Source organism: Tyto alba, unplaced genomic scaffold, assembly GCF_018691265.1.
Source record: "Tyto alba isolate M040663 unplaced genomic scaffold, T.alba_DEE_v4.0 Super-Scaffold_18, whole genome shotgun sequence".
Lineage (NCBI taxonomy): Eukaryota > Metazoa > Chordata > Aves > Strigiformes > Tytonidae > Tyto > Tyto alba.
The window spans coordinates 16,479,655-16,539,141 of NW_024881280.1; the positions used below are offsets into that span (position 1 = coordinate 16,479,655).

At 36.8% G+C, this 59,487-nt stretch overlaps 1 protein-coding gene across 1 annotated transcript; it reads left to right on the top strand.

Annotated features, from left to right (window-relative positions):
- Nucleotides 1-988: 988 nt before the first annotated feature.
- On the top strand, nucleotides 989-56,162 carry AQR (aquarius intron-binding spliceosomal factor). The gene is made up of 35 exons (XM_042790636.1): nucleotides 989-1,174; nucleotides 2,072-2,128; nucleotides 3,285-3,325; nucleotides 4,319-4,354; nucleotides 6,711-6,831; nucleotides 8,141-8,281; nucleotides 9,887-9,955; nucleotides 10,454-10,554; nucleotides 11,188-11,264; nucleotides 12,498-12,562; nucleotides 14,494-14,610; nucleotides 15,536-15,649; nucleotides 16,441-16,544; nucleotides 17,355-17,460; nucleotides 18,294-18,414; nucleotides 21,342-21,483; nucleotides 22,264-22,442; nucleotides 24,231-24,398; nucleotides 24,554-24,723; nucleotides 28,652-28,893; nucleotides 30,552-30,695; nucleotides 31,240-31,309; nucleotides 33,730-33,840; nucleotides 35,357-35,466; nucleotides 38,139-38,274; nucleotides 39,991-40,200; nucleotides 41,029-41,166; nucleotides 42,060-42,131; nucleotides 45,397-45,584; nucleotides 47,202-47,373; nucleotides 49,332-49,502; nucleotides 50,252-50,337; nucleotides 51,107-51,281; nucleotides 52,383-52,496; nucleotides 55,629-56,162. The coding sequence occupies exons 1-35, from the start codon at nucleotides 1,088-1,090 to the stop codon at nucleotides 55,875-55,877; spliced, it is 4,404 nt and encodes a 1,467-aa protein (XP_042646570.1). The 5' UTR covers nucleotides 989-1,087; the 3' UTR covers nucleotides 55,878-56,162.
- The last annotated feature ends 3,325 nt before the right edge of the window (nucleotides 56,163-59,487 follow it).

The following is a 59,487-nucleotide window of genomic DNA, read 5'->3' on the forward strand; positions in this document are numbered from 1 at the left end:
AGACAATGCTCAGTCCCTGTTATTGACAGAATCTGTTACTATTACTTTTGTAACTTTTTGGTATTGCTAGTTTTCATACAGAAAACTTGTATTTTCTGGATCTTTTAAAGCGAAGGCATGCAGTAGGCAAATTTATTTGAATGCAGACATTGTCTGATCCTGTTCAAGGTCCTGTCATTACTTTCTCCGTTCCCATTGTACATTCTAATTCAACTTCAAAAAGAATATTTAGTTTAACCTCTGCCTGAAGAAATGAAATGGGGATCACCCTGATAACAAAACAAAGGAGGTCATATTCAAACAGACTTCAATGGCACCTGCTTGGAAGTTTAAAGTGCTCAAGTGGCAGGTGCTGGATAATGAGCATGGAAACAAAGCACCGTAACTTCTCTAGGGAGTCTGTTAATTTCCTCCTTAATTAATCTGTTTACCAAACAGAGTATGTTAATTGCAAACCATTCTAAGTCATTACCAAGCCGCTGACTCCTGTGAGCGGGTGATTCTTCCCTCCCACCTTCTCCTCCCCTCTCCCCCACAGGTTCCCGGCGTTACGGGGACGGGCACACGGCTGTGCTCCAATCCCGGTCCCGGTGGCGTTCGCTTGCTGCTGAAAACGGTCGGTCTTCCCCACGTTCAGGGGACACAAACCTTTGTTCTTAAACGATAAATACAATAGGAGGAGTCATCCTCAGCGGATTTACAGAGCGTTTGAAGGGGAAGCGCAGAAGCAACCTGGTGCGTTAACATCCTCCCTCTTCGTTTCCCTCAGCCTTCGGGCTTCCGCAGGCCCCGCGAGCAGCCGCTGCGCCCCCGGGGGCGCCCGGGCCTAGCAGGCGGCCCCGGGCCTGGCCCCGCCCGGCGGAGCGTGGCACCGGCGTTCCGGCAGGGGGCGCAGCCGCCGCTCCAGCGCCCCTCGCCCCGGAAGCGCTCCGCCCTCCGCTGCTCCTCGCGGGGAGGCCGCTTCCGCTCGGGCGGCGCGGCGGCGGCGCTGGGCCGGGCACGGGCCGGGGGCGGCGGCAAGGGGCCGGGGCCGGGGCCGGGACAGCGACAGCGACAGCAGTGCCGAGCGGCTCGGGCCGGCCTCGCCATGGCGGCGCCGGCGGCGTCCGCGGCTCCGCCGAAGAAGATCGTGGCGCCCACCGTGTCTCAGATCAACGCGGAGTACGTGACGCAGGTGGGGCCGCTGGGGCCGGGGCCGCCTCTATTAATCTATCTATCTATCTATCTGTCTGTCTGTCTGTCTAATCTCCCGCCGCCGGAGAGGCCGTCCCGGCAGTGAGGGCGCCTCGGTGCTTAAATAATCCGTGCGGGCCGCGGGTGCGAGGGGAAGCGTCTAGTTTTGTCGTAAGTGTGGAGAGGATTAACGCCCTTGTTACACGGGAAGGGGGATGTGCCCCCCGCCTTTCTAGGCTAGAGAGATGTACAAGAGCAGCACTGCCAAATAAGTGAGGTTTGTTTTAATGCCTGAAAAGTTGCTGGTGGCTTCTTGTAACCGAGCATTTTAAGTGATTTTGTACAAGCGTTCTTGTTTTTTTTGTGGGTTTGGTTTTTTTTTTTTTTTTTTTTTTTTTTTTTTTTTGGTGCTGGAAATGTTGCTTTCTTGTTTACAACTTAAAGAAGGTTGAATACAGTGGGTTAGGAAGCTCTTGCCACCGTAGCTTAGGAGTTCTGGTGAAGTGATGGCTGCAGCAAATAGCCTTAAAATATTAGACCTTTCTATATAGCCCGTAGTTCTTTGTGAAATTCCTTCATGGGAGTGTAATCATTTGCAGTCCGGGGTTTGCAGCCCCTGAAAGATCGTGGTATATTTCTGAGGGATTTGTTATATAGCAGTCTGTGCAGCTGAAATTTTTGCAGAGAATGACACCTCTGTTGGAAAAGGTACAAAACCTTGAACAGTTGAAAAGTATTGCTGTTAGAAAACCATTTTGTTACCTGTAGTTACTGTAAGCTGAAATTAAGCAAGATACTAGTGAAGTAAAGTTTGAGGATGGCAGGTGTTCTAGAGTTATTGTCACATTACAACTGCAAATGTATATACTTAACCTTTTTTTTTTTTCCCACCATACAGTTAGCAAATAAATACTGGGCTCCACATGTGAAGAAGAAATTGCCTTTTGATTCAAAGGTAAATACTTCTACTGGAATTGTGTTGGGGTGTAAAAGAATGAGAATCAACCCTTTTCTGATGTGCCAAACTCAAATGGTCCTTATTTTATATAAGAGTATAGGAAACTGCTTGAAAGGTCAATAGTTGCTTAACACACTGTAATTTGTTATGTATTTGTAGTTCTTAAATGTAGGTTCAGTTGTGAAGGTGTGCTATAGCAGTGCAGTTCTTTTGTATGCTATCTGTTCAGTTTATTTTGGCCAAGAACTCACGAGAGTAAAATATTTTTAGCACCTCCTTTGATGTTAAAAGATGTTTGAGGAGGGTCTACTCTTAGAAATCGAAGGAGGATGAAAGATGCAGTTGAACTGAATAAGTCTCTCTAAAAGCTTCATGAGAGAGTTTTGATCAGACGATGTTAGTGCTGTTTGGGTTATGTGTGTTTTGAGTGTTTAAAATTTGGCATGATGTGTTTGGTTTTGTGTTGGTTTTCTGTACTGCCGTGTTCTTAAATGTGAGGTTTCTCTCCTTTGTGGGTATTTGGCTAAATCTCATTTTCCAGGCCTAGTTTACTTGCTGTCTTTGTAGAATTTGTGATAGTATTTGTCTGTGATTGCTAGAACTAGGATGCATGTAAGCAGCTGCATCACATCTCCATGTTGTGTGATGTCAAAGTGTGCCTATTGCAACAGATAGTGCAGATTCTTTCATTTCTATTGGAAAAACTAGGTAAAAGTGTCTGGATTTGGTTAAATGTCAGTTAAAAGAAACAGAGACAGCAGATTACTGTTGAAGACCGTTCTTCAAATTCAACGGTAAGCCAAAGATTAACAATAAAAAAGTTTGCAAAGCTGTTTGATTTTTTTGTATAAAAATCTCAGTGAATTGTAGGTTGTTCAGTCAGAATAACTTGAATGAAAGTCCTGTCAATTCTCTATCGTTGTCCTTTCCCCAAAGTTAATTGACCTTCTTTGTAGGAGTGTGTGTCTTTGAAACTTTTGGACTCTTCAGAGCTGAGATAATTGTTACGACGTTTTCAATCAAATAGCAGCAGGCAGAGAGTAACTAATTGAGAGTAACTTTGAGTTCATAAGATGTCTTAATGTGTTTTTAATCGCTTTATGAAGTATTTAAAGTTCTTAACCAGTTTTTTGAAATATTTTTTTCCCCGTAGGTTATTGAAGATGTATACATAAAAGAAATTGTCAGGTCAAAGTAAGTACACCAGTTACTTTCACTTACAGACAAGCATTTTAACATTATTGGCATTGAAATGGTTTCTAATGTTTCATAGAATATTTTAAAATCCATTAACGTGTTGAAAGCAGATGAAGATGACTCAAGTGCATTTGAGTCAATCATTATGGTATTTCAAAGTCTGAATGTGGCAAAAAGAACATTCGTGAAGTCCTAATCCTTAAATGGACATAATATCGTTTGGTTCCTTGGTCTCGCAACCTGTTACGTTGTTTTTGCTGTAGTGGTCATAGAAGTCTGGTCCCTTCTTTTGTCACAAAGGTATGTAAAGAAAAATACCAGTTGATGAGTGTGCTTCCTCTAGCTTTTTGCTCTTTCCCTAATTATTGTTAGCAGGTTTATAAAGGGCAAGTCTCATTTCAGTGTATTGTAATGTTAGATGCAGGAGACAAAGAATTGAAGATAAACTGCATTCTACAGCTGTGTGTACAGAAAACAATTGTAACTGGTGGCTGTTTGGAGCTTTTCAGGGGAAGTTTTGAGACCTGGAGAGAATTCTCTTTATGATTCCTTTAGGAAAGTAATCTAAGAATTACCATACAGGGTCAGAGCAAGCTTCTATTTCCAGTCACTAAGAAGAGATACCATTACGACCTGATTAAATACATAGTTCGTTTTCCAGAGGACACCCTCAGCTTCTAGCAATTTATGTCTTCAAGGCTACAGGAAGCAATGTCTTCATATTTAAAAGATCTAGATGGATTGTTTTTTTTAATGGGAATTTGCTTAATGAACCTGCATGAACTTTAGCTTCCACAGTGTTACAGCAGTTGCTTCTGCATTCAAGTAGTTGCTCTTGCATGGAAGTGGGGAGGCAGAAATAATTCCTAGATGTTTCTCCAGGCTTTGGTATTTAACAAAGTAAGAGAAAATATAGCTGTTTTCCATGCAGCTAAGATCTGTATGGGAGATTTTCTTTCCTGTGTTAATTGATTACTTTTTCCTTTTTAGGTTCGCTATTAGAAAGATAATGCTTCTTGAATTCAGGTAAGTTAACTGGAGTGAAATTTTAAATTATTTCTTTGTAGGAACCTGTAAAGATGAGAAGAAAATGCAGGGCAGTAAGTCAGTTTGAAGATAGTATGCTCGTTTGTTTCTACTTACTAAAGCCTTGAATTGCTTACCTAGGAAAATTAATCAAGGAGAACTTAATTTAAAGAGGAAATAATTTCATAAGCATAAGTAACATATCAGAGTATCTTGGTTTATGATTCTGAATTTCTAGTGTAAGTGAAGCACCGAAGAAAAGAGTATGAGTGAAATAGGTGAAAAACTTGGGTCTGTAATTTAAATGTGTGATTAAGCCTTAAATCAAAACTTGTCAAAGTCAAGAGGAAGAGCAAGTTTTTGGATTAAGTCTCTTACTGTGAGGGTAAAAATGAACTATGCTGCAGCAGCATCACTAACATGTTTTTCACTTGAAAAGAAATGGAAATCTGTTCAGAATATTCTTACAGCTACTTCAGACTTTGCTGGAAGAACTTATTAAGCAAGTCTAAAATGATGTAAAATAAATATTTGCAATATTTACATATTTTAAACCACAATATTAAATGCTCTGTTTGGCTCTTTTATCTTTCAAATCTTATGAGCAGATAGAATGAGTCAGTTTTTGGTTGAAATAGATTCTTTGTTTCAAAAGGCTGAAATGCATAAGTAGTATCACTAACTAGAAAAGTAGAACAAACTTTCCTCTGTTTCCCACTTCTTTATTAGAAAATGCGGAAGAGAAAATACAAGCTGTGGTTTGGGGTTTGACAGATGGCATGCTGGTAGCATGACTTCTGGAGTTTATATGCCAGCAATACCAGGGAGTTAGAGGTTTTTATCCTTTCTGTGAACATTCTTAATGTTATCAGCCTGTAATGTAACTTCAGTACTTTCTGGTCTTTAGCCCCATCTACTGCCATTTGTCTTCTTCAATAGTTTTCTCTCTTTTCTTTCCCCAACCCCCACATCTGTCCATCAAGCTCTCCTGTCTTCATACACAGGAGACTTTTCTGTCTTTCATTCTTACTCATGTACATTTGTCCTCACTTGGGAGTATAATAGTATTTTTACTGAAACATATTGAAGTTTCTTGGAATTTCTGGATGAAATGATGTATGGAGTTCTGTGGATTTTTTCTTGGGGGGGGGGTTCCCCATCCTGTTGACAGATCCAAGCTTTTGGGAAACAGTATGTATTTCATCTTGTATGTGCTTATGAAGTTGTCTCAGCTTCATCTGAAGTTGTGTTCTGGCTGAGCTCCCAGAAAGTGTAAATCCCTGTCTCTGACCATCACTGAGACTTTTGCTCCTGCTTACATACAAGCTCTCACTGCTTTTTCACCACCATCTCTGGTACTTGTCTTATCTAAAACTATTGATGTAACTTACACTAAGACATCAGAAAAGTAAGCTGTTCAAAAAAGTAAATAGGTAAAACTGAGTTGGCTCATGAGGGGCCAAATGAATGTCAGAGCAGGCACTGAGAGGAAGGAATGTAGATGAGGAGCTTATTTAGGAAGAAAGAAGACTTTCTACTTTCTGGTAGCAGTTGTTGAAGTAGCACAAGGTGCAAGTGCACTGTCTAGAGTGATGAATTTAGGGATTGCCTCTTTGGGAGTAACTGTCCTGCATAGCTTCAAGAGGAAGTTAAAGGAGGGAGACAGTTGTTTGCCCAAACGGCCTCTCTGAGAGTTTCTTCTGTAAGAAATGTGCCATAGTAATGAAGAAGAAATGCTGATTGCTGGGAAGCTGTGCTTTTCCAGTGTCCAGTATTTTTTTTTTACTTTCTTGAAAACACTTAATTATTCCCCAATATTCAATGCTTTATTTTAGTTGCACAGTAATGTAATATTTTAATTTCCTTTAGAAGCATACAATCTCTGTAGATGATTCCTATTTTTTTTACAAGAAAGGGCATTTAACAATACAAATACTGTTATAAAGTAGTTGTCATTTGCATCTTTGCTAGGAGATGTGCATGTGATATTCAAAAGAATGCACATGACATTCTTCAGACAAGTGAAGGGTTTTTTTTGTTTTCCTTTTGGAAAAATCAACATGAATTTATATTACGACTTTGTATTGAGCTGTGGCTACTTGTTACATTTGAAAACTCTCTGGTGAATGTGTCTTCCTGATAGGAAATTTGTCTGTCTCTTGTAGCAGTTACTGAGTCTAACAAGTTTTGTTGCAGTGACCTAGATGAGAGCTAACTTCAGGAACTACTCAAGAACTATAAATATGGCTTTAAGGAGAAGGGGGGGAAAAAACCCCTGTGGATAACTGCTCTTTTAAATGAGTGACAGATTATGTGGGTGGCAGCAACTAATGAAATATTCTTTCTCTCTTCACAGCCAGTACCTTGAAAATTACCTATGGATGAATTATTCTCCAGAGGTGTCCAGTAAGGCATATTTAATGTCAATCTGCTGTATGGTGAATGAGAAGTTCAGAGAGAATGTCCCTGCGTGGGAGGTAACCAATTTCAATTACAGCTAGAATTGGCTTTGATCTGCAAGTTGCAGCTTTTGCGCTGTGCTCACTTATACTGACAGAAGGTAGCAAAGCTTGTAGTGCTATAAGTAAATGGTACCTCAGCTGGAATGTCTCATATGGTGTTTTAAAGTGTATTCTTTTTGGAGAAAGCAATGGATGGATGAAAAATCACCCGATTCCTTCTGGTGTGAGTCCATTTTTCTGCTATGTGATGCTTTTACATCATCATCAGCATCTGCTTTTTTGACAATTGACGGAAGTCGGACATTTGTGGAAAAGTTCTTGCTCTGATATTGAAAGAAAAAAAAAAAAGAATTTTTATGTCTGTGGATACAGGAAGGCACCACTGGATGTCTAGCATATTATCCAGTAGTATCTTGCTTAAAATCCATGAATACGGTTTTGTAGTTTTCTTGCATGAAATTTTATACTAAGATATTACCTTGTTCTGTTTTGTGTATACTGTTTTTTTGTAATAATAGGTTTAGAAATTATTTAGTGTTTCTACAAACAGCCAATTTCTCACAGGCCATCTCAGCATGAGCCTAGTTAGAAATTCTGTGCTAGCATTATTTCAGAAGCACACTTACTCTGATAGTAGTGCTATTACTTCAGTGCTTGCAAAGCACCAAGGATTAATAACTTTCTCATATGATGTCTGTGTCTTTTTTTGTTCTGGCATATGTACTAGATACAAAATGATGGGTGCGTGTTACTTTCCAAGCAGCTTTGTTAAATTTGATATTTGGTACATGGCTGCCCTTGCAAAGAAATCATTTTATCTCAACAATTATTTGCCTTATCTTTTTCCTGCTGAGGTAGCTAAATGGGAGTTCCACAACTGTAATTAATCTCTGGTGGTTTTTACCTGCTTGCTTCTTGCAGATCACTAAACAGCTGCTGTTGTTTTGGCCATAATTTACCAATTCTCTTCTAGCATGTGTCATTTTACAGTAATTCTGTGTGATCACCAGCTGAACATTCCCACGACACAATTCACTCCACTTGTGCTTCTTGTTCAGTTTGTCTTGTGCATCACCTGTATTAGATTATGCAGAAGGCAGTAACTGCACTAAGATCATTCCCATAGTGTGAGGATCCCTGGTCAGGAGGGTATCATTAGCCTGTTTTGCTTTTGCTGCTTGGTCAGAATAAATGAAAGAGAAAAACTAATCCTTCCTTTTATAGATGTAAATGGATTTAGAGAACTTAAGCTATATTATGTGAATGAATATTGAAATGACTTGTATCAGCCTGATTCAAAATCAACTTCCTCTTCTATTCTTAGACATTCAAAAAAAAGCCAGAACACTTTCCCTTCTTTTTCAAATGCATACTGGAAGCATCGCTGGTTGAAAATGACAGTGAATACTCCCTGCATGAACAGACAGTCCTGCTGCTTTTCCTTGATCACTGCTTCAATAGTTTGGTATGTTAAAAGTAACTGTAATACTTCCAAGTGTGTTTGTGCTGTTCTATATTAATAGCAGTTTGGTTTAAGCAATTTCTTCTTATGAGTCAGATGAAGCAAAATTCCCATTTAGGGAAGATGATGGTACCAGAGGGCTTTTGCTCCTCTTTTTGACTCTTGCTTTTTCTTTCTCATCATATTTGTTTTTCTATGACACAAGGTCATAGAAGAGACTTGAAATTGGAGGATTGGCACTTGCTGCAATTTAAAAGCATATATTCAGGCTTATATTTAAAATGGTGGTTAAAAAAATAGGTATTTACATTTGAAAAAGTGCTTTACACTTAAAAGCAGATTACTTACTGCTGTGCTCTTTTTAGTTTGGCTGGGAAATTGCACAAAATTATTTCCATTAACTGTTGAGAAAGACAGTATTTTTTCCCTTCTGAAACCAGGTTTATATAATTTCTATCTGCACTTCTCCTGAGTTAGTTTTAAGAAAGCATTGGACCAAGTTGTGTTCTCAATCTATAGTAAAAACACAGTTATAAATCCTAAGTAGCAAGTGTGGAGAATAATTTACAATTATCTGTTGTATGAAACTACTGTTACCTCTGTTGCTACTGGACCTTTCCTTTACTTACATCACACACAGGATGGATCACTCAAAATCAGGGTTTGCACAAGTAAAGAACAAAATTGTGTCTCTTGAACAGAGCAATTTAGAAAGTGTATTATTTGATTAGGAATTAGAGAATGGGAGCCAGTAATCATCCTGAACCTTATGTATATAGTTTATTGAGGTAGTATTTTTCTGTAGTGGCTATGGAACAATGGATCTTCATTTTAAAGGAGGCCTTGGTAGTGACTGTATGGAGTCCTGCTTGCACTGCATGTTTCTCATACAACATGATATGGAAGCCAGTAAAATAGTGCTTATAAAAGCATACTGCTATTAGAAACTGCCCCTGCATTGTGAAATGCAGAACAGGATAGTCACAGTAGTGTTTTAAGTAAGGAGCACTGAAGTGTGAGGTTTCACAATGCTGAGAATGGAGTATTTGTCCATGAAAACATATTTAGAGATGTTAATGGAAGTTTTTCAGTAGTTTAGGAAAGAAAGAAAACTTTGTGAATGCAGATAACAGGTAAAGTTGAAGAACATGTGAAACAACAGTTGAAATTACATGAACTGTAGAGAAAATTAGTTATTTCAGGTAGTGAGAAGGGTGTAGATGAAGTGGGAGAAACAATGAAGGACTTCAGGAGAAAAAGAATAGAGTAAAAACAAGTAAAGATCAGTTCAAGAAAAAGAAATGAATGAAGAAGGAACAGGAGTTCTCAACTTCTATGCCAAAAATATTTGCAAGGATGGGGCCCTTGCTGAAGTATTAATAACTGACAGGATCAATGAGAAGAACCTGCTATGTGAAAGTTGTCAACAGTTTTAAGTGTTACTGGGTAGGGCCATGGTACAATTTCCTGTTAGGAAATTGCGAAATCTAATACAACAACATATTTTTTTGTCTGATGGTAAGGTACATTGATGTATTTTTATAAGACAGCATGCCAGAAAGCATAAGAATCTTAAAAAAGTGTTTTCTGTCTGTAACTTTCTAACAGGAAGTGGATTTGATCAGAGGTCAGGTGCAGCAGCTCATTTCCTTACCGATGTGGATGGCTCTACAACCTGTAAGCATAACACTGTAAAGTGGCAAGGCAGTCTTCTGGGCATTATCCAAGTCCTGTAAAGAGAATTTTTATGGAATGCTGTTATGGAAGTCTAATATTTAAAACTGCATGCACTGCTATGGAATTATATTTTTGTGTATTTGGTAAAATTTTCTTTCTGGTTTGTTGCTAATTTCCATGTAATTGTAATTATTAATTAATTCTGTGATTTTTAATAAAATTAAGCTTTGTTGCTTATAGCCTCCTCAATCTTAATTTATAGACAAGGCTGTGAGATTGCAGGGACTAAGGAATGGAGCTGACATATAGGCATGGCTAGACTCTCTGTAGTAGTATTACATTCTTTTACAGCAATACTTACTGAGATTAGTCTGCGATATATAACGAACTGAAATAAATAGCTATTTTTTTTCTTTTTTAATAAGACGACTGGATCATGTTTTTATGTCTCATGAAAACAAGGATTCTTGGTGACTGAATAACATTTTAACATTTCAGAAACGACTGGAACAAGAGCTGAAAAAGACACCAAAACTAAGAAAATTCTGGAATCTAATTAAGAAAAACGATGAGAAAATGGATGAGGAGACCAGAATGCGGTATGTTACAGAAACCTGTTTTCCCGTTAAATCCAAAGCCCTTAATGCATTCATTGTGTTTCAGTTAAAATAAATTGCTTCAAATAAAAAAATGTGTTTTTTTAAAAAACTGTGAAGATGGCAGATAAGGATTGATCATATGTGGTCTCCTGGAAACTGTTTTGTTTTCTAATAGTTCTTATGTAAAGTACTGTTATGGAACTTAATATTTTATTTGATCGTTGAATTTGTGATACCAAATCTTAGAGCTATAGGATGAAAGCCATAAGAGAATATTCATGTAGTTACTTGTATTTTTTTTTCATGACCTTTAGCAAATAGCTTATGCAAGTATTTGAATAAATTTGTGTCTATCTCGCCAAAGTTAAATGTTCCAATACTTTTGTGTTGCAATGTGGTAAGGTGTAGGTGGTGACATACTTCTCTTTGACTCAGTGGAAGCATGGGTTGTTAATCAGTTCTGTGCCTAAAAACGTAGGCTCTGCTGATCTGTCTGAGTGCAGAGAGAAGAGTTATCTTAAACAGTTTAGGTGTGTTTCAAAGCAACCGGCTAACTTTGTATTAGTGAAAGATGTGATATACTTCTAGTCTGCATTTAAGGAATATTAATGCTTCTGTCCTGTCTGATTTTAGAGCATATCAGGAGAGAAGATTTCTTTCACAGCTCATTCAGAAATTCATTTCTGTGCTAGAATCAATACCTGTCTCAGGTAACTGTGGTTTTTATGTTACTTTGTTATCTGGTAATCTGTTTTAAATTATTTTCTGTAGTTGAAGTAACTACTCCTTAGGATACCAACCTGAGGTTGGAGACCTTATCTGGATGGGGTTTTGGTGAGATCCATGCCTGTCTGCATGGGTTTTGTGTCAAAATTAGTAATTGAATCTGTATATGGTTTAAAAATGAAATAGCAGAAAGCTACTTTAAACCTCTTCTTCTGTTCAGTATGAACTTAATAAAATGAATATTTCTGGGTACTGATATTCTTTATTGTGTGCGTCCAGCCTTCTTACATCATTAAAGCATTTCATACATACTTAGATGCGTTGTTAAACAGGTGGTATAAATGCATATCATAAGGCTCTATTCTGTCAGTACTGCTGAGTTACGGTAAGAACAAAAGCCTAAGTGAAGTAAAACTCTGTAGGATTTGGCTGCTCGTGATTTATAAGTCATAGTGACAAGCAAAATTATATGCTTGCCTGATTTAGAAAGGAAAAGTGTTTGTACAGGAAGGTGTTAGCCTCTTGACAAAAAAGACTTATTGTGCTCTAAGCACAGGACAATTTGGATGAAATAACTTGTTGGAGTTCTGCTTCTGCTGTTAAGAGCTGAAGCCTGCTAAAAGTTTAACTGCGCTGTAAGGGGAAATTCTGTGTATTGTGACTTCCTCCAAAAAGATACCTATTCCCTCTGTTTTCCCAGTTACACAAGACGTGTTTTAGGAAGATTTACATTAACAGTTCTTTGGATGCTTTAGGAAATAGATATTCATTAAAGCAGACTTAGTGTTGTGACGTGATTCTAAAGGCTCCTTAGTAGTCACCACTGAGTACCATTGAATATTGGCAAGGCCTTTTGTACACACCCTGATTGCAGGTTTTAAATAGGTATTTTTGAGTACCCAGTTCTTAAGAAGCTTAGCAGCCAATGGTATCTTGTGAAAGTGTGCATTTTTGTATGTCACATTGGTTGTTGTTTTCAGAGTGGATAAAAATCACTCCTGAAACTCTGGTTCTATTACTTCCTTGCATACAAAAATTTTCTGGTTTGCAATGAAAGAAAGAATTGTTTCAGAAAGAGAAGGATGTGCTACTTTTTAAATCTTGTTACAAGCTAATACTGGTATATTAGTAGCATTTACTACATTTTAAAAAAAATAGTTCAAGTACAAATATATTCTGGTGTGAATCAATTGCAAATTTTTTTTTTTTCTATCTAGGTCCTATTTCTATGGACAAAGTTCACTATTGTGAGAGATTTATTGAACTCATGCTAGATCTTGAGGTAAGTTACTCAGTTGTTTCAACCCGTTTTCAGGTGTATTTTTACAGGTTCTAAATGTGTAAAGTCATTATTACAGTTGTATTGCAGTTAGCAGGTAACTGTGTCACACCTGTGCGTATGGTTGCTTAGCAGTGGTTTTCCATCTGTGAATAGGAAGTTGTAGCAGTATATCCACACTGGAAACTGACTAGTAATGTTTATAAACCAGATGAACTGTTACAAAAAGCTAGGATCCTAAATTGCTCAGTGAAGACGACTATTAATTGGAGGAGTGGTACTAATTCTGGCAATTGATGAAAATGTGATGCTTTTAATCTGCTAGGAATAACCCAGAAGTATTCTTCCCAATGCATAATAGGTCACTTAAAGTATCTTTTGTGTTGATGGGATAATCCAAGAAAGCATTACTAGTTCTGAAATGCAAACTATTTCTATTTGACTAGAATTCATTATTTGGAAGTAGCAGTTCTGGTGATGTAGATTTGTTACAGAATAGTAGGAGACGAAGTGAGGTTTTTCTGAAGTTTTTCAGCAGGTACTGAGAAAGTGGAACATTTTTAAGCTTCACAGTACCAGAATTAAAAATAAAAGATATTAATTTACAATTTCTCACATGAGTAGCAATTTATTTAAAATAACTTCATATTTAGAAGACATTCTGAAGAAAGACAGAGCTTTCTGGAACAGTAAGCACAAGGAACTTTAAAATGGATTGATCTTGATCTCATAAAAGCTAACTGTCCTATGCTAAATCACTTAAGTAGCCTGTGCTTGTAGTTGCAATAGAATGAATTCTTTAAATTGGAGCTGCTTGTTTAACAGATATAATATACTCTCATAAGAGAGAATACATATTTGAAGTTAAACTTAAGTCTGGCTGTTAGCCAAAATGCTTAGAGGCAGTACATTTAATGTTGGTTCTCACTAGGTATTATAGGAAGGTTAGAATTCAGACAGTGACTAGAACAAGCAAATGAGAAATTAGCTGTAAATGCCAAGTCTCTTTACCTTGGTTGCATGTACTGGGCTTTCTTACCTATGTCAAAGCCTTTTTCAGCATATGTCTGTTTCATATTACAATGTATAGACTGCCATCAAAACTTTCTGATTTGATAATTTGAAGGGAATGACTTAATGGAAAATTCTTACAGTTTCTGAGTTTGTTTTTTTTTTTTGTAATTATGTGCAAGACAACTAACACTTTCTACTACAGATTATTTTATTTTCTTCATCTTAGTTCTAAATGCCAAGTTAATACTTTTTGACTTCTAAATTCTGTCTGATTCCATAGATAACTAATTTTTCTCTTGAATTGTTGAGGTGTACTACTGTATGGTGTTGAACAGTTGCTACATATAGGTGCTTAAGCTATTTACACTGAGAAGAAATTATCTCCATATTGTTTACAAGAAGCTTTTACAGGGTTTTAATTAAGATTTGAAAAATTCTTAAATGTATCTTACAAAGAATAGAAGATACCATATCATATTTAGAACACACGCAGTTTGCAGTCTTGAGAAAGACAAGCTTAAAATGAATGAAACTAGTATCAAACATTTAAAACAACGTTGCAGCAGTTTGGCATGTCTTTTGTAGCACAGTCATTATGTAGACACTTTAGTAGTAGAGCAATTGCTTTATTTAATTTACTTTTATTACTGGCAGTATGCGATCTCATTAATGGCAAGTTTGTGCTGTGCTCCCAGTCATAATAAAGGGCTGTGTTCATAGCAGCCTACCTGCATAAAAACACTGTCTTGGCATACATAAATGTTGCTTTAATAGGAGAACTTCTGTTAGGGTATTAGATATGTAAATAACTGTGCAGAAATCTATCTTGATATGCCTTCTTGAAATGGCAAATTAGGAGAAAACAAGATTATATACATTTTGAAGAATTGCTTACCTTAACATGATGTTGTTTACCACAGGCTTTGCTTCCCACACGACGCTGGTTTAATACAGTGTTGGATGACTCCCACCTTGTTGTTCACTGTTACCTGTCCAGTCTTGCTAAAAGAGAGAAGGAAGGTCATCTTTTCTGCCAGGTGAGTTACAAAGTTGTTGAAAATAACTTTTTCATTCTCATGTGGCTCTGAATACTGCAGTTGTTATGTTTTATATTTGTTTAAGACTGATTTTTCTGATGGATGCAAGCTACATGTTTATTTAAATCCTTCAGACAGTAGTTCTTTCTTAACAGTATGTGTGTGACTGCTTTTATGTTTTTGCCTCTCTTCAAACAGTTCTTAAAAGTACAACCTAGAAAACACTGCAGCTTCTGGCATGCTTTACCCTACATGTGCTTTGTTTTGACCCCAGACTGTTCAGTGCAGCTGTTTTACTCCTGTCCTTCAGTTTACTCAGTGATAGACAGTATATTGATTTATTTTTTATTTTTTTTTTTTTAATAGCAGAATCTGTCCCCTTTCCTGCATCTCAGCTGCTTTTCCTGCTGCTTGCTGTCCCCCATCTCTGGCATTTTTTCTATTTCTCTGAGGGTCAGTATTGATGGAACACAAAGCCAGCAGTACATGTGAATAATTTTCTTCTTCAGAGTTAAATATTCTCATTGAAAGGTAGGATGAATTCCAGAGAGGGCAAGAGGGAGCAAGACCTCTCCCTTTTGGTAGCAGCAAGCTGTAAGTTGGGTTCATTGTCTCAGTGAACCTCTGGCTAGATCACCTTAGTGCAATTAGTTTCAGGTTCAAGTCCTGGTATGTAAAAGAAACCGTATTGGTTGTGGGCTGTGCTGTAATTTCTATGGCTTGTAGATAAGGTACCTAAACAAAATTATACTGTGCATCAGCCAAGTATAAAATTTAGATACTACACCTTAGTCCATTTCCTCAAGAACTTCCAGGAGCTCTTGTTTGTGCATGGTACCCAGATTTGTCCTCTTAAATTGCGTTTTTGTCTGTGGTAGAATGTCTCTTATTGTTAATCCACTGATGTATATGGATAATGTTTCAGCTTTTAGATATGCTTAAATTCTACACTGGCTTTGAAATCAATGATCAGACAGGAAATGCTTTGACAGAGAATGAGATGACAACGATTCACTATGACAGAATTACTTCTTTACAGGTAGGCAGAGGTGAACTGCTAATGGGGGGAAAAAGGTTTGGTTTTGTTGTTTTAGTGTAGTTTGCATCTGGAATAGGCATTAAGTTATTTCCCAAAGCAAACGTTATTTCCTATTGAGTCACAGGAATAGTTGACTTTCTATACCATATTGAAGACACTTAACGCTTCAGTGTTATGTATGTGACTGACTAAATAATATGCTGTAGTGAAACACCACCGCTTCTGATTTGATACTGTTGAGATGAACTGCTCCCATCAAATTCGTTCAGAAGGGAAAAATCAGGTGCTGTAGGAACTTATGATTATGCAGTAGGTGGCACCATTTCTTCAAGATCAGTACACACACACGGTAGCAATAGTGATCCCTTCTACATAAGCGACAAGAATTCACATCGCTTGTAGTCATATAAAGATAGTTACGCTTCTCAGAATTCTTCCCGTTAGTTTTAACAGGAAAATTCAAGGAAGCATGGTTAAACTAAGCTTGTTCCTTGTTTTTCTTAATTGTCTGCAAGGCTACATGTCTGCCCCCTTATGTTTTATTTTAATGACAGAACAAATGCTGACATGAAGGTGTATAAAAAAGATAATGTGTTAGAAGCACAGGAGTAACAAATAGGAGATGTTAACTGAGAAAAATGGAGATTTCAACTAGTTTTTATTTCTGTCCTGGTAGTGTCCACGGGGTGCTATGTGTTATGAATCAGAAGAACCTATGCTTTTGTATAAATATTTAGAAATTATTTCATTAATATGCTTACATTCAGTTTTGGGGCATGGGTCTTTTGTAGAGAGCAGCATTTGCACACTTCCCAGAGTTATATGACTTTGCACTCTCAAATGTAGCTGCAGTGGATACTCGTGAGTCACTGGTGAAGTTATTTGGACCCCTTAGGTAAGTTATCAAAATGAAATTTAACATAAAACTGAAATTGTTTGTTCTCAGTTTTAATTTCACAAATTTTTAACCTTTTTTTTTTTTTCTGAGTTGTCATGTGCCGTTTCACGTGACTTCTCAGGCCTTTCTGACATGTCATGGTGCCTTTCTATCTGCTGAAATAGGGAGACAGGGAGGGTTTGTGTCTACTAGTAGTGAAGTACTAGAATTCCAGTGTAAGAGAAATATCTTTCATTTTTTCCAATGAATGTGGGAGGCTACTAATTTTCTGGAAAATAGCTAGCTGCTTAAAGTAATTGTAGCAGTAATTAACTTACAGTAGTTAACATGAAACTTTTAAAAAGTAGCTTTCTTTATTCTGTACAAAAACTGCAACAGAAATCATAAAAGTGCACCACTGTATTAACAGTGCTGCATTGCAAATGCTGTGATTAAAAGGGTGACGGTCTGTATTTTGGCAAAGGCCGTGTGTGCTCTGTTTTGTACTTTTTTCAGGTACATGCCTTGAAACGATCGAGCGCGTTCGCACTTCGCTCGGCGTGTTGGGGCGGGGTGAAGGCACTTCACCCGCCCGAGCGCTTTGTAGCCCTGCCAAAACGAAATACGATAATTAGCTCAAACTTCGCTTAAAACACTGACCCATAGCCGTTGGTCTGGGATGGTGGAATTGGGGGTGGGGTGGGTGGGTGGGTTGGTTGTATGTGTTTGGGTTTTTTTTTCCCCCCCCAAAGAGGAGGACGGCGGTGGGGGGGGACGCGAGCGCACGCTCCCCGTGTGACCGCTGCTCCTGCTTCCCCTGCCGCGCAGCTCGCGTGTCCTGCATCAGGTGGCGTCGCACCTCTGCCTGCTGCCGCCGCTGCCCGCTGCCGCCACCGCCTCCGAGCACCGCCACGACTTCCTGCTGGAGCTGCTGGTATGGATGCCCTCGGCGCCAGCCGGGGCTTTCACACCCCCTAAACGCGGAGTAGCTGAAAAAAGTGTATTCCCAACAGCGTATCCCCTGAGAACCTAGCGCGCGCGTGTGGTGTGATTGCAGAGGTCAACGAGCAGAGTCTCAGCAGCAGTGCTGAGTTCTTCTGGAAGACCCGTTGCTCTGTATGTAGTAGCCTGTTTGTCCCCTGTAAAAACAAAAAGCCTGCTGAAGTAGATCTAGACATTCAGTGCCTCTCTGGGTTCCTCGAGCCCATTTGAAATACCATTTGATGCACATAATGCTTCCTTGGATATTCAGTGTATAACAATATTACTGTAGGCTTCTAATCTGATATCAGTATTAGAATGGCGTAGTTGTTTTTTAAAATCCTTTTCACAGGCTTATTCTGTAGATGAATTTATTTTCTCCCAGAGAAGGAATTAAGACTAGCTGTTGCCGAAAGAGCAGTGCTAGTTAGCTATTGACCATATGTTTAATGGAAAGCAAAATAAATCTTATTTGGAGTTGAATCTCTCCTAAAATCTCTCCTAAACCTTGACTGCCTATTTTCAATTCCATTGTGCCATTTTGGGTCTGCTGAATAGCTGAATGATTGTTTGACTCTAGCACTATGACTGATAGTTGAACTGTGTGTTCATCTTCAGATGTCACTATGCATTTTGTTATATTTAATTTAAAACCCCCCAAACTTATTAAAAGAGAGAAAATGGCAAGTGACCACCAGCAGTCTTATGGATTAATGTGTGCACTTCAAAAATAGCTTTATTGTCCCTCTTTGACTTACAGAAGTTTAAAATGCATTCTTTCTTTAGGTTTCCCGTCATGAGCGACGAATATCTCAAATTCAGCAACTCAACCAGATGCCTCTGTATCCCACAGAGAAGATTATTTGGGATGAAAATATTGTACCGACTGAATATTATTCTGGAGAAGGTATGATTAGTAGTTCAGTAAATGCTACAAAAAAAGCAGTTCAGATGCCTGTGTCCATTCTGTCTTTGGGATTTATAGGCAGTACTTTGGCATCTTCCAATACCTTAGCGTAGGGTCAACTTTTTTTGAGTTGTGAAGCAGGAACTCTGAGATTAAATTGTTAGCAGATTTATAGTGATTTAAAGAAAAATCCAAAGGTTTATGTTTACCCAAATACATATATTTGCTTCTAATCTGGGTAACAGATGTGCTGTACCACCAGCTGTGGCACAGGTAGTTACTGTAAGGTGAAACAGGTTGTAAACGTGCAGCAGCAAAGCTGCTGTCTGTGCTTTGTTTTTAAGTATGTTTGAGAAAGCCTTTTTAAAAAGAAAAAAAGGGTGGTGATGCGAGAAGATTAACACTAATTATCTTACTCTTATTTCAAGGTAGAAATGTACACCTAGTCACTGAAAGGTAGTGTATGCACTTTAAGTTCAGAACCCAGTGTTCTTGCTCGATGTGCTCATGATCAAGGAAGCAAGCTGCAGATATTGCAAACAGAATGACATAATTTTAAGTTTTGCAATAAACACCGCGTACTTTTTTCTAGCTACTTTAAAAAAAATGTGTTGTTTCTATGTGGATCATAAGAATTTTCATTAGGAATGTGAAAATATTAATTTGGAACATGGAAATTCCAAATAACAGCATGTGTCTTCAAAGACTAGTATAAATTGTATTTCTGGTTTGAGCAGTGAGTATTCCATACCTTCCTCCATGTAGTTTTGATTCCGAGGTTTGTTATTTTTTGTGTAGGTGTAAGTCTTAAGTTTAGCTGGTTAGCATAAATGAGGGGTTTTTCTTGATAAATTCTCTGTGAACAAGTATTAATGAGAATAAAAAGATTTTTGAAATTTGACTCTTTCAGTCAGGGTTATAGGCAACAGGATCTTCTTCCAAACAGATATGATACAAGTGCTATCTAGAGATCCGCTCAAGAAGAGATAAAGTTCTTATGTTTGGTAGAATTCAGGTAGTTGAAAGCTGATTGATTCTTATGAATAATAGGTCTCTTGATGGGGTTTATCCTTTAAAAAAAAACAAAACAAAAACCAGACAGCCCCTCTGCCCAAAACAAGACTGGAAAAAAAACAACCAACCAACCAAAAAAAAAACACAACTCAAAGCAGGGCAATTGCTATGATTTCTAGGAAATTAATATACAAGACAAAACTTTGCTTATTTTTTGTTTTAGTGAACAACACATAGCTTGTTCTAATGCTCTGGAACATTCAGGTTCTTAAATACAAGTCAGGGTAGTATTACTGTCGTTCAGACTGTATTGGAAGGCTGACTTTGCAGTACTCGACTTGATCATGCACTCTGTGTTTATTTTGTGTTTCACTAGCCAACTATGTTAATCACAGCTATGTGTTATTGCTGGAGGCTGGGGAAAGAGCAGCCCATCACACCTATTTCTGAGCTGTTTCATGACTTTTTAATAATGCATTAAAGAAATTTTATTAATGGTGAAATGTAATTTTGGCAAGTAACAGTGGTTGCTCTTTGAAACATTTCCTCCGTCTGTGGTGAAGTTTTCTGCTATTATTACCTGTGTATTGTTAGCACCGTTGTGAGGCATTTCTGTTGCTGTCAGACTGCTATAAGTATTTTTCTATTTTGCTTCTCTTAGTTTCAGCTTACGCTTTTTCTTTTTAATCTCCATATATTCTCCAGCCCTGAATTTAAACAAGACAGTTTTGTTTCTGTGGTCTTGGGGGTTTTTTATGTTCTTAAAAGTAGCTAAATTCTTTTGATCTAAAGCTTAAATAAGAGTAACTTAGCCCAAGAAAGATAGAAGTATTTTTTCTCTTTTCTTTTAAAAAGAGGGAAGAAGAATATCTGTGTGGTAAATGCTGTGCCAGCATTAAAGAAGTATTGCTTCCGGCCCTGCCCTTTGTGTATATAACTAGCTTTACAGGACAGGGTTTGTTACTTGGTGTTGGGAAATGTGTTAAAGTATTTTATCACCATGAGGCTTTCCAGAATAGAAATTACTGTGTTCTTCTGCCTTTCTTCACTGCCACTGTATCTCAGTGCATGTGAGCACCAATATGTAGTTACATATACCAGTGAAAGGTTTCAAGGCTAATATTGCAAGTTAGAAAAACCTGATGTTTTCACAGGTCTAAGAGCATTGGTTTCAAACTGGAACATTAGTCCAGTAATTTTAAATGAGTAACATGTAAGAATTTTTATTATGGAAAATTTGCATCTGAGACTACCCTAAAGCTGTTGCAACCTTTACGGACCTGTCTGGTAGTTTTAATACTCCTTGTTCAGTTAGAACTAATCTTCCCATATTTCTCATTCTCATAAAAAAAAAAAAATACAGTTGGTAACAGAAGCTTTGGAGGAAAGTTGTATATTAAAATTTGATTTCTTGGCTTAAAATTTTTTTTCTACATTAATAATTTGTGTGGCTTCTAATAAACATAAAGTATTGGAATTGGGGAATTGTTAAATAATGCATGGTTTTTTGTTACTTAATGAGCCTTTTTCATCATTATTTAATGCCAGTTTAATTGTTGCATTCCCAAATTATCATTACTTTGCCCTGCATTTGATTTTTATAAAATCAATTTTGTTGTAGTCTGAATACAGGGAAAGATTCAGTCTTTAAATAGTTCACTGAATTACTGATGGAAGGATGAAAATTTCTTTCATCTTGTGCAGGCTCATTCAGAGAAAACTTGAAAAATGTATACTTTTTAGTGGTATATATTTATAAAAGGAGTTGTTCTTAGAATCTCCCAGGATAACTACTATGGCAGTTATAGAATAACATGTTTATGTATTTATGAATTTGTAAAACCAATATATTAATTAATACTCTTTTTGCTTATTCATCAAATACCTCTTCCCTTCCACTCTTTCCCCCTTAGGCTGTCTTGCACTTCCCAAATTGAATCTCCAGTTCCTGACTCTTCATGACTACCTGCTGAGGAACTTCAATCTTTTCCGCTTAGAGTCTACCTACGAGATCAGACAGGACATTGAAGATAGCGTCAGTAGGATGAAACCATGGTAATATTTATTAACTGATGCAAACAAGTCAGTTCTTCAATTGCAATCAAAGTGCATTTGAGAATGAATAGCTCATACTGTGTATCTACTAAATACATAGTAGCAAAGGTGTCTAAATACATTGTAGCAAAGGTATTTTAAATTATTATATAGATACTATATTTTATACTAACTTCTTCCATAAGGTGTTGCCATCTTGTGGGATGATTTTGTAAGGGCCTGTTGATGTGTATCCCTGTAGATGTGTTAAGACAGTATGTTGGATGCCAACAGCCAACCTTGTTTGTGTTAAGATGGATGAGTGAGTTTTCCAAAATTTTGTACTAAGCCTTGGCCAACGTTACAAAATCTGGAAACTTACCATCAATGCTTCTGGTTTGAGACGTGTTACTGAGTATTTGTGAATTTTCCATCTGCCACATTTTGATCTTTAGATTTCAAGGGATCATTTGGTGTGATATCTCTTATACTAAGTAGCTATTTTTTGTTCTCTCTCTGTGAGGTTTTTTTTATAATGCCAGCATAAGTTACTTTTGTTTCTTGAAATATAAGTCAGTTCCTGTTATGCTTCAGTTCTAAAATGGAGGATTCTGTGATTCTACTTCAGTAGCATGTAAAATAAAGGCTTCTACTTTTGTCTTAGAACTGACTGTGAGGTAAATTTTTATATAGTTAAAAAAAAATTAACGTTATCAGATAATGATTGACAAAACTTTGGTGTTTGGGGTTGTTTTGGTTGGTTGGTTGTTTTTTTTGTTTGTGGTTTTTTTTTTTTTTTAGGTTATCAGAATATGGAGGTGTGGTGTTTGGTGGATGGGCTAGAATGGCACAACCCATTGTCTCTTTCACAGTGGTGGAGGTGGCAAAGCCCAATATTGGTGAAAACTGGCCCATGCGAGTACGAGCAGATGTTACAATTAATTTGAATGTCCGAGATAACATCAAAGATGAATGGGAAGGTACTTACATTCTTTGAAATAAGTGTATTTTGACAAGCACCTATTTTGAGCACCTTATCTTATTTATAAGAAAGTGTTTTTTATCCAAGATACAGATTTGCTAATCTTAATACACTGTTTAAAAGTCAATTACTCAAATTCCAAGTCTAAGAAGTTTATATTTTTCTAAAATTAAGATTGAATTTATTAAAGTATTTATATGTCTCTTGGGAACAGAATGTTTACTAATTCACACTGATGTCATTCAGTTTGTAACTGTAAATGGGAATGTGGAAAAGTAACTTAGCATGTATATTAATTTAAAATGCTAATAGAGTCATTGTGGAAAAGTAATGGGGAATGTGATACCTGTCTCCTATAGAAGTGGAGAGGACAGATTTTAAGTCATACCAGTGCATTTTAGTAGTTTTCAGTATATTTGAATATTGTAAAGAAGTTCTGACTATACCAAATACTGTTTCTTAAAAGCATCCACAAGCATCACTTCTTTTGCTTGGGGAATTGAACTTTAGTTGACCATGTTAGCAAGTGGCATAGAAGCATGTACTTGTACTTGGATTATCAGTAAATGTCACCTCCTTTTCTTTTATTAGAGAAACCTGTTAAATGTGCTGGAGCTGCATAGTGTGATTACAGGTCACATAGCACAAATACTGAAGCTGGAGCGTGTGATAAATAAGCAGATACAAGTTTGGGAATGTAGATTTCTATTAAAGTAGAAAAGCTAGGAGAATGGCAGCAGCCTTCACTATACAGAAGGTAGTGATATAGTAGCTTTTTAAATACTAGAAGAGCCTTTGTGACTTCGAAAGCAGTAATGCTTTAACTTAATCAGAACTGAGGAAAAGAACTCATGCATCATTGCCTGACATAACAGAATCTTGATAAAACTGCTTTAGGTTGGATAATATCCAGTGCATAATGAGAAATTATTTGTCTTGTATGAAAAATACAGCATGTGTTTACAAAATTTTGAAGGTGTTTTAGATCTGTGAGAATATGTAGGTATGCTGGAGAAAAGCGTTACTATTCAAAATTATATTAGTAAATTGGAGAAACCATCTTTTAAAGGTAGGGTGTTGTTCAACAGAGATGAATATTAAGATACTAAACTTAAGCAAGGACAAGTCACTGCACAAATGTGTGTTGGGGGAATAACTTGTTGGGCAGTAGCTTTTCAGAATTAAAGGGGTCAGAAAAAAGCAAATGTGACTCCACAATACGTTGCTGCTGAGGGGGAAAAAAAGCACCCTGCCAAGTAATATTAGGATTTATAAACTGGAATGTAGCATGGAAAAGAAGTTACTTGGTTAAGTGACCTTTTACCCTATTAAGTAGATAACTGAATTAGCTTTGTTTAGGATTTTATTCCCAGTTCTAGGCACTGCACTTAAATTGTTGTAAAAAAAATAAATAAATTGGAAGTTAGTGCAGAGGAAAGCAAGAATAAGAAACTAATGACACAGTACTTTTGAGATAAGACTGAAAATATCTAGGTTGTATAACCCAAGTTAAGATTATTGGGAGAAGAATAATCTTGAAATAAATAAGTTTGTTGTCATGAAAATCCTGGCAGATATTAGTGTGCAGGAGTATTGGAAAAGATGATAATATTCTGTGGTTCTGTATCCTCTAAATTAAGGACATATTTTGAAACAGAACACGTCCTCTAAGCAGGTGGGGTTTTATTTGAAAGAAATTTTTGTGTATTCTATTGTGTATGTATTAAGGAATGTATAAGGAGAATGGCTTTTAATCAAATCACTGAATGTTCCTTTTTGGAATCAGGTCTGCGTAAACATGATGTCTGCTTTTTGATTACGGTACGTCCCACTCAACCTTATGGCACCAAGTTTGACCGGCGACGACCTTTTGTTGAGCAAACTGGCCTGGTGTATGTCAGAGGCTGTGAAATCCAAGGGATGTTGGATGAGAAAGGACGCGTTATTGAAGAAGGTATGATCTACCAAAATTTGTTTGAAATATGGAGGTTTTTTTCCTTCTCTGTTGTTTAGATTTTGTTTCAGGAACAACTAGGGATCACTAATTTGAATGATAATCTGCTTTTAGCAGTACTTCAAATTCGAATCTTACTGTTTCATTATGGGCAGGACCTGAACCCAAACCAAGACTTAAAGGTGACTGCAGAACATACAGAGTATTTCTGGACCCAAACCAGTATCAACAAGACATGACCAATACAATCCAAAATGGAGCAGAAGATGTTTACGAGACGTTTAATATAATAATGAGAAGAAAACCAAAAGAAAACAATTTCAAGGTAAGGTATTTACTTATTGACTCTTACAATAAGAGTTTGTCTGAAAATGCCAGCAGTACTGAGACATGTTCATTTTACATGCATGTAGTTAGGCTTTTTAGGTGGTGTTGGATCACTTCAGGAAGTTAAAGCATGTCAGCTGGTGATAACTTCCTCCTTCAGGTAAGTGTTGAAGTAACTGAAAATCAGAACCCTCCTAGTTCACTTGAGTATATAATAAAACATTAGTTTATAATTTCAGACTTCTAACAGGTAGCCTACAGATCGGTTGTATTTGGCCTTTTGTGTTAAGGGCGTATGTGGAATGTTTGTTACCTTATGTAATAGTGGACTGTAGGAAGACAAAAAGTAACTAGTCAGAAGGTGGAAATCAGAGAAAACTCTCAGCTTTTGGGAGCATCAGTGGATCAGTTTCTTATTTTGTATACCTGAAAATATTTCTTGTATGTGTGCTCAGTTTCTTTGATATTAGATCATTTAGACCATTGAATCTTTAATGTTCCTTGAGTTGTCAATTATGAAAATGCAACATGAATGAAAAACTGCCTCTCTTCTGGTGCCTTAAAATCATGCATTGCATAATTGAAGTGATTTCATTTTAAAGGTTTCCGCAGGAAGTTCTGTGTAGATGGATAAAGAGGGAGGCATCAAGACTTTGACTTTTTCTGTGTCTGGAAAGATGCCCCTGGTGTGAAACAGTAGCTTGCGGTCTGCACAGAGTGTTCTGGTGCCATCCAGCTGTGGATTGGCATACTGGAAATACTTCACAGAGTTCTTTATAACTTCACATTTGAAAAAAACCAACCAACCAAAAAAAACCACCCCAAAAACCTCCCCCCTTCCCCCCCCCACCCCCACCCCCCCCCAAAAATAACCAACCCCAAAAACAAAAAAAAACCACCCACAAACAAACAAACAAAAGAAACAACCAAACAAACAAACAAAAAAAAAACAAAAAAAAAAAACCCCAAGCCAGAATTGATTGTTAATGTTGTGTGCTGTGGCAGGTTCATTTTACGTTATATGTACAAGTGCTCTCTGCCAAAGCCTGTTTGTGTGCTGGCACTATAGATGTGTTTTTTTTTATTTGAATAAGTATTTGCTTTTGTGTAGTCAGAAGGAAGAATGTTGCAGTGAATTTGTAAGTTTGCTGGGAGTTGCTGTTAGATGTGAGTGTAGCTTTCAAATTTGTACTGTGTGATTGCAGCTAATTTACAGGCAAATCACAATGCAGACTTTTCTATGCTGGTTTTTACTTCAGTGTCATACATTTGTCAAGACATTTTCCGATTTATAACATTGCTACCAGTTTGGATGCAAGCATTCCATGTTGTTTGCAAACCTGAACTTCATCTGGATAAAAGAAAACAAGGTATCACTGTGATTTACTGTTGATAGTGAACTGAGCAAATAGAGGGCAGCTTGAAGTTTTAAGCTGAGTTTGTAGGAGAGAAGACAAGAACTCTTGTGCAGTCTTAGTTAACTAAGCAGATGAGACAGCACGGGAGTGCAAATACAGTGTGTTTGCTGGAGGTGACACCACTACATTGCTACAATGGATCAGCAGTGTTCTTACAAGAACTAATCTTACTATTTTTACATGTATAGAAATTACTTTTGAAAAGCTGAAGCAAAGTTTTTTGTGATGTAGAACCAGCACATTAGCTTTTAGGGACGTATTTATCAAACTTTCCTCTGAGAAATTGATCATCTAGGTTTAGAAATACTACCTGAAGAAGCTACATTTTCCAGTTTATTTGTGCTAAGAAAAGCACAAATATATTATGCTATGCTTAACGTAAAACAAGTGTTTCTGGCTTTAATGTGTATTTGCAACAAAAATATAAATATTCTTAGTAATATGGGACTCATCCATCAGTATGTTGTGGGCCTTTGAAGTAATTGCAGGACCTTCAGGCTTCAGAAGTTAGATGCAGGATCTCTCAGGTCCTGCAGGTCACCTACTAAAATGTTTGTAAGACCAAGAGCAAAAAGAAATACATTATGTTCCTTGGAGAGCCAAAGAGAGAGGAGGTTTTTTAAGTGGTTTGTCAGCACCAGGTAAGATTCTTTGAGCCATCCCCTTTATTATAAAATGAGACTGAGCTTGAGCGTACACTTTATAACAGTGATATTTGATGCCAGCTGTATTATCCCATGCAGTTTCACTTATTCCAACAGCTAGGAGTTTGACTCTCCAGAGGTTCCTGTACAAGCAGAGACCTGCTCTGACATGTTCCCTTGGTGTGAGAATTAAATAGTAGGAGCCGTTCTGCGGGTAGACAATCAAGCAACCTTTTTAGATAAGGAAGGGATGGAGCATATAACTTAACATCAGTCTTAAATTTTATAATGCTGAGTTGCCTTCTAGTTAATAACTTTACAGTACTATCACAGAATATACAGCACGGTTGAGATTGGAAGGAGCATAATCACAGGTTCACAGAGCAGTTGAAGTTGGAGGGATGATCTAATCTAAGCCCTCCTTAAAGCAGAGTTAACTAGAGCAAGTTGCTCAAGGTCTCGTGACTTTGTACGGTTGGAATTTGGTATCTCCAGTGATGGAGACTGCATAACCTGTCTAGACAACTTGTTCCAGTGTTCAATTACCTGTACAGTAAAAAATTTGTCACATATTTAAGTGGAATTTCCTTTATCTCAATTTGTGTTCATTACCTCTTGTCCTTTCACAGGGTAATAGTGAGAGGAGCCTGGTTCCATTGTCCTTACTTCCTCCCATTCTTCTTCTTTTTTTTTTTTTTTTTTTTTAAATAGAAATTGATAAAATTCTCCAGCACCCCTTGAGTATTCTGTTCCTGAGACTAAACAATCCTAGCTCTCTCAGCCTTTCATATAACAGATTCTCCAATACTTTAATCATTTTAGTGGCCCTTTGCTGGACTTACTCCAGTATATCTGTCTTCTGTCCTGAGGAGCCCAGCATTGGAGCCCAGCACTCCAGATTAGTCTCACCCATGCTGTGTAGAGGGGAAGAATCAGAGTCTTTATAGAGGTTGACGGTTTAAGCAGAATTGATGGTCACATTACTGTGATTCATTGAATGACACAACGCAAGCAGGAAAAGGGCAGAAAAACCTAGCTTTTGGAGCTGGATATGTAAATTTAGACTATCAGAATGAAATTCCATACTTTGTTTTGGCTGATTATTCTTTACAAGATCAGCATTTGGAAGATCTATATTATATACTGATGTGGACTGCTGATGCATTGTTTGCCATCCCTTTGTGTCTGTGTTTGATGGTGTGGCAAGTTGGAGGATCTGGAAATCAGTGGAGGTTTTGTATCCTGTGTTTCTCCTGCTGCAGAGCAGATGCATGATATGCTAGTACCAAGTTTCAACTAAGGTGGTGTTGAAGACCTGCCAATAAATTAGCCCTTTAACAAGAAGACTAAAATTCAGCTACCTCTTAGTTAAAATGCGCACCCTCTGTTCAAGCCCAGGGTCTGGAGCATTGATGTTTCTATAGGAGGGGGAAAGAAGAGAAAATACTGACATAACCCTGGATGAGTAGAGAAATTAATTTGGGGGTGAAGAGCGAGCTTTGGAGGGAAACTTAAACTGGCTGCAGGGATGAAATTTATAGGGTTGAAAGAGAAACCTTAAGCTTCATGAGGGTCTTCTATGCCTTTTTTTCTTTTCCCCTTCTGAGTGCTTAGGAATGAAAACTTTACTGATGATTATGGTCCTCTTTACTATGAGGATAGTTCAAGAATTACATGGTTTGGCACTGATGTTTTGTTGCATATATACGCTGTATATATATTGACTCAATCTAACCAAACACCTGTAAATTGAAGACTGTTATATGCTAGCATCTTAGAATCGACTTGATTAGTCTTCAGTATATCATGTTTTCTTGGTGAAAAGTCAATCTCTAATCATATTTTCTCTCTTTCTAATTTGCAGGCTGTTCTGGAGACTATTAGGAATTTAATGAACACAGATTGTGTGGTGCCTGACTGGCTGCATGACATTATTCTAGGATACGGGGACCCAAGTAGTGCACACTATTCAAAAATGCCAAATCAGATTGCAACTCTGGATTTTAATGACACCTTCCTCTCCATTGATCACTTAAAAGCTAGCTTTCCTGGATACAATATTAAAGTGACTGTTGACAATCCAGTTCTACAAATACCCCCTTTCAGGTAATCTCAAAATTTCAAGTCCTTCTGGTCTGGTAATTTTACTGGAGTGCATTGTCAGGTGGAGTTGAATTCACTGCTTGAAGAGGTGCTATTTATTTTAAGAAAATATCTTAATATGTTCATATTAAGATTTAAATAGTTATATAACAGAGTTAACTGTACTACAGTTAGGCTCAGGACCAGCTTCTGCTGTAGAAAAATGCATCAGGGCATTGCTTGTAGATCAGTCTGAATATATGGGAAAAGCAACAGTATGAGGTAGGATCAAGACACATAGTATTCACTTCTGCATTTTGTTATCTAGCCTCCTCAAGTTCAGCCTAAATATTTTTAATTACATAGTTTCCTTATATGTCTCATCAAAGAACAGTAATTTTAACATCAGTTAAAACTTGAGCTTTTGGAAACACCATTCAGTCAAAATAAAGAATTAAGTCTGAAATCCAATATTGCTTATTTTATTTTAGAAATGGTTTCTGAAATAGAGTGCCTACCTTTGAGAGACCTCTAAATGAGATTTACATTTTGTTTCAGCGGTGCTGCTGTTCAGCATTTCTAGACTTGAGAGTTCTCTCCCTTCTTTTGGACGTCTTTGGGCTTTGGCAACTGAGTTTCACAGTGCATAGTGCTAGAGAATAGTTTCTTCAGCTGGACTGAAGAAACTATATATTTTCTTCCCTTATAAGTTAATGAGAATTGAAATATCTTTCCTTTTGAAAGAATAGATTTGACTGGGGAGGGAAAAGATGGCTCTCCACCCACACCAGTCAGCTCTTATCATGGCTAAATTGAATCTTGAAAAGCAGGGAGGTAATATTCCATGCTTTTTTGAAACACTGCAGGTAGAATGTGTGTGGAGGATGCATTAATGCTGTATAATGATACAAAAAACAGTCTGAAGGTATCAAGATACCACGCAATTTCACTCAATGACCTAGTAATCTGTGAACTGAAAATGAACAAAATACAAATATTCCTCTTTATGGTGAGCTATTGCTCTTCCTACTGCTGCATTTGTCCTGTAAAGAGACTAAGTGATTACTGCTGTTAAAGCTGTCTGCATTGTTTTCTCAATATAATTGAATAGCCGTTGGAATTCTTTCACCATGATTTGTTTCTGAATTGAAGTAGAGAAGCTTGCTAACTTGGAGGGCTATAAAAAAACCATAGAAATGGGAGAATAAAAGGCTTCATGTGTTGGAGCAGTTTAGAACATTGATGTATCTTGTGTAAGGAGGAAAAAAAAAAACAAACTTGCATCAGCTCTAGAACAAAATCAAGTTATTACTGTTGAACAGACAGTGCCGGTGGCTTTCTGTTATAACTTCACTCCTGTCCCTTCCATTTTCATCTATGAACTCTTTGCCTTCAGTGTTTCTTCAGCTGGCTTTCAACACTGTTCCTGGCTTTTCAAGCTATGTAAAGAGCACTTTTGACATACTTTTTGTCAAATATGTTTTCTTAAAATCAGCTTCATCAATTTATTTGTCATTCCTTTTCTTTATCCTCATTAATACTTGGTTATTTGCAGCTCTCGTTTCCATATTGTATGAAAGTTTGTCTTAATGGTGACAAAGAAATCTTTCTGTATAAACTTCTAAGACAGTCTGGTGTCATAGTGAAGGTGTTGAAGTGTTGTCTAAAATTATGTGTTACAGGATAACTTTCCCAATAAAGGGAGGTAAAGGAAAGAAGAGAAAAGAAGATGGGAATGAAGAAAAACCTGAAGAAACTAAAACACTGATTGTAGAGCCTCATGTCATTCCAAACAGGGGACCATATCCATATAATCAACCAAAACGGTAATGAGTGATTGAGAACTTACAAATGATAACACATGCATAACAGATCATTTTCAGAAATATGTAAAAAATAATGTTGTTGGTTATAAATGAAATGTAGTTTTGATTTCATTATCAGAAGAAAATTTGAGACTGTTTTGTTTTATATTTAAATCAGACTATTATCCCCTCTCTGTTAAATTCCCTCAAAGAACAGTGAAAAACACTGTCTTTTAATATTGTGTCAGGACTTTGAATATTAGGAGACTCATACCTAAGTCATCTTACAGCATTCTCAGGAAATAATAACTAAAGACAGGTGATCCTCTGGATGGGATGATTTTGTTGTCACGTGGGCAACATGATTTACTGTCTAGCTTAGAAATTGCAAGATTGTCATGTCTAAAGAAAATGGTTGTAATGTTGATTTAATTTATATAAAAATTGGCCAGCATCTAGGGAAACGTAGCCAATTAATTTAAATCAAGCTTCTTAAAACAATTGCATTTATCAAAACTGTTGGCAAAATATATCAATGCTCTGATCTTGTTTTGTTTTGTTACAGCAATACTATTCAATTTACCCATACTCAGATTGAAGCTATACGTGCAGGAATGCAGCCTGGGCTAACTATGGTAATAATATTTTTAAGGATTTTATACTCTTACTTATTAGCTTCTTGCTTTATGTATATTCAGTGAAATACCAGTAATTCCCATTTCTGTGTCCTTGCTGAGGTCACTTCTATTAATAGTTTAAAAATATGAAAAATTAACATACAGAGGTTCAACATCCTCCCATTTTCACAAAATCATACAGAAACATATTTCATCTCTGTATAACTGTATCATGTGTTTCAGGGGCTGAAGACTTTCTACAACAAGTGAATTTACTTTTTCAGTGGTTGGATTGCTAGTTTTAGACTGTAAAGCTTTTACCATGTCTGTTATTTTTGGCTGTTTTAAGTTACTTGCATCATTCTTAGTTTGATCTAACTCCATTAAAGGAAATGGAAGTCATTGAATTGTCTTCAGGGAGCTTTTTTCTTCTGTCTTGTGAAATATAATGTGCAATCCTTTATACCTACTGACTTCTGTAACTAAGAAGTTACAAACCCAACCAAAGCTGTAGATTCATTATGGAAAATAAGTTTTGAACAGTGAATTTATGTGAACATCTTTAAGGTTTACCACTCTGACTTTGACTACAGTCTATCCTGACAATGACTCAGTGGAATATTTGAATGACTTCTCTCATACTCTTAACTACTTCTTGGTTTATATAGGCAACAATGCTAATTTTTAGGTTTTTGTATTGGTATCCTTCCTCCTTATGTTTTACCACTCCCTATACACTCTGTAGCTAGCACATAAAAGGTGCAAGGCAAAGGAAAAAATGAACTTCAGTAGAATTGTATGCCTTTTGTCCCTGCCTAAGTGTACTGAAATTAGTAGTGTTGTAAATGTGTATAAAAGTTACCTGGGTTCTTGGCAGTGGTTTTGAGTATGGTATGTTTTCTAGCAGAATGCAGATGAACTTTCTGGTTGTTGACAGAATATCAGCTTCAAGGTCTATTTAGAAATTAAAGCTCTTTTTTTGAATGCTGTGAAAATGCCACTGATAGAGACTTTAAATTTGGCTATTAATCAATGTTGGAAGGTTTTTTTTTTGGAATGATTTGAATGGCTGGGTTGTAAATAATCAGAGTGTTTGTCTAAGAATACCCATGCCAGTGTATACTAGTATTGTTTTATATCAGTAGTATTGTCAATAGGAAAGAAGACTTGGAAATTACAAATTTTATTGTAAATTTTATTACTACATTTTGTAGTATATAATTAACACACAAAATACTAGAGAGGGGATCTCTTAAGTCACCTAGGTTTTATTTTTGTGTTTCTTAATTAGCGTTGTATACTGTTTTTAGTATTGTTTAATATTTGTTGAACTATCAATGACCTTCAAATACAAGTGTCGTGCATTATAAACTACCATCTACCTCACTTTTGGAGGGCTTTAAGGAAGAAAAATAACTTGCTGTGCCTGGCACTCCATCAGCTTTCATAAATATTTGAGAAGATGGTCATTATATAATTTGGACTTCTGTACTAAAACTGCAATGGCTGATGTTTTCAGAGGCTAGAGAAGGCAGACTGAGAAAACAGTTACATAATATAACCCTATGTTTTATTTTCTGTCATTATGTGATGTATTTCTGTCTTTGTACTATCCTACTTGCTTTTGAATCCAGTGATCATTTCATAGCCGTTTGTACTTTTATGTGTAGATACACACACAACCTGCTATTCTGTGCATCTTAATGCTGAACAGATGACTTTGAGATGCTTTATGATACTTGGATATGTCTAAAATGTCTCAGTTGCCAATCTTTGAATGTTGTTTATATAATTGAGCCTTTAAAAACATTAACTGTCAGTATTACTTCTGTATTTTCAGTTGTAGATTTTTGAGTAAATAATAAGAATGGTCTCTCTTATTGCTGTTCATTATATGTGCCTCACCTTATTTGTTTTCAGTTGTGTATTTTGATGCTTTTTTCACTGTTTCCCATATGTTTAGCCTGTCCTGAGGCTAAACAGCCTTTTTTGCCTCTGAGGAGGTCTGTTTTCATGTGTTGCAGAACAGTACAGAATAGTAGTTCATGTACTGGATTACCGTATTCCTTTTAGGCATGAATCTAACTAAACTGAAGTAGTCTTTTGTTATATATTGTATTTGTTTTTGAAGTTCACAAAAGCCAGCAAGCAGTTGCTGGATTACCGTATTCCTCTTGGGCAGGAATCTGCATTAGCGTTGGGATAAGTCTTTCATGATTTATGAACTTGTCCTTGAAGTTCATGGAAGCCAGCAAGAAACTGTATGTGAAACAGAAGATTTTTTTATGTTGTTGTGAATGTATGATGTCAGTGTCTTGTGAGTTTGTTTTCTTTTTTTTTTTTTCCCCCAACTGGCTACATTCCCATATTGTGCAATATTCTGATAAATTGTGTGTTGATTTTTGTTTCGTTTTAATTTTTTTGTTTGTTTTTTTTAGGTAGTGGGTCCACCTGGTACTGGAAAAACTGATGTAGCAGTCCAGATAATATCCAATCTTTATCATAATTTCCCAGAACAACGAACTCTTATAGTTACCCACTCTAATCAGGTAAAGTGTCAGGCTTGTATGAAACTTAATTAAAACTAAAATCAAGTAGAACAGCAGGTATTGAGATCAGTAGGTCTGGGTTTGCAGTTGTCTCTTAACAGTGAAAACTTGAGTTGGCTTATGTGCAGTTTTGCCAGTTTCATAATGTGAAATTTTTTAATTTCGGGTTTGTAGTTCTGAGCTATTTTCATCAGAAGTTTTCAATATATTTAAGTGGTTGGGATAGAAATTAGGAAGTATTTTGAAAAACTGTCTGTGCAGTTCTTAGTTGCGCATTCACTGTAGGCATGCCAGATTTTTGCTCATTGGCTATCTTGGACACTGGTTGCTTCATGTTTCTAAGGGAAGGCCTTCGGCTGAATGCTTGCTTTCCATTCATAAGAGATGGAGTCTAGCTGCTAATTCTCAAGCATATTTAAAATAAGAATGATAAAAGTCATAGATTGTTACGCTAAATCTGCATCTGGTTTGGAAGGATTTGTTTGGAAATTAGGCTCATCTATTTCCTGGTCTCCCTAATTAACCTATCCCATCTCAGATATGAGCTATTTTAACTGAACATATCACTTCAAAAACATGTAATCTTTTTCCATCAGAGCAAGATCAAGCATTTATGCTGTTGATCAAAGAATGATGGCTGGGGCTTCACTTTGGTGAGGAGTTGCAACCTGGAATAATATAGGCCAGTCTCCAGTGGGTTGTGGGAGAGTTACAGGTGGTGAAGCTGAGAGAAAGTGTTGAGAGCATGTCCGTTGGGGAGAAAAGGAAGGAAATAATCTCAAGCGGGTAGGAGACTCTTCTGACCAGTCAAGACTTATGTGAGAACATGAACTTGAAATTGTACTTCAGGAATTAAACTGTATCTCAGCAGAGTTTGTTCCTTGTGCCTTGTTCACCTGATGTGAAATGTAAGTGGAGCTTGCTCATCTTTATTCTTAGTTCCGTAACTTGATGATCCAGTGCTTACGAACTTATTCCTTCGAAATACACTGAATTGGAGAGTTGATACTAAGCTGTTAGAGAATTGAAGAGTTTAAGGCAGGTGATGTGGCACACCTTGGAAGTTCAGCAAGATTTATTTATCCATATGGAATAGTCACAGCACCTTCCAGTCAGTATCAGATCACACTCTTCTAATGTACAGTAAAAGTTAAATGGTTTGAAGGCATCTAACAAAATCAAACTGTGGTTCTTGATACAGTTTTATAAACTGATAGCTTTATTAACTAAATTAACTAGGTGATAGAGTACAATTTTTAAATTGTTTTAAAATTGTAAAATCAAATTTAGTTGTTGTATACAGTATGCAAATAAAAGAGTTTTAGTAGGCTAATTTCCTTCTTGTCGGGTTTAAGAGCTCTAGTTTCAGTATTAATTTCATGTTTGCTTTGGCTTCCTTTTATACCAAAATAGGCATAATTTACTATCTGGCTTACCAGTAATTCTTCAGTTTTCCCCTGCAAGAGCCTCTGAAATTCTGAAAACTACTTTTTCTTCTGTTCTTGTCAATCTTTAGGCCTTGAACCAGCTGTTTGAAAAAATCATGGCCCTAGACATTGATGAGCGCCACCTCCTGCGTCTGGGTCATGGAGAAGAGGAATTAGAGACAGAGAAAGATTTCAGCAGGTGAGAAAGGAGGTGCTAATGATAAACTCACTTGCATAAACATTATAGCAAGATGTATGTGTTGAATCCATTCTACCTCCCTTGTAAATGAGGAAGGAGATGTGCTTGAAAAATTTCACCTTTCTTATATTATTGAATCCCAGTAATGCAGAGTGCACTTGTTTTCAGTACAGGGTTGAGTAATTTTCGTTCTTATTTGGTAGATAAACTGTATTCTTTTGAGAATCCAAAGGCAGAATCAGGCAGTTGCTTGTTCACAGACTCTGACTGCTTGAATAAAAATAGTTCATTATATTGTGGGCCCATATACACTTTATAGGATTAATCTGTTTTGTGAAAGTTGAACAGTAAAGGCAGGTGTTTGCAGTTCCAAATTTTTTGTGCAAAAATTGTATCACTTCTACTGGCATGGTGAATATAGCATTACTAAATATAAACATGAAATTAAACTTTCTGCTTCTAGTTCTTCTGAATATTGCTTAACTACAGAGTTACTTATTTCACTGGTAAATAACACTGTTTGAAGGATACATACATAGGGAAAGCTGTCAAGTCTGTATCAATACAGACTTAAGTATCTGTTCTTGTAAATATTTGTACATTTGTTACATGATAGTCCAGATGACTGCAGTAAGATTACACACATTCATAAATGTAAGCAGGGGGGTATAAGGGTTATACACTGGAAATAACTGAACTGTCCAGTTCTGGATTATTATGGCAATAATTTGAGTTCAAAACCTGTAGTAAAAATTATGCATAGTCACTAGAAGCTACCCACATATGCATAATTGAGTTTCATTTAGCAAAATAAATACCTTGCGTGTGTGGTTTTTTTTTTTTTTTTTTTTTTTTTTTTTAATTTGAATGCTTTGACATAGTCAAATTTATTCCAGAAATTTGATAGCCAAAGTCTTAGTGAAATGGTGCCATGGCAGATATTTATTTGGTAATATCCATTGTTTGGAATATTCCTTGAACATTAGTGCTCATCACTTAAAGGAGTTTTCTTTGAGATGCTCTCACTATCTAGTTTTATTCTTTTTCAAGGTAACTCCAGACCTATGGACCATTACTGTGAGTCCTATGGGTTCTGGCAGTTTGGGAGGGAGGGATAAGGGTTAAGGGTTATATATGATGATGGACTTGCACTACTGTGAGAAGATAAATTTACTTTCTATATACCTTTTGTTTGTTTTTAAGTTGCTTCTGAGTTCGTGGGTTTTCTGTGTCAGGCTGCTTTAGAGGGCACAATTCTGCTTAAGGAATTTTTACTGCTTGCAAGCTTACTGTTCCTTTTTTACTCCTTCTGCAGGCACAGCAAAGTGGGGCAGGGGGTATAAGAACATAAGGTGGGGAGGAGCTGATTTACGCTGGTACTGTCACTTAAACACAAAGGGAATCACAGCTAAAGAAAATTTTTGTAGCAATAAGAGTACATGAAAGAGGACATATGACTTGAATTGTGAGAAATAAGAGGACATTGGAAGTGCGAGGGAAGAAAAAACACAACTGCTTGCAGTCACTTGTAATTATAATGGATTAGTTCTGTTGATGAATTAAAAACTAGTTAGTATTCCAAGGATCTTAACTGTCATAGTTCCTGAAGAACTTGTTTTTTCCAGTTGTGAACAATATCATATTCAGTTGTGTCTTAGTAAATGCAAATCTCCAGCTTTAACTACTCTCACCCTTCTAAATAAGACAATAGAACCCATTGTGATTACCAGGGATTGGGTTATTTTTTTTGCTGTGCAGAAAGCATATTTTATGAATAGTAAGTTTAATAAGAACTTGAAAGTTAGCCTTTATTCACATTTGAGCTTTTAACTACATAGCATTTTTAAAAGAAAGTGTCCTGTTCCTCTAACTTCTTTAATTCCACTCATTCTACTTTTTAATTTCTTTTCTCTTTTAGAAAACGTGATTCACTGATTTTTATTTTTCTTGTACTGTTTCTGGGAGCGGGGGGAGTGTATGAAATAAGGAAATTGATTTATAAAAGAAAAAAAAATTAGGCTTGCATTTTGCAAGAGGATGAATAATGGAGGGAGTAGGTTACAAACTAATCATTAAAGCTATTCAATGGGCAGCTATGAGTACAGGACCTCCTATGTGTGGATGCCAACCTGTCTGTTATGGTGGGCATTACTGCAAGACATTTTATATATTGCTGATAAAGGAAGTCAGCCTTATCGTACTGAAACTTAGGATGTAGGTTCTATTTCTGATGGCCCATAGACTTGTATAACTTGCTTGTGTTTGTGTTACAACACATGGTGTACTATAGTTCCTAAACACTATGTTGGAAGTAATGTTTTTCTGCTTTACAGAGGTCATCATGAGGATGTTTTACCAAGACTTATGAAGCTTTTGTCAAAGTGATAGGATAAATGGAGCTTTTTTTTTTTTTTTTTTTTTTTTCAGTAACAGCTCTCACATGGCTTTGTAAATTATTAGGACTCAACTGATAGATATAGTCACATGTAGCAAATTCTTGGTTTTTGGAATCAGGCAGTAGTTGTGGGAGTTTTTTTGGTAGTGTTGTTTTGTTTTGTTTTTTTTTTGTCTTGGTGGTGGTTTTTTGTGATCTCTCATTGTTATACTTAGACAAAACAGTTTTAATTAAAACATTTAAATACAAATTATGTGATACTTAATCCATTTTGTAGGTATGGAAGAGTTAATTATGTGCTGGCTCGAAGACTTGAACTTCTACGAGAAGTTGGGCGACTGCAAGAGAGTCTTGGAGTCCCAGGAGATGTTTCTTACACTTGTGAAACAGCAGGCCACTTTTTTTTATACCAGGTAAGGACTGAAATACTTCTACAGAGACTGTATGACCTCAATATGCTGTGAAACATTTTGTAAAAATTTGAGTGAATGTTTCAGAATTAAGTCTTAAAAAACTGCGTTTTCTTTGGTGTTTCAAAATACAATAACAGCTAAAGCTATGATTGCAACATATACTTACTTGTATTGCTATTGTTTTAAATCCTGCCTGATGACTCACCAATTGAAAAGCTAGTATTGCTGCTTTCCATGCATATTGGCAAAGACTTTAACCCGAAATTTCTCCTTCAGATAGGAAAATCTGTGGGCTGCTTTACATTGTGGACAAGCATTAGAGCAGTACTTGGTGGTTCTGCTAGAAAGCTTTTATGGCATTAAATGCCAGTGTGAAATTGGATGCATACACAATACAGTGATTTTTCTGTGTGTTGTATATCCCTCATTTCCCTTCCATTTATTTTTCAGTGACGTCTACATTAGCAGTTAGTGTAGCTTAAGCAAACTCCTAGAGTGGTACTTGGGATCAAATGCATACACTGTAAATGTTTTTACAGAAGTTACTTTGGGCTAGCTGTAGTGTGGGCCTAAACTTTAAATGGACATTAGATGTTGGAGAGTGCTAGGAGGACTGCTAGAGCTCATCTTGTTCAATTTCCTCCCAAAAGAATCCCACTTGGTATTTAAACCACAGTACTGTAAGTGGAGATAATAAAGAGATTTGCTTCTATATTGGGTTTATGTGGAAAGGTCTTGGTAGCAGGGGGCTGCAGGGTGACCTCTGAGAAGAGGCCAGGAGCTGCCCCATGCTGGACACAGCCAGTTCCAACAGATCCACTGCTGGCCAAAGCTGAGCCTGTCAGTGACACTGGTGGCACCTCTGTGAAAACGTTATTGAGAAAAGGTCAAAAAACACTGTACAGCAGCTGGGGGCAGAGGGGAGAGTGTGAGAAACAACCTCACACACCAAGGTCAGAAAGAAGAGGAGGGGCAGAAGGTGCTCCATACACCAGAGTGGAGATTCCACCACAGCTCAGGGAGAGGACCATGGTGAAGCAGGTTGTCCCTCTGCAGCCTGTGGAGGACCATGTCAGAGCAGATACCCACACTGCAGTCCATGGAGGACCCTGTGCTGGAGCAGGTGGATGTGCCCTGAAGGAACATGCAGCCTGTGGAAAGCCCATGCTGGATGAGGGGAGAAGCGTGAGGAGAAAGGGGTGGCAGGGATGCAGTGGTATGAACTTGAATGACAAGCTTCATTCCTCCTGCACTGCTCAGGGTGGGGAGGAGGTGGAAGAGTTGGGAATGGAGTGAAATTGAGGCTGGGAAGCAAGAAGGGGTGGAGAAGAAAGATGGTTTGGTTTTGTCTATGTTTCTCACCATTGTACTCTTATTTTTAGTTGGCAGTAAATTAAATTAATTTTCCCCAAGTCAAGTCTCTTTTGCCTGTGATAGACCTTGCTAAGTGATCTCCCTGTTTTTATCTCAACCCCTAAGCTTTTCCATCCTATTTTTTCCCCCTGTCCTGTTGAGGAGGGGGCGTGAGAGATGCTGGGCGTGAGTCTGGCAGCTGGCTAAGGTCAACCCACCACAACTTCAAAAATGTCCTACTGATACAAGGTCAAATGCTTGCTTTTGTGATAATTATTTTTTCAATCCTATGTGCGCAAGACTACACCTTGAAAATGACTTCGATATAAAAACATGTCAGTATGACACTTTTGTTTGTCATAGGTAATGTCGCGTTGGGAGGAGTATATCAGCAAAGTGAAAGTTAAAGGTGGAAAATTGCTAGAGGTTACGGACGTCTCCAGTTTGTTTCCTTTTCACCAGTATTTTGCAAATGCTCCTCAACCAATTTTCAAAGGCAAATCCTATGAAGAAGATATGGAAATTGCTGAAGGGTGTTTTAGACATGTTAAGAAAATATTCACTCAGCTTGAGGTAAGACATGTAACTATTAAAAGTAAGGGGATCTGGCTAATCCTATAAAAAACTTCACATGGTTCCAAAATTCTCCTTTACCCTACATCCTAAAAGGAGTATATACCTCTAGAGAGCTTCATTAACAAGCAAGGCATTCAGGTGTGAATTTCCACCTTGTGAAATATGCCTATATTATTCAAATAGGGACAAGGGTGAAGGGTCTAATGTGTTGTATTTTGATTTTAGGAAGTGGCCATTCTGCGTGTTCCATTTTCAGTGATTAGGTTATTAGGGTTGGTGTGCCTATCACTGCTCCTCTGATCCTCACAGGGTCTTTATATTTACAGAGAATTGCCTTTAATCAGATAACCTAGAAGTAACTTAAACCGATTATCTTCTGTTTTTCCCATAATTGCTTGAGGAGCTTTTAAAAGTTAAGGTGAATGTGATCTGTGAAACATTTGGTCATATTAACTGTGTTGGTCTTTCTAATACTGAATTTGATGTGATATTATGATGCAGTAAACTAGGAAACAAGAAGATATAGTAAAACAAAATTATGGGGGATTCTAAGAGGGTTCCACAGAATTGAGTAGTTGTCTGCAAATATATATGCACATAGGTTGGAGAATTCTTTGTGTTTTTAAAAGATTGCTTTTTGAAATATTGTTGCTTCCAAGTTTAGCATAAAAAAAATTACTCAGATGGGATTGTTAACGGTAGATACCTTCATAACTTTCTTGCATAATTATATTAAGAAGGTGGCCAGATAGCTTGAGTGAATGCATTTTATTAGCAATAATTTTTTGTATTCTGACTTCTATGATTTTCTTTTCTCCTTCATAGGAATTCAGAGCATTTGAACTTCTCCGCAGTGGTCTGGATAGATCTAAATACCTGTTGGTGAAAGAAGCAAAAATCATTGCCATGACTTGTACTCATGCTGCTCTGAAACGACATGACCTGGTTGAATTAGGTTTCAAAGTAATGAATATACTAGTGTTACTACACTATAATTGTTTTCTGGGTTTGGTTCTACCTCACACCCTTGTATAAAACTTTTTATCTGTCCTAAATCTAGGCAACTAGATTATTTGGAGTTGCATTTTTTTACCAGTATGTTTCAGTGTTTACTTGTACTGAACAGAAAAATTTAATTTCTGTAAATAAAAGAAGAGATCACTTTTAAGTTCTAATATATATAAAAATGCTTAATAGTGCATATCTGTAAAAAAAAGAAAAGTTAGTTTTGACATATTAGATGATGAACTTGCAGTGATATGATTGAGTAATAAAGGCAGAATTGGGAAAAAATCCCCATGGCCTTTATAACTGTTTACCTAAAAAATGAACAATTTGAGGAAAAACAACTGTGATGGAATGCTGTTTTCATTCTGCAGTGTTAGCTATAGGTATTAATTTAGGACAGAGTTTTATCTGACAGAAACAAAACAAAAGCCCACCACCAACAATTAGTTTAATATTATTTTTCTCCAATAATGCACTATATCAGATCACAAAAATACTCCTTTTCTGTCTCAGTGCAGAGTTACCAAGTTAGTTTCCTCCACTGCAGAAAGCTTTTCTCTTGTGGATGGGTTATGGCAAATGGGAAGCATGTCATGTAGTTCAGTCATGGATTCTTTCTAGATGTCAGCCCTGATTGCTACAGGTAGATCTGCCACTGATGTAGGATTTCACCCTCTGATGTTGATTTTTGGTAATACTGGTATTTTGCCTATACGGTCAAATCCTGTTGTAACTGTCCCACCCATCAAAAAACCAAATGAATAATAGATGCTTTCTTTTGGTAGGCTGAATAACAGTATTGATTTGTATTACTTGGTTGATGGACATCTCTATTTTTTCTTTCTCAGTATGACAACATCTTAATGGAAGAGTCTGCTCAGATTCTGGAGATCGAAACCTTTATACCTCTCCTGTTGCAGGTTAGACCTGAATTATAAAACGTGTTACAAAAAATGGTAAATGAAAGTCTGTGTTAAGTCTGTGTTCTTGAATAATACAGAATATTAAAAGGAAAATATCTTGTTCAGAAACTAGAACTGATATTTGCTGCTAGAGTGGACAGACAGTAAGAACTTTCATATTGTTCTACATTAGTTGTTTATTCCATTTTTTAATACTATGGAGTAAGCTAATAGATTCTAAATACGTGCCTTTTATTGACTAAAGAGCAGGACTGGCACGCTTTCATTTTGAAAATAAATAAGCGAAGATATTTATTTGAACTAGGTCCTGGCTTTGATACTTTTGTTCTTTCTCATTTAATAGTGATTATTGCTAATTTTAAAAATTGTTAAAATTACTACTACATGTTAAATAATGGTTTTGTTTCCCAAGAATGTAGGGCTTACATAATTGCTCTGTGTCATCCTGTGTGCCTGTGGTGTTCAGTCAATTTCAGTCAAGATTAACAGAGATAGGGGATACCGAATGCCTACAACTTTGAGGAAAACTGGAGCCAAGTAGAGAGGAGATGTTCTAATCAATGTTACAACTCCACAGAAAGAAAAGAAATGGTTATTTCTACTTTTGCCAAATAATTGCACACCTGATGTCTAGCTAATTGGTAAATATTTAGCCTGGAATCAACTGCATCTTGTACTGAGTTCGGCAAGCCGCCAACTGGTGGATAAAGGAATGCAGATGTGATACAGTTGAATGGAGTCTTGCAGCTGGAAAGATACTGCTAACACAGGGGTGGAAAGAAGGAAACAAGCTGGAGTAACATAGGGATATTTATAGCACAGACTTTAGGAAGCCAGGTGGTAATAGCTCTGTGACATAAGGAGTTGTTCTAAGAGAGGGCCAAAACTGTTACTTTTAAAATTGAGTATCCTTCCCTAAAAACATTTACTTTGATCATTTGAAATACAACACATTTCATTCAAACTATAATCCCAGATTATCACAAGATAAAATTTCACCTCTGGAAGTGAAGTATGGGCTCTCTCAGGAACTCTCTGCAAACTCTTTAGCTGCAAATCAGAAACTGCTATGTGGGAAGTCAGTCAAATTGAAGACAATCTGTACTGTTGTTTTGATTCTTAATCAGTGGCTTTCTGAAAAATCCACAGTCTGCATTTGCTCATATTCTAAACTTAAGTTTTCTTTCAAAAGTTTTGCCTGGAGCAGATATTTTCATTGGAAATCAATAATTTTAAGTCTTCTAGATAACCACATCTAAGCTTTTGGATTTTCATTCTACAAGCAAATGAATTTCAATTGAAGAAGGAATGATAGAAACTCCATGAAATATTTGATGTATTTGTAATTGCAGCTCATAATTTTTCACTTTGCTCTTTAACAATGGAGAGTAGAATACAATTGCAGGAAAGTAACTCAGTATGAGCCTGGTGCACAAAAGAATGTGCATGTCCAAGTGAACCATATTGCTATTAAAGCCCAAGTCCTGTTCTCAGTTGCTGTCTAACTCTGTAGGCGCTTAAGTTTTAGCAACATTAATAATTCTTTAACACCACCTTGATGTGTTAAAGACTACTGAGTTTTGATAATTCTGTGCAGGTTGGCAACTAATTCACTCTCTAAACCCCAAATACTGCCTGAACAGGAGCACATATTTCTACATCTTGTTTGGGGTGTTTGGAGAGTGAACTGCTATTTGGTGCGGCTTCTCACAAATCATAACACAAGATAGTGCTGCAATGCCATGTAATGAATAAATCCTGCATGGCTTTTTCCATGGCTTTAATTGGTTATGAAATTAGTATATTTTGTGAAATAAGCATCTTACGGTGTTTTTTCAAATGTTTGAATGAGCATTGAATAACCAGATGGCATCAGGCTGGTGAGGGGAAGTAAGTGTATATGAGCAATGCAGAAGCTGAAGAGTTTTGTGTAATTAAAGCAGACTGTTTCACCATAGAGACATACTCTAGGGGATATTCGATGACTTTATTTACAACAGCCATCCAAACAGTCCTTGAAAATTGAGGGGTTTTGTAACAAAGCCTAAAGAACTAGGCTTACAGAGCAGTAGCACTTGATTTCTTGCACTTGGAATTCAGAGTAAGAAATTTTTAGAAACAGTTCTTTGGGCTCCTTGTCCAAGACTAAAATTGCTGAGAAGAACAGAATGATTATATAGAATGCTTGGTCTTCTCCAAAGCAATAACCTTTTAGGAGTTGGGGGGGGGGGGGGAGCGCAATTAGAAATCTTTTTCTATGCCATTGAAAATAATTTCCATCTTCTTTCTTACTTAAGCCATCTTCAGGTTTGATGGGCTGGACAGGCCAGAGTTCGGTTTTTCTTCCTTGCTCTCTGATCAGAGAGGGTTTCAGAGCTCTTCCACTTCAAGTGGCAAGAAAAGGGGCTTTAGGTTCTGGCTTGAATAGTGCTCCTGTAAGGAAAGGGAAATATCACAGGAGTGTGTAAAAAATTAAGAGTCTGAATTGTAAAACTGGCAGGTGGAAATCTTCAGGATTCCAATTCCTGGGTGATGTTACCCACACATTTGTTCCTTTTATTTGTCCTTACGTTCCTTCATGAGCTCTGTCAGTATGTAACATAGGTATACAAAGGATGATTAGGAACTTGAAAGAGATATACCAAGCATACTGAAGAGCATTCGGTGAGGATTAATTAGGGGCACATCCTGGTCAGGGAAGAAGCCTTGAACCCTGCCAGGGAGGGGGCAGCCACAGTTTCTCTGGGCAACCTCTGCCAGTGCCTCACCACCCTCACAGGGAAGAATTTCTTCCTAATAACTAATCTAAATCTCCCCTCTTTCAGTTTAAAACCATTACCCTTCATCCCATCACTACACTCCCTGATAAGATTCCACCCCATCTTTCCTGTAGCCCCCTTTAGGTACTGGAAGGACGCTATAAATTCTGCCCAGAGCCTTCTCTTCTCCAGGCTGAACAACCCCAACTCTCTCAGCCTGTCATCATAAGGGAGGTGCTCCAGCCCCCCTAGCATCTTCGTGGCCTCCAATGGACCCACTCAAGCAGGTCCATGTCCTTCTTATGCTGGGGGCCCCAGAGCTGGACACAGCACTGCAGGTGGGGTCTCATGAGAGGGGAGCAGAGGGGGAGAATCCCCTCCCTTGACCTGCTGGCCACACTGCTCTTGATGCAGCCCAGGACACGGTTGGCTTTTTAATGTGTTGTAACTGAGTGCCTTGATTATATTGTAATAGTTATAGTTGTGTAATTGTTTAATTCTAGAACCCCCAAGATGGATTTAGTCGTTTGAAGCGCTGGATTATGATTGGTGACCATCATCAGTTGCCACCAGTCATTAAGAACATGGCTTTTCAAAAATACTCCAACATGGAGCAGTCTCTTTTTACGCGGTTTGTTCGTGTTGGAGTGCCAACTGTTGATTTGGATGCTCAAGGAAGAGCAAGAGCAAGGTGAGACAGAGAAAATGGCATGTCTAAATTGTAAGAAAATACAAGGTTTAAACTTGAAAAAATGCACTTAATTTGTAAACTTTGTTTTTTATTATTAAGACAGGAGTTTGCAAAACTAATTTAGTTGTTTTGTTCCATTTGTTTCAGCTTAGACTAGGAAGGCAGATTTTTGTTTGCTGAAATGCAGTCAGCATTTTTTTTAATATAGTAGTACTCCACTATTGTATGAATAATTTAATGAAAATTATATTTAAAGAAATTTTAATAGTCTTAAGTGTTTGAGGTTTTTTTTATAGCTGAGACTTATTTGCAGAAGCTTCCTTTTCTAATCTAATATATTCAAGGCTGAATAAAGATTTGATTTATTTAACATTGAATATATAATATTTCCCTTAAATTCTGCAAAAAGATGCTTTGCTTGTAGTATTTCACCAGAGCCTCAGCTTTGATTGGAGACAACCATGTTGTTCACACAGGAGCATAAAGCCTTTTTTTTATATTAAAAGAGATACTGCATCTCTGTAGTAAGATAACTTTTTTTATCCATGTATTTGTCATTTAATTGTGGTAATTTAGGTGTCAAACTTATTTCTTGTGTAAAGTGCATATTTTTGGTGTCATATTAAGAAAGAAAAATAAAGCCAAATAGGAGAAAATTACTCCATATAAAATCTTGCTACTCTAAGTTTAGTTCTAATTTCTAATTTTTTTAGGCATAAAATGGAGTGAACAAGATGGATAACTTAATTTTTTTTTCACGTAGGAAATATTGGGGGCGGTAGAATATTATTTTCTGGTCATACAACAGTTTGGGATGATTTTAAGAATGCAAATTATATCTGAGTGTGATGATAAATGAAGTTTATTTTGCAACATCCCAGCAAATTTCTTAGAGATAAGAGAGCAGAAGAATTCCTTCATTTTGCAAGAAATTTATTGATCAAGGATTTTTTTCTATACCTTTCTACAGTTTGTCTCTTCTGATCATAGATAGCTTCCCCATCAGCTATCTGCTGCTTTATCTGGTCTGGATATTGTCATGCGTTTGTGAATGAAGCGTTTTGGTTATATTACTATCCCTATAAATACCAGGGTGATTCAGAATTGGGTAGAGTTGCTTCCCTTCACATCTCATGTTAATACATGACAATACACAAAATGAGAAAATAAATTTCTTTTTGCAGTAAGAAGCTTTACAATGGATAATTCAGAAAATCCTTTTCCCTTGTTCCTTTTTTGTAAAGAAATATTAATATTCCTTAAGTTTTGTTACCCAGGAAAATTCCTGCTAGATTTCTTTGCAAAATTTGTACCCTTCAGTGTAAAGCTGATCAAGCGGACAGGCTTAAGGCTGAGTGTACTGGACTGAGGTGAAATCTGAAGTTTTCTGTGAGAGAGAACCAAACTGAATAAAAGCTCTAAAAATAATTTTGCTGTATAGCCTGTACAAGTATGTTCATTTATATATGTACAGGCTATCCATCATCTTTTTTTTTTTCATTGAAAACCTTCAGAAGCATTAATCTTGAAAGTGAGGGATTGTGTGCATCTGAACTATTCTGAGTGAGTTTAAGAACCCACTTTAACTATTTGGGGTTTGTCTTTGTTTTTGAACAGTTTATGTAACCTCTACAACTGGCGTTACAAAAATCTGGGTAACCTGCCTCATGTGCAGCTTCTGCCAGAGTTCAGAACAGCCAATGCTGGATTTTTGTATGACTTCCAGCTTATAAATGTAGAAGACTTCAATGGTGTGGGAGAGTCTGAACCCAACCCTTATTTCTATCAGGTAAGAGAAATATTACATGTATACTTTATTTAATCTGCATATGGCGTATTAAATCTGCAATGAAGACAGTCTAAAAATACAGCAAACTTGAATTCATGGTCTCGGATAACTGAGTCATGCGTATGCATGATTTTTTTTCTCCTTTTAACAAGTTTTGAATGTTGAAAATGATAATGTGTTATGCTGTGCTTTTTGCTCAAAGTGAATGACTTTTCTTGGTATCTGTTTTCTCCATGTTAAGGGAGGGGTGAGATTTGGTGTATAATTCATTATGAAGCGTTTTGGCCTATGGCAAATTAAACTCCATTGTAATTCAGTGGTTAGTGAAGAAAGCAATGGTGAGTCATAATCCACTTTATCTCACTTCTAGATTGAGGACAGAGTGTTTGGAGGGCAGAGTTTTGATTTTGTTTTTCAAGCTGTAATACTGTAACATACATGTAGCAAAAAGTTGTCCTATGGAGCAGGAACAGCTGAAATTAATGCCTTAAAAATGAATTCTGATAATTGAGAATCTGAGCACTGCTTTAGACCACTCCTGGGCCAAAGAAGACTGAGAACACTCACACAAGGACACAGAATACCTTTATTAAAAACTACAGTTGATGTTTTTTTGGTGATCTCAAGGATTGAGAGATATTAGCAGAGTATCATGGTGGCATTGCATGTTTTTTCATGAGATAACATATTGCTGCCACGTACTATTTATCTGTGTGAATTTGGGCATTTCTTTCCAGACTTAAAGGAGATTAAAATTTGTAGGATAGCTTTATGCCCATAGATGTCTGATATACTTGGCGACTGAGTTTTTCAAGTAATGAAGAGCCCACTTAAGGAAGAATGCATGAGTCTGTTACGTCCAGCCTAGTCAAACATACGCCAAGTGGGTATAAGATTCCCAATATAAATAGAGCAAGAATAAATGTCAGCAATTGAGAACAACTTTTTAACCTGAAATATAATTTTTGTTGACAGAAAATGGATTTAAACAGGCTATGAATAACTTCAGTCTGGAAATAGGACAAAACTTCCTATAGCCTGAAGAGTGATGCTCTGGGACAGACATTATTTATTATAAGTAGTGACACAGAAAAAAAAGTTACAAAATACAAAATAACATCTGGTCATTTGAAAATAAATAGCTATGGCCTGCAGTACAAGTAACTGGATTTTATAATGCAGATTATCAGTCTGTCTACTAATTGATAGTTGAAAGGAGTTCCATTATACTAATTCAGCTAGTTCTTACTTTCAATTTACTGGCGAGTGAGTCATTGCAACTATTTTGTGTGCTTATTTGGAACCATGTTATATTGTCACTAAGTGTCTTTTTCAAACCCTTGTATTTAAATCCAGGTATCTGTAGACTATCACCTTCAAACACTTTTTAACAAATAATAATTTCACAGTTATATAAAACTGGTGGGATTTTAGCATGTGACCTTTAAGAAGGAAAAATTAAGTTGGTTGTGTTCTGTAGTACAGATAAGGTGGCAGTTCCTTTGGGTAGACAGCTATATGCATATAAATGTATTTAGGTACAAATGTGTAAATACTTATTAGTCCATGGATACAATTTAAATGTTTTAACATTTAATACTATATTTAAGGACTACTAAGTATTTAGAATTTAATCTTGTTGAAATAAAACTGGCATCTTCTAACAGCAATATTGAGGTAGATATTTTCAGCAGTTCTCTGAATAGGAATAAGTTATTACACCTACTCGTGATTCTTTTATTCTTTCAAAATGGCTTTTATTAAGTGAGCAAAGAAGCATCAGTTCTAGAGACATCTCAGGACTGAGATTTTGTCTAAATTCGTGATAATGTCACAGGTACTATTCTTCTTTCCAATCTTACAAGTTGAGTAACCTCTTTTTTCTTTTTTTCTTTTTTTTTTTCTTTTTCTTTTTTTTTTTTTTTTTTTTTTCCCCCATCTTCTCTTTTAAACTTAAGAATCTTGGTGAAGCTGAGTATGTTGTGGCACTCTTCATGTATATGTGTCTGCTTGGTTATCCTTCAGACAAGATAAGTATCCTGACAACGTACAATGGACAGAAACACCTGATCCGTGATGTCATTAATCAGCGGTGTGGAAATAATCCACTAATTGGACGACCAAACAAGGTGACTTTGAAAATATATCAGTCATTGGAGTGGTTCTGGTTTGTTTGTTTTTAAATTGTCATCTTCTAGAACAGACTAATAGATTCACACCTTTCTGCACAAGTATTCCCTGGTTATCTACACATTTAACCTACATTCTGTAGAATTTCAGAGAGTTAGTGCCCTTGTTTCTGCCTGTTTGTAATTTGACATGCAAACAAACTGAAGTCGGTGAAATTGGAAAGGCTACAGACTACATGGGACAGATTAATGCTTTTCTTTGTCATTTATTTTGTCCTCAAAAAAAAAAAAAAAAAATCCACCACCAGACCCTGAAAAACACACCTCTAGGAGGATCCACCCAGAGTGGAAATGATTTGATGAAATGTATGATGACAAATCTGATGAAACAAATGAGAAACGTAATTACAAAAATCGGGTGCTAGTTCTGGAGGTTAAAATTCTGTATTATAAAACTGATGTCTTCCCACAGTCTTTTGCTATTAGCACCCTACTGTTAGCTGTCTGAATCGAATAAAAACATAAAAGAAACAGTGTAGTGAGACAAAAGGTCCTCCCAACATCTCCCAGAAAGAACAGGCTGGTGATTTTTGGTTAGAGATCAACTAAAACATAGTTAAAGCATCTTCTTTTCTCATTTACTTCAATCTCAGTCCAAAGTTTATCTTAAAATTTTGGTGTCACGTTTTAATTGAAATGGCGACAATTAACCTATGGATATTTTTTTTTCTTGGGTTTTGATTCTCTAGGTAACAACTGTGGACAGATTTCAAGGTCAACAAAATGATTATATTCTCCTTTCACTAGTACGTACCAAAGCTGTAGGCCACCTTAGGTATGTAAGAAGATACTCTTGTAGTGTCATTAAACTACATGTTTTCTGTATAAGGAAGATGTTTGTAGTACATTATACAAAAGTGTTTGATTATTTGAGCATCTAGTAGAAATAAAGGTTAATGCTATGTATTGAATGAAGTTCAGACAGACTTCCTTTTGTAGCTGTCTGGTACCCTCTTTACAACCACTTTATCCTTTAGTAATGGCTGTTATAATTAGTTTATATTACTGCAGATAGGTTGAACTTAGTTTCACCTTAGTAGAAAGAATAGGAAAGTATTGCTTGAACAAATGCAGGCTTAAATGTTCTCACAGATTCTCTCCTGTATCAGAAGTGTTTGATCACTGCATAGTTGCATCGTGGTGTGTAGTTTAAAATGCTTGCAGTTCAGTTTTGGGGTGGGGTGAAGAAAGACTTGTCTAATCAGCAGTAGTTAGATGACTTACCAGACTCACGCGTACTCGTTCAGGGATTCAGAAATGCTATTGTGATTCATTCTCAATGTAAATCTTTACCTGTGCAGTCTGGGAAAATAGTAAGGAGTGATTTTTTTCATAACATTATCGATACAGTGAACACTTTTATATAATGGTTCTAGGATTTGGTAGTTATTGAAACAGTATGTAGGGAAAAAAAAACCTAAAGACAAATTAGTTTTTTAGCAAATAATTTTGTATTTCCTTTCACTAAGACTTCTGTATACTTTTTTTTATTGTAACTATGTCATCAGTCAAAAATACGATTGATTTTTGTTTGTTTTCTGAAGGGATGTCCGACGATTGGTCGTTGCTATGTCAAGAGCCAGGCTCGGGCTTTATATCTTTGCAAGAGTATCGCTGTTTCAGAACTGTTTTGAGCTAACTCCAGCTTTCAGCCAACTCACAGCTCGACCACTTCACCTCCATATTGTTCCCACCGAACGTTTTCCAGTGGCAAGACAGGTAGGAACAGCTGCTCTGAATTTTGCTATCCGTAATGGGGGTGTGTGTTCACCCACTTTTTTTGGATGGTCTATAAGAGGTGGGACCTTTTCTGTGCTAAACCAGTACTGATTTGGTAATTACGTCCCTAGAGTTAACTTTTATCATGATAAATGCTATCTGTTTTTAATTGATTTTTCCACAAAATTTAGTTATCAGTATAACTCTGTTATGCCTGCTTTTTCCAAAGTTCTACCTCTGTAAATGATTCAGTATTTTTCTTTTGTGATAAATGGGTAAGTTTTTAGTATGCTACATATTTTTGGTCTTGTTATGAAACAAAATAACTTTATTTCTCAAAAAAAAAAGTCCACACAAAGCTAATCACTTCTCGTTAAAAGAAGTAAAATTCTATTTGACTGAATAATTCAGGATAACCAGTTAACTTTTTTTTTTTTAATTAGGTCCAGAGTCACAAAAGAGTTTTGTTGCAGAGCTAGGTTCATAAGTACAAGAACGTAACTTGTAATATTGCACTTGATCTTTAGGGAATGCTTTGTATTAAGCATCTAAGCACAGGACACAGAGTAGGATGCTAAATGAAGAAATGAAGGAGCATATCTACTTTTCCTTCCTGGAGCTTTGAGAAAAGGTGCCTACATGAGCCCAAAAATCTGTTACAGATCTTTACTTGCTCTTAAGTGCTGTTGGTATGTTTGGGAGCAAGCCCTTCAGCTGAAGCTTTAAGGTCTACTGTGCAACAAAGAATGCAGGGTACATGGTCGGTGAGTGTAAGTAAGGAGGAGCTGGACTGTGGTGGACAAGTAGGCTAAATCCTAATCCGATTGTAAACTATTTGTGCCTTCAATATGTTAAGTAAGCATCAGAAACCAGCCTTTCCTTTTGAAATTTCTTCATTGGGTTGTGGTAGCATGATTAATTCAGTTCCTTAGAGTACAAAACCTACACTTATCTTTTCAAAGAATTCAGCTATTTTTTTTTTTCCTTTGAAAACCATTATTTAATTTCTTGGTGTTTGTTTTCTAATATAGTTAAATAACCTTTGAATAATGGTTGTTTTGCTTTGCTTGCTGAATGTCCACCTTTTTTCCCTTTCCTTAGAATGGAGAAAGACCATCTCACCAAATACATGTTATTAAGAACATGCCTCAAATGGCTAACTTTGTATACAATATGTATATGCACATGATCCAGAGTACACGCCACTATCAACAGGTAAGGACTTTCTAACTTTTGGAAGGTGTGCATTTAAAATAAACTGATTTTTAGTAAGTGACTTGAGATGCTGCTGAGCTTTGAGACTCCTCCTGTTATATTTAAAATTCAAGAAGGTTTTATGACTGGGGGTGAGAATATTGAGGTCTTTAAAATCTTTCAGTAGGAAGAGCTGTATCTTTTAGTAATTTAAGCCTGAATTTAAGGCCCCCAAAATCAGCAGTAATTGATGCCAAGTGCTACACATGGCTCTGCCTGGGCCCAAAAATTCCTTATTAACACTGAAGAACTAGCCTGTCCACTGTTTACTTGAAGTAAACGTGTGTGTTAAGTTTCAGGTAAGTTCAGCAGTGGTAGTATAGCACCACTGCATGATGCAGTAATGTTTTGTAATAGAGCTTTTCATGACAAACCTGCAGTGTATAGAAAGACCAGATCATGTCTTCAAACCATTTTAACCATGTTAGCTCCCTGCTTTATCCAGGCTGGTTATCAGCCATAGCAGTTTTATTCTGGAGCAATTTTTTTCAGCACTAGTTCATCACCAAGCAAAACAGTATGGGGTTGGAAGCAGTTGTAGATGCTTTCTCACTTCTTTACCTAATTTTGTCTTGTGTTTAATCCCTGAAGCAGAATTCAAAACCCAGCAAAGACACCTTGTCATCTTATGTATGTGAGCAGAGCTTTAAGGCAGTTTAGATGGCATACTGAGCAGAGAGCTGCCTTTGCTCAGCACACTTGGATCTGTAGATGCCTAGAGGTAGTTGACAGTAAACAGAAAGGGAGAGGTCTTAAATTCTACCCCTCAACTACATCAGCTTTCACTTAATGTCTGGGGTGTATCATGATTATATTGCTTATAATTTATTCTTTCATGGTACTCTAAAGTTCCCTCATTGGTTTTTGCTCTTATGAAGGATTTCTGAAAGTGTAAAAAATTGATGTAAAAGGACACTACTCACTCCATCTTAGCTCGCTGTGGGAAGAGAGTGTGAGCATGGCTCTGTATCCTTGAACCTAGTTCAAGGTATTTGTCTGAGATTTAGGTTCTCTTCTTTAATGCAAAGATGTTTCTCTATCACCTGCTCTTCCTTCTTTCTTCCACTGATTGTTTCATCTAATATGGAGCAGTGTAATCAGTAGGGATCAGAACACAAAACAACTTTAACTGGCTGTCACACTTCCAGATAGAAAATTCATTTTTCTCTGCAGTTCTTATCCAGTGAATCTTGGAATTTTTTTTGTTGTTGCCTTTTCTGGGAGGCATAGCTTCAGCCAAATTCTAAGCGTTGTGCTACCCAGAAGAAGCCTTTGTCAGATGGGCCGGATACTTTCTCACTATTTTGGGGAATTGGTCTAGTTATCTGTCTGCTGTAAAGAAAAGGGGATAGAGAAAGAGTGACACTACTAAAATCTTCTTGTAACTGTTTTGTGTGTTTTTTGTTTTGTTTTTGTTTGCTTGTTTGTTTTAAAGTAGTGAAAGCTCACACTGTTTTGATAGAAACACAGTCCTATAAGCACATGACAAGACTTGATTTGGAGCCAGTTTGTCTAATATAGTTGGAGATCTCTCAACCATGCAGATCATATGTGATGAATAGCCCTCTCAAAACAAAAGTGTATACATGTCCTGAAAAGCAGATGGTAGCACCTAAATTTGCCAAAAGATGGGTTTGCTTGACACCGTAATCAAATATGGACCAAATCCTTCTGCTAATACTAGCTATTCTTTGTAGCATCCTAATCTTAACCATTGCTAGCTAAAATAAGTTACAAAACTGCTGTTTTCCTACCGTGGCAATGAACCATTCTTCTTGCAAGAGAAGTCAAAAAGTGAACTAAAAAAAAAAAAAGGCAGTCATTAAATTTATTTTACCCTATTTAGTACAACGTGGTATTTTTCCTTTTCTTTTACATTAGTCTTAACAATAGTAGTCATGAAGCACAGCATGCATCTAACTAAATCACAGAAGAAGTCTGAGTTTGTTTTGTGCATCAGTAATATATTTTTGTATTAAAGGATCTCTGGTTTTGAAATACATTTTCTTCTGTGAACGGATGGGTGAGAGACCAGTACAATAACTTCAAAGTCTATAAAAAATGCTTTTTATATCTCTGCTGGTAGTCATAATTGCTTCATAGATTTGCCTATGCTTGTCAGAAATTTTTAATATTAGTGTCATCTAATCGAAGATAAGACTTCACTGTAATTAAACACTTAATTTGTCATGTGAAGCCAAGTTGCCTTTAAGCAAAACAAAACAATCATCCATGGGAGGCTGCTTGAGCTTTCTTTTCATTGAAATGCTTCACAATATTCCAAGGAAATATCCATCATGTCATTAAATAACGTCAGGCTGTAAGAAGTATGTGTGTTTCTGTACAGCCTGGAGTGGTATAGCACTCATTCATACTCTTCAGCTCACTGTATCCTTGTTATTTTTTCCAGAATCTGTAATACGGCTACCATTGCTGCTTACAGTGTTTTACAAACTGCTTTTTTTGGTTGCAAGTAAAACACTGAATATACTAAATTACTTTTCCAGAAGTATTATGTGAAAAATATCTGAGCCTTGCTTTGTTACCGGAACTTGCGTTGTTTTACATTTATAGCTGTGGGTGCAACTTGTATAAGTGCAGATAATGTTCATATAGCATTTTATAAGATATTTCAAGGGGAAATTATTGGAATGAGTTGTTAAAGACAGGTCTGTTAAAGGCCTCAAAAAGTAAGTTAAACATATCTAGGAGTTTGAAATGGTTGTATATGAGATTATGGTAGGAATGTGCTTGTTGCTCCAAGTAGGGATTTTACATTGCCTTAGGCTGTTTGGGGTAAAAAATGTGAATGATGTCCTTGAATTGAAAGTACTGCGTTTTTAACACCCTTTTCTCGGGCAAAAAGTGTGTCTAAAATGACCATTCTGTGAGCCAAGATTATTCTTATTTTTTTTTTAATATAGGAGTTAAGTGCCTACAAATGATTAGGGCTTTTGAATTTTAAGTTTTTGTTGTTATCTAACGCAAAATTCTAAATATAAGGTGAACAGTTCAAACTCAAATAAGAATACATGCCAACATATATGTATTTGTTGTAAAAACCTGAAAATCCTTTCTTTTTAAATCACCTAGCGTTTATTGCCCCCACCTGCCATGATTGAAGAACCAGAAACTACTCCAACTCAAGAGACTGAAGTAGAAGGTGAAGTGCAAGGCATGCAGGAAGATGCTGAAGAAGAAGAAAATAAGGTAGGGGAAGCAATTACAAAGGAAGGAGAATTGAAAGTGACTGAAGTGGATGAACATCGAACAATGCCAGAACACCCTGGAAGAGACAGTGATAGTGGGGACAGTGAGCCTGAGAACGAGACTGAAAAGTGATCTGTGGGATGTTTGTCTTCTACGTGTTTTGGAAAGCGGACTCGGAGGGGGAAAAAGCAGTTAGAAATGTAATTGCTATTTTTACACTGACTTTTTTAAATGGTTGGATGTGTAATGTGACCTGTTCGGTATATTTTTCACTGAATAATTTGTGGACAAGCAAGATGTTTGGCAAACATTTTATTGAATTTTTTGTCAGTATCAGTAATGTAATTTGTTTAACGACCTTAAATGATACACAATTTCCGTGTCATAAGTTGTTCAGTAAAGATGCTTTTTATACCAGTTGTGAGTATTTGATTTTTAATTCAGAGTTATCCATAAAGCCTCACTGATTAAGTATATTCAATATTGGTCAGACACGCTATAGTTTCCTTAATATTTTGCAGTGGAGAGTTCCTTATGTAGAGCTGTGCTCATACACACTGATACGGTATTTTAGGCGTAAGCTCAAGTTCAGTAAGATATTTGTCTGTCTGAGAAATGTGAATTACCATGGGACTTTGAAATGTTTAAAAGCTTTATTGAATTGGAACCTTGGCAGGTTCTCAGAACTTTGTAAGGTCCAGGTACTTGTAGCAATTTCTCATTGTTGACTGCTGATGCTGTTTTTGATTGTTATTGACAGACCAAGTAAGGATGCAGCTTTTCAACAGCACCATTTTTTAAAATTAGTGTTTTGAAATAAATTTCTTTTGCTTTAAGTAGGACACAGTAATTTCCCAGGATAAAGCCACGAAGTAAAATGAAAGTAGTTCCCTGAATGCAGGATTTGCAGAACATACAATGTTGATGTTAATGACGTAACGGTTGAGTGTGTTTTCTAGGGTAACTTCCAAGTGTACATCTTTAATAAAAAAATGATCAGAGACAGGTTTTGCCCCAGTGCATTAAGAATAGCTGCCAACTTGGAAAATTATTCAGTGCTTCAATGAGACTTAGGAATTTCCAAGTAGATTTTCAAGCAAAGCAATAGCCATAGGAACACCCTTTATTTCTGGCAAAGGGAAGATGCTTGGTTTTCAAGTGTTGCAGTTGTGAAGCTGCCAAAACATCTTCCTCACTAAACTGACTGGAGAATAATTAACTTAGTCTTTTATGAATAGCACTGAATTTCTTGATTTTTCTTAAATTTTGTAGTATAATAAGTAAAAAAAAAAAAAAACGTATAAGGTTAAATGTCAGCCAAGCTCCATGAAACACATCTATTGCATACTTGTGTGTGCATGCAGACATCTCATCTGCCCCTCCCTGCTAAATCATTCTCCCTGTTCAGTTGGAGGGGAGCTCGGGAGTAACAAATCCTAATACTTGCTATTGGTACATAGTGTTCTCATGTTTTTCATTCACTGAAATGAAGTTTTCTCAAAGACGATTTCATTTGAGCTAAATGTGTGCTCTTTCATTGCTTGTTTTGATTGGGAGTGTACTGCTTATTACCAAATTGTCTGCCTTGGGAGAACAAATATTAGTGTTGAACATTTGGGTGTTAAGTTTCATGCAGTAACATTTGCATGTTCATGCAGGGCTGAATAATACGGGGCCGTCAGGCCGCAAGCAACTAGTTCAGCTGAGGGTTTTTATCTTTGTTTTCCAGCCTATTTTCTATAAATATTTGAGTTTGACAATCATTTATTGTGCTTTAGTATTTTAGGAATTGGAAGAGGATTCTGGATGCTTTTTTTTTTTTAAATGGATAATTAGCTGGCAGAGATTTTTATCAATAATTAAGACAGAATGACTATTAGTGAGCACCCAAAGCTGAAAGGAGCTGCAAAGAGCTTTTTGCTTTGTGCACCATTTGCAGCGAGCTGTGTTCCTTGTGCAGGACCGAGGTTCTGGCTCTGTCCTTGTGGAACAGCAGCCAAGTATAGTCATCCTAGCCTTCAGTGTTGCCCTAAACTGGTGAGTGGAGTTGTAATGGAGGTTGCTTCTGAGTAAGGTGCAGGAAGAGACAGCTGAACTGCAAACAACTGCGAAAGCTTAAACAGTCTTAATACGCAGTTTTCTGAGGGACCAAGCACTACCTGTGAAAGAAATGGAAGGTTTGGTTGAGGTGACTTGAGCTGAGCAAGCAGTTAGTTATCCTTGCTGTCATCTTCCATACGTTGACCTTTACTTTTTTCAGGGGCATGATAGCATTAGGAGAACACATTTTTAAAAGTCTCGAAAATCGTGTTTTTTCTTGTACCAGTGGTTGGAAAATTCTTAAGGCTTTGGTTTGGAGTACGAGGTTAGGGGTTTGGGGCCTTTTTCCCCAAAAGCTTTTCAGTTCTGTTTTTAATTCTTGTCTTTTCCACCAAAATAGTTTTTGTGTTCCATTTACATTTTCTTATAAGAAAGAGTAGGTGGGAGAAGTGGATCAGTCTAAAACTATAATTTTGATCGACACGGTTTGTTTTCCAATGGCAGTATTTAACTTCGGATTTAACCTCCCCTTCTGATGTCCCTATCTTTATTCTAGTGAACAAGATTCAGTTGTTAAATTAAATATATTGAAATTAAAAACACATACAAAATTGAATTATTTTTAAAAGAATCTGTAACTGCACAAAACCAAACTAACTTTTAAAAAATTCTCTTCAGAAATTATTGCAAAGAATTATTCTAGCACTGCATGAAACTTTGAAATGGCTTGGCAGTGTGGCAAAGACAATGGATAAGTTAGTTCTAAAAAGTTCAGGACAAAGTTTGCCAAGGGGAAAAGAGGAGACAAGCTGGAGGTCTCAATAAGCAGTTTACAATAATGAATATGTGTCTAAGCTCCTAAAGATAAGGCCATTTCTTTTTCCTGGCCTACCTTTCATTTGCTTTAATAGTGGATACCAAATGCAGCACTACGTGTTGGATAAGGTAGGTTCTAACTTTCTTCCAAAGGGAAGAAAATACCTGTCCCCTTCTCTTCCCTCTTGAAACGGATCTCTGCAGTTTCCGGGTACATGAAAAGGGTATGAATACTGAAGAAAAGCATTCTCATGAGGAGTGGAAGCAAAGTTTTCCTGACAGAATAGCTTTGCTGACAGGGCAAGAGAGACTGGTTTTATTTTCTGAAACTGCAGAATTCTTTTAAAAAAGATGACTTAGAGGCAATCACATACTGGACAAACATGATGACATACAATTCTATTGAAACAAGAATTAGGTAACACTTGAAATCTTGTAGAGCAAGCAGACAAAAGCTAATGTCCTTGCCAACAAATGAATCACAACCCACAGCAGTCAAGAAGCTGCGAATGCCGTTAAGACATACGGCAGTGTAGTGTCCTTTGCTAAAGATGGTAATCCTCCCAGTAGAAACAATAGAAAATTAATGTTTTGGGGAGAGTTTTGGAGCCTGTTTTTATGGCCCGTTAGTGCTTTCTTTGCTTTGTGGCTTCTCAAGTGTGGTTCTCTTGAAATCCTTTTTCTCTGAGGATTGGTTGTTAGCTTAGGTACCTGTCAAAAAAGCCCAATAACTATAATATTTGTGTGCTATACTTCTGATAAACTTATTTTAGAAGAATGCTGTTTTAATTGCAAATTGGAAAAGAAGTCTTTTAAAAGACTTTCAGCTAAGTCTCCTCCATAAGTCCATGCATTTTCCTAACTTTTGGGAGATTTCTGAAAAAGC

Coding starts and splice junctions, on each gene's coding strand:
- AQR (XM_042790636.1), top strand. CDS start 1,088: ATGGCGGCGCCGGCGGCGTCCGCGGCTCCGCCGAAGAAGATCGTGGCG. Junction 14,611..15,535: donor AAGGTCATCTTTTCTGCCAG/GTGAGTTACAAA, acceptor ATAATGTTTCAG/CTTTTAGATATGCTTAAATT. Junction 50,338..51,106: donor AAAGCTGTAGGCCACCTTAG/GTATGTAAGAAG, acceptor TGTTTTCTGAAG/GGATGTCCGACGATTGGTCG.